The 60,573-nt window shown below is 52.0% G+C and overlaps 5 protein-coding genes across 6 annotated transcripts; all 5 read left to right on the top strand.

Annotated features, from left to right (window-relative positions):
- Positions 1 to 3,940: 3,940 nt before the first annotated feature.
- Positions 3,941 to 6,631, top strand: HOXD10 (homeobox D10). Its single transcript, XM_060015641.1, has 2 exons — positions 3,941 to 4,877; positions 6,229 to 6,631. The coding sequence occupies exons 1-2, from the start codon at positions 4,133 to 4,135 to the stop codon at positions 6,504 to 6,506; spliced, it is 1,023 nt and encodes a 340-aa protein (XP_059871624.1). The 5' UTR covers positions 3,941 to 4,132; the 3' UTR covers positions 6,507 to 6,631.
- A 3,388-nt stretch (positions 6,632 to 10,019) lies between these two features.
- Positions 10,020 to 12,316, top strand: HOXD9 (homeobox D9). Its single transcript, XM_060015640.1, has 2 exons — positions 10,020 to 10,990; positions 11,335 to 12,316. Exons 1-2 carry the CDS (start codon positions 10,210 to 10,212, stop codon positions 11,574 to 11,576), a joined length of 1,023 nt encoding a protein of 340 aa, XP_059871623.1. The 5' UTR covers positions 10,020 to 10,209; the 3' UTR covers positions 11,577 to 12,316.
- Positions 12,317 to 17,147: 4,831 nt separating this feature from the next.
- Positions 17,148 to 20,143, top strand: HOXD8 (homeobox D8). 2 transcript variants are annotated; one of them, XM_060015639.1, is made up of 2 exons: positions 17,148 to 18,304; positions 18,680 to 20,143. In XM_060015639.1, the coding sequence occupies exons 1-2, from the start codon at positions 17,764 to 17,766 to the stop codon at positions 18,970 to 18,972; spliced, it is 834 nt and encodes a 277-aa protein (XP_059871622.1). In that variant the 5' UTR covers positions 17,148 to 17,763; the 3' UTR covers positions 18,973 to 20,143. The 2 variants fall into 2 exon arrangements, with proteins under 2 accessions (XP_059871622.1, XP_059871621.1); XM_060015638.1 differs by having other exon boundaries at positions 18,677 to 20,143.
- An 18,879-nt stretch (positions 20,144 to 39,022) lies between these two features.
- HOXD4 (homeobox D4) lies at positions 39,023 to 40,448 on the top strand. Its single transcript, XM_060015644.1, has 2 exons — positions 39,023 to 39,443; positions 39,974 to 40,448. Exons 1-2 carry the CDS (start codon positions 39,023 to 39,025, stop codon positions 40,315 to 40,317), a joined length of 765 nt encoding a protein of 254 aa, XP_059871627.1. The 3' UTR covers positions 40,318 to 40,448.
- A 15,276-nt stretch (positions 40,449 to 55,724) lies between these two features.
- HOXD3 (homeobox D3) lies at positions 55,725 to 59,179 on the top strand. Its single transcript, XM_060015642.1, has 2 exons — positions 55,725 to 56,265; positions 58,422 to 59,179. Exons 1-2 carry the CDS (start codon positions 55,725 to 55,727, stop codon positions 59,177 to 59,179), a joined length of 1,299 nt encoding a protein of 432 aa, XP_059871625.1.
- Positions 59,180 to 60,573: the final 1,394 nt, after the last annotated feature.

Below are 60,573 nucleotides of genomic sequence, written 5' to 3'. Positions count from 1 at the left end.
CCAAATGTCGTTGCGTTCCTCTTTAGGCAGCTCCAGTGGGGGTGCTTGTGGCCTTTCAGGGACCTTTGGCTTTGGCTGGCAGCCTCCCCCAGACCACGGATGCTTAGCAGTCTGCAGTTCCTTTCCTCTCAGCAGCGCCCAAATTGAGCCTGAAAAAGGCCAGGGAATTGGATCAGGACTTCTGGGGTCTGCAGACCTGACCCTTCTTGATCATTCGCAGCGTGTGGGGCTCATAGAGCATAGCCACATGTCTTGAGTCGCTGAGGTCTTAGATCCTGAAGTGGAGGGAAATTGGGAGTAGTCTTTTGTGTCTGCAAAGGGAAGAGGTCCCTAGACTGCTGGTCCTTTTGCATGTCTCCTTAGACCCCTCTTTGCATTGGTGGTGGCTTCTCTAGCCTCCCCAGTTGCCCCCTTGATTTCTTTTCACATTGGCTGGGAGATGCACGGTGCACTCTGGAAGGGTGCTCTGAGGAAGCAGCTTTTAAAATTTGTACCCATCCACTCTGCCCCCCAAAAGTGGCACAGCCCTGAGAGGCCACTCAGGGCCCAAATTCAGGGTGAACCTAGACCCAGGTCCACTCAGGCCCAGGGCCGCTGCCTTCTTCCCGGTGACAGGAGAGCAAAGATGCAAGCCATTTCTTGAATTACAAATGCTAATTTCTTGCTAAAGCGACCCTTTTAATTTTTCTCTGGAAAGAACTGTGCCAGGGCGAAGGATGTCTTGGTACAATTGTGGATATTCATCTCCTTTATTGCGCAATATTGATTTATTATTAATGGTAACTGCTCTAACTGATCTAAAGATGATCGAAAACAGCAGCTACGTAGCTGTATTAAATACTTGTAAGCAAAATAAAGCCTGGCCTTGAAAGCCTTGCTTTTTCATTCCATTTGCTTTATCTTAGCCTTAGAGTCTTAGGCAAACTTTCCATCCTCCCAGGCTCAGATCATTATCTTGTATTATTTCTGTTTTGCTTGATTTTTATAATAAAATCTCTCTGAAATATTGGCAGTCTCTGGCCTCAAGGAGCTGGTCTGAAGACAGAAATTTGAAAAAGAATAAAAGAGAATTTTGTAATAATAGATCCAAAATTATATCTGATACACATTTTTCCCCTGTGGGTGAAGAAGACCTATTTAAAACCAAATCCAATGTGGGAGTGACTTTTGAGCTTGAAGGCACAGGGAGCTGAAACAAAGTCCCCCCACATTCGGAAGGCAGATCCTGCCTGTCCTGGCTCATGGCAGACCTACCCGTTCGGTGAGGAATCGCTGGGTTTTAGCTTGATGTTTTACTCATGTATAAATAAAGATTATGAAAGGGCATTTGATGGGCATAAAATTCTCGATTAGATTGAACACTCTTGCCTCTCTTGTGTGATAGAGAGAATTGGACAACGGAGTTCCCAGCAGCTCCCTTGGCCAACAAGCAAAGGGAGGACAGTGCTGGGGCGCCAGGCTGGCGTCAGGGCGCCTGCCACGAGCGTGTGCAGCGGGCACTTTGTCCAGCCCTGGGCATGCTTAGCTGTGGCTGAGATCATGATCTCCGCCTTGAGAGAAAGCAAATTTCAGGGTGCTAGTCAGTGGCTGTTAGCTTTGAACAGGACCTTAGCAGACTAGAGTCAAAAGTTGGTTTTTTTCCCTGCCTTCCTCACTCCCCCACCCCCAGGCTTTAAAAACACTCACCCCTGCCGAAGGTAATGTTTAAACCTCCGCTTCATCCGCGGCATCCCGCAGCCAGAGCAGTTAGAGGCGCCAGGCTTTTAACCTGACAATGATGTTGTATTTGAACAGCTGCGTAAAGGTTTAAAAGGTCTGTCTCACTGCCACTGCGGAGTTTTTTAAAAGGGGTTATTGTTTGGGCGAGGGCACTGTGAGGGGACAGCCGAAGCTGTCCCAAGGCCGATAATAATGTCCAACGACTATTTCCACCAGGCCAGGGGAGATTCCTTTTGGGGAGGGGTGGACAAAGAGTTTGTTGGGAAAGGTCTTTGTGAAGGAGCGAGCGGGCTATTATGTCCCCCAGTAGGCTGAGCATCAGGTTCCAAAAAAAAAAAAAAAGTTCTGCTGAGGCAGAAACCCAATTTGCCCACAAGTTCAGTCTCTGGGCCTGAAATCCAAGGCCAGCCCATGACAGGACTAGTGTGGGGAGAAGAAAACACGGATGCCTTCCTGGACAGAGAACTGGTTTACGATCAGAGTTTCCAGGGCCCTTTTCCTCTCCCAGATGCAGGAAAGGGGATCCGGGAAGCCGGATCGGCTCCAGCGCCCTAGCCGGGGTCCCTCGTCTAGGGCAAGCCTTTGGAAATCAAGGTTAAAGCTCCCTGCTGCTGCCCGGAGGCCACGGCTTCCGAAGGACCGCTCACCGCCTGCAACCAGAGAACAAGGGAGGAAGTTTCTCATAAAACTCTGAGTTTCCATGGTGGTGCTGGTGGTTGTTCTTTTAATGAGGTTGACCACAACCCCAGACTAAACCCTCTTTATAGAACTTTCCCTCACCAAAGGAAACAGAGGACTGAGGTTTCCCCACCTCCTTTTTCCCTCCCTTCCCTTACCCAAGCAGAATCGAATCATGTCAAATACTTTTAGGAATTGTCCAAAACTATAAAACTCAACTTCTGACAAAAGTATGCTTTTAATATTTGACAATTTGTGTTAAAACAAAAATTGACCTTCTTGGTTAGCAGCGAAGGGGAAAAATCAATAGTATAATTTTCAATAATTCATAAAGCAAACGCCATTATGCTAAATCTTAACTATTAATCTTATCCTTTACAAAGTCTCAATTGATTTGTTAATAAAATATCTTCCCGTGTGTGGCAACAGCGGGTATAACTCTTTAAAAACCTTCAGAAGCCAGAAAATTACCAAGTAGCCCAAGAATGTAGATGAGAATTTTATTGATCACCCTGATTCTTCTTAATATGTATTAATAAATTCCACAACCTTTTGTGCCTTGCACTTGTCAGAAACCAGTGCTTTTACAAAATCCATAAAAGGAAAACATTTTTCTGTGCAGAAGAACCAAATGACACCTTTGCATCTCTCTCTCTCCTGCTTGGCCCAGTCAGTTTTCTAAAACTTCTGGAGTCTGAGGGCGAGAGTTTCCTCCTTTCCTAGAAAACATTCTTTTCTCTCTTCCTTCCTCTTTGCCCTCTACTATCAGGGCGTGTGGGGAGGGAATCCTCGGTTTAGTTGGTTTAGTTCTTCCGCTGGGAACCCGGGGGATGCTTTCGCGGATAGCGAACTGCTGGCGAGGGACTGTCTCGGGCTGAAAGCTCCCAGCGGCCCGACCCTCAGAGATTGGGGTGTGGTTCCACGGAGAGCCGAAAGCTCGGGTAGCCCACCGGGGCGCGGAGGCGCCGGGGGATGGGGCAGGCGGGCCGAGTCAGAGGACAGCGCCGGGGCCGGGCCGGTCCTCGGGGTTCCGTGGGGCCGGCCAGCTGCGTGGCCGGCCAGCTGCGTGGCCTCTCGGCTCTCGCGGCCCTTCTCGCCTCCGCTCCCCAGGATATCTTGGCCGCGTCTCCGCACCAGACCTCTTTGCTGTGGACCCCTGGGGTGGTATGTCTCAGAGCCTGGGGAATCCAACTCACCTTCCCAGGCTGCCTGGGACAAAATGAACCAGGCTGGGCCCCCAACCCCGCCCTGGCCCCGGCCCTCTTGGGCGCCTTCTGCCTGGGCGTGTGCGGAGAATGCTTCTGTGTGCTGGCGCCACGGCGCCCCGGCTTCCCTCCCTGCGTGTGTCCTCCCGGAGACCCCTCGGGCCGAGCCTTTCCTTCTGCCTGCGGGGCCCAGCGGCTGGAGTGGGGGACGCGAGTGGGGCGTGCGGGCGGGCGGGCCGAGCGAGCACCGGGAGGCTGGCGGACGGCGGAGAGTGCTGGGCCGGTTGTTTCCAGCGCGCACTATCGCGGGCGCGTAGTAGATGTCGCTGTTGTCCGTGCTTACGCGGCCGGCTGGCCGGGCTCTGGAGCACGTGACCTGCGAGGAGGCTGCGGCTCAAGGCCATTTTCAAATCTCATTGGCTTGGTTGTCATGTGGTCGACAGAGGCATCCACAATTACACGGGGAATGTTTTCGTAGAGATGTCAGCCTACAAAGGACACAATCTCTCTTCTTCAAATTCCTCCCCAAAATGTCCTTTCCCAACAGCTCTCCTGCTGCTAATACTTTTTTAGTAGATTCCTTGATCAGTGCCTGCAGGAGTGACAGTTTTTATTCGAGCAGCGCCGGCATGTACATGCCACCACCTAGCGCAGACATGGGGACCTATGGAATGCAAACCTGTGGACTACTCCCGTCTCTGGCCAAAAGAGAAGTGAACCACCAAAATATGGGTATGAATGTGCATCCGTATATACCTCAAGTAGACAGTTGGACAGACCCGAACAGATCTTGTCGAATAGAGCAACCTGTTACACAGCAAGTCCCTACTTGCTCCTTCACCACCAACATTAAGGAAGAATCCAATTGCTGCATGTATTCTGATAAGCGCAACAAACTCATTTCTGCTGAGGTCCCTTCGTACCAGAGGCTGGTCCCTGAGTCCTGTCCCGTTGAGAACCCTGAGGTTCCTGTCCCTGGATATTTTAGACTGAGTCAGACCTACGCCACCGGGAAAACCCAAGAGTACAATAACAGCCCCGAAGGCAGCTCCACAGTCATGCTCCAGCTCAACCCTCGTGGCGCAGCCAAGCCGCAGCTCTCGGCCGCCCAGCTGCAGATGGAAAAGAAGATGAACGAGCCCGCAAGTGGCCAGGAGCCCGCCAAAGTCTCCCAGGTGGAGAGCCCCGAGGCCAAGGGCGGCCTTCCAGAAGAGAGGAGCTGCCTGGCTGAGGTCTCCGTGTCCAGTCCCGAAGTACAGGAGAAGGAAAGCAAAGGTCGGTATGAGCAGAGTTGCCACCCCAGCGGGGCGCGCAGCCCGGGAACCCGGCAGAGAGAGGGAACGCCTGGGTGCCCAGTGCCGAACGCGGCAGCTTGGGGCCCCGACTGGCAAGTGCCACTCCTCCCCGCTCTTAGAGGGGCAATCTTAGTCCCGAGATGGTTTCCGCTTTTCCCGCGCTGCCCTCGCCCTCCTGGCTACTCCTGGCCCCGCGCTGATGGCGCCCCGGCAGAGGAAGGGCTTGCTGGGTTTATTTTTCCTGAGCTAGACCTGAAATGCAACAAAAGAGCGCAAATGAGACCTGCGGCTGGTAAACACGGCCCCAGAACCTCCTTTCTCCTGCTCAGATTTGTAGTCCCAGCCCCGCCTTTCACCCAATGATGATTTTAAGGTGGTCCAAGGCACCGTGTTCGTGTTCAAGTGTATGCACCCCGCATCCTGCGAGCTTGGGGGCGGCAAGGGGAATGAGGTAGCTGGGCCGGTTGGTGCTTGGGCCGAAGAAAGAGCAGGGCTCCTTGCCTCTGCGGAGCTAGGTAACCTTGGCTTTGTCTGGGGAAAGTGCCTCAAGCTTTGCAATCCATTTGCAAAGTGGGCAAAGGCAGAAGGGGGAGAGAATGGAATGTGTGTGGCCCACCCAGCAGGGCCAGCCTGAGGGCTGGGCAGGGCAAAGAGCCAGGGGCTCTGGCTTTTCTGCCCCTGATCCTCTCCCCCAGTGCTCAGAGTTGGGCCACAGCAAGGAGCTACATTTCTGGGAGAATGTTTTTGTGTGGGGGCAAGAAGGCATAAGAATTCAGGAAATTCTTGGGCACACAACGATGCCCAAGCAGGGCGGAGAAGGTGTACTCGGTTATCTTTTGAAAGAGAATTGGTACCTATAAACCTGGCTGTGCGGGGCTCCCTGCCTGCCTAGGAGAAGTGGGAAAGAAGAGGCAGACATGAGGATCTGAGGAAGCAGTGGCGTTTGTAGGCTTGTCAGGCTGTGACTTGCTTCTTCCACTCTAGTCCCGTTGTAAGATGATCACTTAGAATGTTGCTGGTGAGATCCTGAAAGTTTACTATTGTACTAATATTTTGTGCAGGTCAGAAAGGAGAGAGAGAGAGAGAGAGAGAGGGAACACTGACACAGAGGGCAAGAGTACCCATCCATCGTGTCATTTTGGGGTATTTTAACTAATCTGGCATCATTTACAAATCCCTTCCAGGGCCTACTTCGTGTGAGTAATGTGTAATACCAGCATTTCCCAAAGGGCCTGGCTGCCAGAGGGGTCATGGCCAAGGGTACATTTGAACAGACTGAGAGAAAAAAAAATTCTTGATTTTTTTTCTTCTTCTCCCTTTAATTTTGTTAGAGGAAATCAAGTCTGATACTCCAACCAGCAATTGGCTCACTGCAAAGAGTGGCAGAAAGAAGAGGTGCCCTTACACTAAGCACCAAACGCTGGAATTAGAAAAAGAGTTCTTGTTCAATATGTACCTCACCCGCGAGCGCCGCCTAGAGATCAGTAAGAGCGTTAACCTCACCGACAGGCAGGTCAAGATTTGGTTTCAAAACCGCCGAATGAAACTCAAGAAGATGAGCCGAGAGAACCGGATCCGAGAACTGACCGCCAACCTCACCTTCTCTTAGGTCCGAGGCCCGTCAGAGGCCAGGATCGGAGAGGGGGCACCGACTTCCAGGGCCGAGTGCTGGAGGACTGGGAAGGCGGACACAAAACCTTCATTGCTCTTTGTTTTTTGATTTTGTTTTTGTTTTTGTTTCCTGCTAGAATGTGACTTTGGGGTCATTCTGTTCGTGCTGCAAGTGATCTGTAATCCCTATGAGTATATATATATATATATATATATATATATATATATATATATATATAAACTAGCACATGTAATTTATTATTTTTTTCATCGTAATGCAGGGTAACTATTACTGAGAATTTTCGTTTGGGTCTTAACTTATTGGAACTGTAGAGCATCCATCAATCCACTCGTCCATCCAGCAATGTGACTTTTTCCTAACACAAAAGGTCTGTGTGTGTGGTTAGTCCATGAGCTCATGGTGTTTTGAGTACATCCAGTACTTAAAAGTACTTTTACATATATATTTTAAAAAGATTAAGAAAACCCACAAGCTTTGGGGGTAGGGACTAAAAAAGCACATTACAATGTATCTTTTTGCAAATGAGTTTAGCAATTGTCCTTGGTGAGATGGAATATTGAGAATTTGCCTTGTAGCCTTTCCCTTGTGGTGCATCTATGGTTTGGTAGAAGTACAACAGCAACTTGTCCTTTCTGTGCATGTTCTGGTCGCATGTATAATGCAATAAACTCTGGAAACGAGCGTACTTCCTCTGCTTTCTGACATGGAAATATGTTACGGTGGAAATGAAAGACTTTGGTGAGATTGTCTTCCTGTTAAACTGCTTGTTTGGGTCAGTTGACTGGGTGGTAGAGAGCAGGGGAGGGGAAATGGGAGAGAAAAGCTGAAGGGGGTCTTTTGTGCTGAAATTTGGCAGTGGTCAGGGGAGTGATAATCCAGACTGTGTGTACTGTTTTCCTAGTTGGAAGGAAGGAGGGTCCCCTCTCCCCCTCCCCCCATGATAGTAACATAATTGATTTGTCAGTGGGTGTGAGCTTCCCCTCTAGTCTCAGCCTGGTAAGTTAAGCCTGTGCCAAACCGCATTTTCCTCGCAGCTCCCCACTTGTGTGTCTTCCTCTCTTTGGTTTTGGTTGTGTTATTTTTAATGCTTTCAGTGGAGTCTTGGGGATTTCTGGCTCGTGTGCCATCATGAGGGGCTGGGTTAAAATCTGTCTTGCCCACCTGGAAGCCGCCAGGCCTCCATTACAGGAGCAAGGACAAGCAGCAACCTAGCATTGCATCGGATCCAATTCAGCCCCCATTTCCCTCACCCCCACCCCCACCCCCATCCCCATCCCCACCCCCACCCCCATCCCAAGCGCAAGACAGCCAGGCCAAAGTGAAGTCGAGGATGGGTGAGTTTTCCCATCCCACGTTGCCCTGGTTTCCTTGTGGAAGGATTTTATGCTCAGTCATTACCTTTTGGTGGCCTACAAGAAAAAAATTTTTAAAGGAAGAAAAGGTTTTCCCCAGTTAATCCTCCCCCTATTTAATTACAAAATGCTGGTTGGAGCCATTGTATCTGGGAGGCAAGAAAATACACGAAGGGTGACCGAAAGAGAATTTACAGATAAATATGACTTCCCATGAAGTCCAATGTTCAAGCTACCACCATGGCTCAGAAAACTCCAGCCAGCTTTCACGTGTGTGTGTGTGTGTGTGTGTGTGTATAGATAGATAGATAGATTGCAGGATCCTCAGCCCAAGAGGGTCCAGATTTTAGTCTGGCCAGGGAGAAGAGAGGAGAGGCCTTGGGGGGATGATCTGACAGAGAATTCGTTACCCCATGTCGTACTGTGGTTTCAGAGGGTCTCCGATAGATTCAAGCAGCTTCACAAAACACGTCCTTTTCATTTGTCCCCTTTCTTAGGGGGTCTGAGCCTTAAAACCCTCATCCAAGTAGTATTTGGGAGACTCAGTATTTATTCAGAGTTTTAAACTTCCTCCCGAAAACGAAGAGTCTTTCCCAGTTCCAAGACAGAACCCTTTAGGGGAGCCATTTCCTAGGGTGGAAGAGGGATGGCTGCACATCAGTGCCAGGTTGGGAACACTGGAATAGATTTGCCCAGACCTCCATTGGTTAGGCAGAAGAGGAGGGCAATTTTAGCTTCTCAGTTTACCCCCCGCGATGTGGGGAGCACCATTCGTTGTTGACAGGGGGCCATGTCTTGGAGGAAAACCCGTGCTACAGGCAAAGGCAGCTCCTCTGGAATAAAATCAGAAAGCCATTGGCAAAGGCAATCGATTAGGCCAGAAATAGCCATTTCCCCACTTCCTTTCCGGTGCTCGAGGTGGGCTGGGAGCCCAAGGGTGCGCTGGGCAACTTGTAGAGCGAGAAATATATCCTCCACCGCCGGCGGCCCGGCTGCTTTTGTCTCGGCTCCCAGCCGGGCTTCCGAGGCTCTGTACCATGGATTTGGGAGTGACAATGGGCATTTCCCTCAGATTCAAGGCTGCCCAGCCTTACCTTTGGAGGCTTTAAAAAAAAAAAAAGAAAGAAAGAACAGAATTCCTAAGAGAGTAGCCCAAGGACCAAGCCATTTAAAAGACATATCCGGAATCCACTCAGAGGCCGTTAAGTGGGAACCATGGGAATCGGCCTGGCCCAGGGAGATGCTGGCCTCTTTGAGGCGAGTTGGGGGCAGGGGGCAGCGGGTGGGAGCGGGCCTGCTCTACAATCTGGGTTCTGCCCTATGGCGTGTTTTCTTCCAGGACCTTTCCAGAAGTCCCGAAGAAGACAAGGCACCCTGGCCGCCACTGTCCGCGCGGTGCCCACTGCCAGCTTGCGGACACTTCCGAGGGCAGACAGAGCCCGGGCGGTGGCCGCCGCCACGCCCAGCCCACGGGCCAGGCCGCCCCAGCTCACCCCTCGGGCCTCGGCGTGTGCTCAGCCTCACGTCGGGGGTGTGTGTGGCTGCGCGCGCGTGTGAGTGTGGTAGGGGGAGGGGGCCCTCCGAGCTGCTCCATCCGTCCGTTTTATTAGGGACACATTAATCTATAATCAAATACACCTCATAAAATTTTTATTGAAAGGCATAATATCATTACAGAGGTCTTCCACCTGTTTTAAACAACACGACAAGCTGTGAGAGAGCGTGTGTGTGGGTATGCATAGGGAGGGGTGGGTTTGGGTCGGGAGAGAGGCACGGGGAGAAGAACTCCCCTCTGGCGCTAGGGGGGCCGCCTCCGAAGGCCGTCCTGTCTCGGGCCGCACCAGCTCTGCGCTCCCCCCCTCCCCGGGCTACTCTGGGCTCTGCCAAGTGCTGGGTGCGCCCAGCACGCACGGCCGGTAGCTCGGAGCCGAGGCACTGGGGAGGCAGCACCAGCTCGGGACTGCAAGACCGAGTGCGGCCAGAAGTGGGGAACAAATAGTCCCCGGCGCCTCCTCCGGCCGCGATCGGGCGTGTGGTCCCAGCCGCCTCTGGGCTGGCCGAGTCAGGCCGGGCTGAGCCCGGCGCACGGGTCGGGACCCGCGGGCTCTAATTGCCGCGCTTATGTTGATGATTTTTTTTTTTTAAATCACAGCAGCCCCCAGTTTAGCGGACTGATTTACTCCCGGTATTGGTAAATATGATCACGTGGGCCGCGCGACCAATGGTGGAGGCTGCAGCCTGCGAACTAGTCGGCGGCTCGGGCGCCGGCGGGGAGCGGTGCGGCGGCGGGCAGTGTAACCTTGGGTGGGAGCGCACGGCGCCTCAAAATGTCCTCCAGTGGCACCCTCAGCAACTACTACGTGGACTCGCTCATAGGCCATGAGGGCGACGAAGTGTTCGCCGCGCGCTTCGGACCTCCAGGGCCTGGCGCGCAGGGCAGGCCCGCAGGTGTGGCCGACAGCCCGGCCGCCGCCGCCGCCGAGTTTGCCTCGTGTAGTTTCGCCCCCAAATCGGCCGTGTTCTCCGCCTCGTGGTCCGCGGTGCCCGCCCAGGCCCCAGCGGCGGCGGCGATGAGCGGCCTCTACCACCCATACGTGCCCCCGCCGCCCCTGACCGCCGCCGCCTCCGAGCCCGGCCGCTACATGCGCTCCTGGATGGAGCCGCTGTCCGGCTTCCCGGGCGGTGCGGGCGGTGGCGGAGGCGACGGTGGCCCGGGCCCCGGTCCCAGCCCTGGCCCCAGCGGTCCACCCAACGGGCGCCACTACGGGATTAAGCCTGAAAATGGAGCGGCACCGACCGCCGCCACCACCACCTCCACCTCCACCTCCTCCTCCACTTCCTCGTCTTCCTCCTCCAAACGGACTGAGTGCTCCGCGGCCCGGGAGTCCCAGGGGAGCGGCGGCCCCGAGTTCTCGTGCAACTCGTTCCTACGGGACAAGGCGGCAGCAGTGGCTGGGGGAACCGGGCCCGGGGCGGGGATCGGGTCTGGGTCCGGGGCAGGCGGCTCATCGGAGCCCTCGGCTCGCAGCGACCACCCGAGCCCGGGCTGCCCGCTGAAGGAGGAGGAGAAGCAGCAGCCGCAGCCGCCGCAGCAGCAACTTGACCCAAGTAAGTGCAAAAGAAATTGCCCCCTGATTTATTGCTGAAACCTGTAAGGCTCGAATGTGCAAAACTGATAGTTTTACTAACCTATAAAAACGTCTAGACGCCTACCCTAGCCTAGGCGAGCAACACGCATCCATAAAAAAGCTTCCCATAACCACCTACCCTGGGCGCGCGGTTTGTACGGTAAACAGAGCGCGGGCATTAAGGCTTTTTATAATTCCCCCCAAGTTGTGAAAAGCAGCCATCCTTGGTGAAATTAATTTAACGACCTCTCTCCCCCACCCTGTCGTCTCTCCCTGCCTCCCCTCCGCCCCTCACTCCCCTTCTCCAAACACCCCTCTTCATAGACAACCCCGCAGCAAACTGGATCCACGCTCGCTCCACCCGGAAAAAGCGCTGTCCCTACACCAAATACCAGACGCTTGAGCTGGAGAAGGAATTCCTCTTCAACATGTACCTCACCCGGGACCGGCGCTATGAGGTGGCAAGGATTCTGAACCTCACAGAGAGACAGGTCAAAATCTGGTTCCAGAATCGTAGGATGAAAATGAAAAAGATGAGCAAGGAGAAATGCCCCAAAGGAGACTGACCCGGCGCGGCGCCGGTGGGACCACTCGGCTTTGCAGTGGCAGAGGGTTTTTGTGTGTGTGTGTGTGCTTGATTTCCAGAAGTTCTTCAGCGATTCGGACATTTCTCCCCACCCCGGCCTTTTTTTTTTTTTTTTTTTTTTTTTTTTTTTTTTTTAGGTAGAAGTGACTGTGTGGTTGGTTTCTGTGAGGTATTTGGGGGACTGTATTTGCTCGCTTATGTGTTGGAGAAACCAAGTGGCTTTGGGGTGTTGCCCTATCCCGCTCCCCTGTTTCCTGTCCCTTTGGTTCCTTAGGAAATGCTATATTTTGTGAGTGCACGCCGGCTTGAGGAGCCCTCTCCTGTGTAAATGTCCCCTATGTTTCTGAAAAGTGCTGTAGTTTAGCCCCCAGCGCTGCTCAAGCAGGGGCCAAGCGCACCCCACTTCCGACAGCGAAGGCAGAGCGACGACAATGAGGAAGCCGGCCTAGGCTGAGCCCCGGCCGTGTTGCCCACCGGTTACGGAAGCCCACTTTCCTCAGGGAGCCCGCGGGCCCTCCACTGAGACCTGGAATGAGGCCGAGAGAGGAGCCCAGGGCCTCCGGTGGGTCGGGGGTTTCTTCTCAGGGCATTGGAGGAGCCACTCTCTCCCCGGGAGGGCTTGGCTCCAGTGGGCGGCCGCGGGTGTAGGCCCTCCCGGCTCCTGCCTGAGGACCAGTTGTAAATGTTACCGCTTCCTACCAATAAATGCTGACCTGATCAAATGGAGCTCAGACGCTGGCCCTGAACATTGTGTGCTTGCTTTCTCCGGCTCTCTGCAAAATGTCACCCTCATGGGACTTTTCCCTCATCCCTGGGAAGGAGACGCTGCTAAAAATCCGGGGCCCTTCCACCTGAGAGGTCTCTCTGATGTGCCTCTGAGTCTCCCTTTGGGTGGGCAGACCCAGCCTTGAGCCCGGCCCCTGGGGGCACTTGGCCGTCCTCCCCTGGCCGCCTAGCCTGCTTCCAGTGCCTCTGCGAACTCTGTGCCCTGGGCCCAGTGTCAGCCTTGCAGCAGTGCCAGCGGCCCCACGGGCTCCAGAAACCAGGCATCCTCTCACTGGGGCTTTGACATACCGTGCCCCACCTCTCCCTCTGCTCATGGAGTCGCAGCCATCGACATCGTCTCCAAACCAGGGAGAGGCCAGTTCTGCACTCTGGGGCAACTCTTCCGGGTCCGCGGGGCTGGCTGGCTGGCTCCGGGAGGGCTGAGACGGGTAGACCGTGAGCTTCCGCTCCTCCGCACGGGAGCCCCAAAGTGACCTTAGCAGATCAAAATGGTCAAGGCTCTCCTCCGCAGCTATCCCCACCCCGCTGCCCCTCCCCCTGCCCAGTTTCTGTGTTGTTAGCCCCCAGCTCGGCCCTCTGAGGGCCGCGTTCAGAGGCTAAAATGAAGGTCATTGTAAGTGAAGGATCGGGCCCAGCACAGCCTTTGCAGGCCGGAGAGGCAGGCGCCGGGCGGCCTGGGCTGGGCGGAAGGCGGGGGCGATGGCAGAGTTTGGGGGGATCCGGCCGAAAGAGGGGACTTGAAGGAAAAGCAGAGGGGGGCTTGGAGGGAAACCCAAGGCCCAGATCCGGCAGAAGGTGCTGCGTACCCCGCCCCTGCGACCAACCCGATACCTTGGGCTCTTTGAAAACAGGAAGAGACAAGGTGTCATAAAGCCATCGAGCCGGCGAGACGTCTGGAGGTAATGAGTTTACGACAAGCCCGGCGCTTCTCTTTGAAACCATCTCATTTTGATGTTTGTGTTTGTGGGAGGAAAGGAAAAATGCAGACAAAACTGGGTCTTAAAATCTGGACAATAAAATGTAAACAGGACTCTGTTGGACTAAGAAGGCAGGGGCTTGGGACCCCCGGATGAGGTGTGAGCACCTAGGGAATAAAAATGGAGGGCGGTAGGAAGGAGGAGACGATATATTTCTGATTTTTAAAATGGGTTGGGTATTAGAAGTAGCCGGTGGGTGGCTCTCAATAATATTTGACTATGGCCGCCTTCTAGCTTGTACTTTAAAAAAGAGAAAAATAGGCCTGTTATTTGGGGGTGGGAGAGTTAGTGATCTTGGGTCATTTACTTAGGCCGAGCGTCCCCCAGCCGCATGGTCGGCGGGAAAAGATGCAGTTACTTAAATGACGTTTCACAAAAATATCTGGCCCTCCACTGCAAACCTCGTAGCAGAAATATTGTTGGAAATTATATATATTTGCTTATAGAAAAATTAATCGTTACAGCTGAATTAGAGGAAAGAATTTTTGAAAATGAGAAAAAAAGATTAACCTCTCAGGAAACACCTAAACTGATTGAAGTCTTGGCTTTTAAAAAAAAACAGGTGGAATGCTTAGTCAATTCACTTCACTATGTGACTTTTGGTATAAATTTAATGTCTCATTTATTGTGCATAGAAGTTCCAGTGAACACCGCCCAACAGGGCCTTTTCAGACAGCCATTCAGAGATACAGCAAAAAGCTTTTAATTTGACTTCTATCCCCCCTCCATTGTCCAGTGAAATGGGCCTGAAGCATTAAAATTACAAAGTTAAAGTAGCAAATATTCACGATTTAATGCTAAGTGTAACGGCTTTAAAAGAAAAAAATTAACAAATGTAACTTCTATAATTTCTTAGTTTTTGAAGTCCCTGGCTCCATTGGGGAAAAAAACAGGCCTGTTGCAGTTGTAATTTTTAAAAATCTAGCCCATCCTATAATTGTGGGCGATTACAGAATGGGGACTTACTGTGTCTGGCAAAAGAAGGGCTGGAAGCTTTTGAAAAAGACACTACTGGAAGCTCTTGGGAGCCCAAATATCTTTGGCATTCAGGAGCCCCTGTTTGCTGCACTTGACTCGTCGACAAAGGGATGAAGCATTATTAGTGTCAGTGATCCAAGCCCCAGTCAAACTAAAGAACAAGATTGGAAATGGTTTGTGTCGAATAAAGAGAAGTTAAGCTCCGTCGGCTAGAGATGGCATTTGGCCACTAGAGAGCGCCGTTGCTCCACTTTGTGATAGTAAAGCTGGAGTTGCGGCGGAAGGTTTTGATTAAAGATACTTACAATCTTATTTTAAATTCCAAATTAGGATAAATTTAAGCAAAAAGAAGCAATGTGCACTGTTAAATTCTCCGGAAGGGTTTGTTACTTATAAAATTTTGGCTTAGGATTTCAGAAAATTTGGACTACGGCACAGCTGAAACTATAAAACGTTATGGTAAGTCAATGCATTGTATCAGAACAGAAATGTGTAAAAGCATACATCTTTATTTACGAAGTTAATCGCACTCTCTTCCCATTCAGATTATAAACAGAATGCTTGAAGGAAAAAACAAAAAACTAAGTGTTTTGTCCCAGGAGGAAATGTTGTGTTATCATGTTTTCTTAATTAGGCCAGAATGCGTAGAAATGAATTTTGTAGTGTTTCTTTTTCGCTCCCCGCCCTCCCGCCCCAGGAATCACAAAGTTCTAGAAGGTGCCTTGTATTATTGAGATCTAGGCTCGTTCTTCTTTTTCCCCCATTCCATTCCAAAACCCACTATCGAGGGTTTAGACACGCACACGCACACACGCCAAACAGTGAAATAAAAAGGCACAATTGCATTCCAAGGCTTTATTGAAAATAATACTCTTTTAATTGGGTACTTGCAAGGTTGGAGTACAAATCGTTAACTGTCAGAATCAGTTCGTTCGCCTTCGGATTTAAAGGAAATTTTACCTGGCGATAACTGGCAGAAAACAACAACAAGAAACCCTTACCCGTCACCATGCATCCAACAAAAGCCTCCTTGCACTCCCTGCTAATTTAAAAGTTAAGCAAAGCATGCCTTTATCATTTGATTCATTAGAAATCCGTTTACCTTAACCATTTTCAGCTATTCCCTGTAGAAACAATTGAGTCTTAAACGTTATCTTGTTATGCCTTTCCATCTCGACCTTATTTTCTCCATTTGCAAAATATGATATTCAGTCCACTCGGACTGACCTCAGCTCACTCACAAGCTGGGCCACCCCACAAGGAGAGAGGGGTAGTTGAAATCACTCGCCTGCTGCACCTTTGGGAGCCGTCTGGGGGTTCTAGACGTTCGCATTTGGCGTGAAAAGCCGGGGAGGTGTGTTTTAGCTTTAGCTGGAGCTTCCTCGGTGGGCTCGGGAGTGTTTCTGAGGTCGGTTCCCAAGGCCGGTGGGCCTGCCGCCCTCAACAACAATGGATCATCCCAAGGAAAAGGGTCACCCAAAGAACCCACGAAAAAGGCAGAATAGGCAAAGGAAAACGCACTCAAATGTAGAGACCTATTACATTTATTGGACATGAAAATGGGAGGGGGGAGTGGGAGATGTGGAGAAGAGAAGGTGAACGGTGATGTAACGCCAAGCGGCTTCAAAGCGAGTTTCTAAAATCAGGAATATTTTGCCGATTCACACTCGATTTCCCCACATGACACGGGACGTTCCTCTTCCTCATCGCTCATAAGCTAGAGCGAGCTTTCTCTTTTTTTTTCTTTTGGAAAGATCGGTAACTTTTAAAGCTGAGCCCGGCACCCGCTCTCGGCGGTAACTTCACCGGCTTGTTGGATGAACTAGAATCGTCAGAAGACGCGCGCCGCCTGCAGCTGCTTGGAACCGGCGCGATCCGAACGCCGGCCCGGAGGCTCCTTGGGGGGACTCGCGGGCGTCGGTCCCCCGTGCTCCGCCCGGGGCCACCGCCTGCCCAGGTCCGCTCCGCGCAGGGGCTGAGACCCGGGAGTCGTGCGTCTCGCCCGAGGAAATACCACCCACCTCAGCGTGAGTCCTCCCTTCCCGCCTTGGAACATTTCTGTCTGCTTTTCTATTTACTCCCTCAGCAATGCTAATGTTCCCCCCCCCCCCGCCCCGCCACATTCTTCAGCCTCCCCCCTGCGCCTGGTACTGACGTCTATCGAGGGTGAAATGATGGAAACTATATTCATGGGCATGATTTCCATTAAATATCAATTAACCTGGGAGCCTCAGCCAGGCGTGCAGTGCTTCAAGGGTAAATGTACATCTCATTTCCACAAGGCCCGCTCGGCTGGAAAAGAAGGGCTTAGATTCGCTTTGATAATGCAAGGTATTGGGGTCACCCTTGTGGCCTTTAATCAAATTACTTGGATAGGACCTAACGCAAATGTTCGGTCCGGATCTTCTACACGGCTTGCCCTCGCTCCCTGGGCTGCGCCCGCGTGTCCAAAGGCGCAAAAGCCACAGCCAGCCTCTGAAGGGCTGCTACAGGGGACCGGGGAGGGAGTCATTTGCTCCACAGCCTCCTGGGAGTGTCCTCCCTGCCTCCCTCCCCGCCAAGTGTAAGGCTGTGCTGCGCCCCCGCCCCGCCGGCCGTGGCTCGCATTCCCTCGGCCCCCGGGGGCACGGCGAGCCCTTGGCAGTGCGGCTTTATGGGCCCCCTTTAAGGCCGGCGGAGGCATCTCCCAGCCACTGTGAGGCGTCCATCGTGTGCAACAGTGTCGCCTCCTCACGGATCCCTCCGCGCGGTTATCTCGCGTCCATCTCGCTCCGTCTCTGAGCAGTGGCTTGGTGCGAAAATGCCTCGCCGGGGCGCACCGGGGTGGCAGCCTCGGCAGCGGCGGCGAGAGCGGTGGGAGGGGGCTGCGGGGGGGGGCGAGGTGAGAGGTGGCGGCGGGCAGAGGGTGTTTTTTTCCTTTTCCCTCCAGAGCGGGGGTTTGTAAACCGAAGCCAAAGAGTGTCCCCGTGGGCCGGGCGTACTTTTTTTCTTGTCCGGTGCGCTCCTGCAGGGCCGCCTGGTGCCTGAGAGGAAACAGTGGAGGCAGCGGGGCAGGTCACCCGGGGCGTCGGCGATTTTATTGAGCCCGAGCCGGCGCGCGCCGGGAGAGGCCGGGCGGGCGGTGGAACGCGGGGACTGGGTGAGGCCCCGCGACCCGCCAGGGAGGCGGCGCGAGGTAGAGGCGGCGGGCGCGAGAGCGGAGCATGAGCGCCCAGTAGCCGAGGCCCCGCAGCTACCCGGCCTCAGAGGCGACGCGAGGGCGGGCGGGTGGCAGCAGCAACGTAGCCCGGCGGCCCCAGCGGCGCCAGCAGCCGCCCCAGAGGCCCCCGCGGCAGTGCGGTCGCGCTGAGGCGCGTTCCCTGCCTGCTCCGCGCCGCCCGCCCGCCCGGGGCCGCCCTTCCTCGGCCCCCGGCCGCCGCCGCCCCGATGAGCTCGTACTTCGTGAACCCGCTGTACTCCAAGTACAAGGCGGCGGGCGAGGCCATCAATCCCACTTACTACGACTGTCACTTCGCGCCAGAGGTCGGCGGCCGCCACGCCGCCGCCGCCGCCTTGCAGCTCTATGGCAACAGCGCCGCCGGCTTCCCGCACGCGCCCCCGCAGGCGCACGCGCACCCGCACCCGTCGCCGCCGCCTGCCGGGCCGGCTTGCGGTGGTGGGGGCGGCCCCGGTCCCGGCCAGGAGTACTTCCACCCCGGAGGGGGCAGCCCGGCCGCTGCCTACCAGGCCGCCCCCCCTCCGCCGCCGCCGCCTCCCCCCTGCGGCGGGATTGCCTGTCACCGGGAGCCCGCGAAGTTTTACGGATACGATAACTTACAGAGACAGCCGATTTTTACGACCCAGCAAGAGGCCGAGCTGGTACAATATCCTGACTGTAAATCGTCCAGTGGTAATATTGGCGAGGACCCAGACCACTTAAATCAGAGCTCGTCTCCTTCTCAAATGTTTCCCTGGATGAGACCACAAGGTTGGGATGCTTTTTTTTTTTTTAAGCGGGCAGAGGGGGAGAAATCTGCTTTCATCTCACGTTCTAGCTTTAAAACTCCCTTTTCCTCTCCTTCTCCTTTTCCTTTTTGTGTAGCTTACAGTGACTCTTATAAAGTAAGATAAACTTTTTTATTTTAAGTGGAAACCATGTAAAGACGATGGGGACAGAATGATTGCGAAGACGTTTTCTCTGCCCCTCTTGACTGCCCATCCTATATATATATCAGACCTAAGGAGAGTTGTGTATATTTCACTCCTTAGACCCGTTCCAGAAACCTTCAGCAACCTGCAGATGCACCATTACATTTTTAAAACATTTATTTTCCTTTTTTTTTCTGTTTGTTTTAATCAGCAGCTCCTGGTAGACGAAGAGGAAGACAAACCTACAGTCGATTCCAAACCCTAGAGCTGGAAAAGGAATTCCTTTTTAACCCTTATCTGACCAGGAAGAGAAGAATCGAGGTTTCCCACGCCTTGGCCCTCACCGAGAGACAGGTAAAAATCTGGTTCCAGAACAGGAGAATGAAATGGAAAAAGGAGAACAACAAGGACAAATTCCCGGTTTCCCGACAGGAGGTGAAGGATGGGGAAACCAAAAAGGAAGCCCAAGAGCTGGAGGAAGACCGAGCCGAAGGCCCAACAAATTAACTTCCACCTTTAAAATTTTACCGCAGATTATTGAAACTAATGATCAGCATATGCTGGTGAACACCACCTATTTTCTTTGTTGGAAAGGACTTTACCTGTATTTCAAGCTACCTTCATGTCACTGCTCTTGAGGTTTCTGCGCTTTGAGAGGGATTTGGGTGTTTAAAAAAAGTTTCTAGTGTCGTACAGGAACAGCCCTTGAGCTGTCCTATGTAAGAGTAATTTGATTCTGACCTTGTAGCTGTATTTTTATAATGGTAGTTTTTAATGGCTGAGCTGGTGATTTTGCCTCAACAACGTAAACTTCCTAATGTTTAGCACTAAATAATTGAATATAAAATGCTTTATTAATCAAACAAGTGCACTTGAACATTTTAAATTTTTTCTTTATGGTGAGTAAATTAAAAGAAGTCTATTAATTTTTTTAAAAAAATTATGCCTGCAGAATATTTACTTTATATTATTTGATTAAAATGTATTATTTATATTTTTCTTTCTACTTTTATAATGAATGGTTCGGGTGCCTTTTGTTTACTCCTAAAAGGTTTCTTTGAGTATTTTGTAAATGTAATATCTCTGGGAAAAAGTCTGGGCCAAATATTCAAAAAGCACATGTTAGCTGAAGAGTGTAATGTGTAGTCCTGGCTCTGCAGCTTCCTTAAACTTGGGGAAAATGTTGGGCCAGTGACAGACGTTTCAGGACAATGTCAAAGTTGACATTTAATCATTTTTCTATAGTTTATACAAATTATGGCAATTTAATCATCTAGAGTGAATGAATACTTGAAAAGCCAATTATAACATTTTCACTCATATACTTTTTACTTTGGCAAGTCGCCTTGTGGAACGCCTCTTGTTTCTGAACTTGCTTTCGTTTTGAACTGTGCTTGGTATTGCCTGAAATTGCTAGGTCTCTGTGCTGTGGCCGCCGCTGTGATTCCGTTTTTTTGAGGAGGTGCCATATTTATTTGTATTCCCTTCGCTCTGTTTGCACGCCCATTGTGAGCCAACTTGCTGTGCACGTCTCAGATGTCGGTTGGTACGTCCTCTGCTGTTCTCCAGGTTGGCCTCACCTATTTGAAACAATCCTTGAGAGCAAACGCAGAAAAATCCGAGTGTAAACAACCGCTGCAGAACATAGCTAGCTCTTTAATAAAAGAAATGAATCTTTTTCTAGAGCTAGTGTCTTTGAGCGCCGTCAATAACCCTTTTCCTGAGTCAGGAACAATCGCCTGGGCTCACGTGAAGGCAACATCCTGCTAAAGCGTCTACTTGATTTTTTAAAAGGGGGGGGGGTATGTGCACCCTTGCTGTAAAAATAAATAAATCAGTGCAAGGAGGGGGGCCTCTCTTTCATTCCAGAGAGAGCTGGCCAGGCTATCCCAGCTTCATCTTGCTCTAAATAACCTTGATAAGATACTTGGAAAGCTTTGAACTTCGCAAAGGACTGGAGTCATAGGTCCAGTGGGGAACAATCCGGAGTCCAGGTTACACCACAGCTTATTCCACTGAGCTGGCGCTGATGCTGGGGTTTGGGATCTGTTATTAACAAGATACCCATTTTCTATTTGAGGCTGCTCCTACAGCTGCCATTTTATGAGGGAAGAGGAGGGGGAAGAGGGGCGGGAGGGAAGAGGAGAAATTCAAGTAAACTAACATTTCTCCCCCCAAAAGGAAAAGCACCTTTATCAGGTAGGCATTGAAGAATTCTCTTCTTTTTCTAGATGCCTGTGTATTTTTAAAGAGGTACATTTTAATATCCAGAGTGGCTTTTATTGCACAGTTAAGAAACTGGAATCCTATAGTTTTAGGCCTGTATCACCCCCTCAGGCGTTGGTGAGCTGTCTGCCTGCTGTTTCAAGGACCAGGGAGATGTTGGCACTGGTTCGGCAAGAGGCGAAGCACCACCTGGCTTTCTATCCAGGGAAGAGGCCATGGCTGTGGCATTCGCTGACCTGAGCCAGGAAAGACAATTTTAAATCAAGGGTGTTGCACGAGAGGAGACAGCTGCAAACGTGCATGCTGCATTTGGAAACATTTTGCTCTGTGTGTTGCCTGAGACTCTGCTGTTGACTGGTTTAGAGCAAGTATACCAAGTGCCTGAAAGCATGGCTAGGGAACAGCCTGGCTGGGGAGAGGGTGGGAGTAAGCTGGCTAGAGACTGGTGCTGGCTGAGCTCCAGCTGCCCTCCATTTAAGGGACTCCTCTATTAGCAAAATTCGCTCTCTCCTACACAACAATGCTCCCCCCAAATCATTCTTAGAGCCATCGATATGGGCAAGACTCTCTGTATGGTGTGGGACCTGGTGCATGGATATATGTGGAAATCAGTGAAGGAAGGGAGGTAAAAATGTTCTTATTTCCTCTCCACTTTGTGCTCCTCTGAAAGTGTTGTACCTTCTGGCCTCATCGGCCCCCTAACCCATGATAAACTCATAGCTCATGTACGGAAAAAGGCTGTTGCATAATTAGTACATTTGAGCGTATTTGTACATTTACAAATTTGGTATTTTTGGTATATATTTGGTGTATTTGTACATATACGTAGATTAGTCATGTGTAGAAAGTGTTGGTAATAAATGTAGGTATATATGCTTCCTTTTGTAGCTAGGAAAAGCATAGATTTGTCTCCAAATAAAGAGCTTGTGGAATTACAAATCACACACACTCACCACCTTCTTTCTTCCAGTGGCTAGAAACCCCCATCACAGTGTTTCATGCAGACAACTCGCAATGACGAGTGCAGGAGATGCCCTTCTAATTGGCTCAAACCTGAAAACATCCGAGGGTTTGCCGCAATAAGCAAACCAACATTTTTGCTGCAGCAATTTGCATAAACCTTCAGAGAACCCTTTGCAAACAGCCGACACTCTGGTGCTCTGGACTGCTTATAGAGTCTGCTTAGAGAGGTTTGTAAACCGTTGACAGAAAGATCGGACCCTCCAATGTTAACACTGGATGAAAAAACCAAGAGTCCGAAGTGATTTAGGTTCTCTGTTTGTGTGAACCAGAAACACACAAAAGAGGGTGTGGGTCTCAATGGTTCCTAGAGAAAAGTCAGTTCAGGGGCTCCCATTTTGTGAGATTCCACAAAGCCCAGCACATGGCTTACAGGCTGCACAGTGGGGAGAAGTGCAAATATGGCTTCTTTTTAAAAAATGCGGAGTCTTTTCCCAGCCCTCCTTCCCTCAGCCGAAAAGGAGGGTCATAAAGCTCTGCCTTTATTTGGGTAGAGGAAAATTGACAATTGAAGTAATTTCTCAGAATATTTCAGAATTGAACAAGCTCTGTTCAGTTCCACACATACAGACCAGTGTAAAGTGCTCTAGCTTGGGAGGGTCCAACAACGTGCTTGATTTTCCTGTATAATTAAAAATATTGTTTAATTATTCTTCAGTGCAGAAGGTGTTGCTATTTCACGACCAAACCTCTGTCCTCTGCTTCCCCAGTGTTTGCTGAATCCTCGAGCATCTGGTGGTGAACAGGGGAAGAGAGAAAACATTTTAATGGACCCTGGCTGCTGCTATGGTTACCTCCAGAAAAGTTGGAGCCCACTGACTTTTTCTAGAAAGAATATGACTTTTGCTGACACGTGGCAACAGAAGTACTTTAATCAAAAACATCCAAGGTCATCGGAGCTTTTTCAAGGGATACAAATGGCCTGCTCCAGAGGGTGCTGCGTGCTTCCTGCTTAAGTCCACGTCCACTTAGGTACTTACTGGGTGTGAGGATGTTAATAGAGAACTTTCAAATAGACATCCAATGCAAATGTTTATAAACGTATTACTAGAAATCCAAAGACAGTGTCCTTGAAAGGATGGGGGGTGAGAGGTTACCTCTTAACAGGCAGGTTCTAAAGCCTGATGGCCATGCCCATGCATTAATGATGAGGGGAGCCAGCCAAGGACATTTACTTTCATCTGGGGTTCACTGGGGCAGCTTCCATGAGAAGTGCAAAGGGAATGTGACTCCTGCCTTTGAAGAAGAAGGACTATTTTTTTTCAAGCCTGAAACTGGGGAGTTGCTTTTTTCCTAAACAAATGGAGCCCCTCTCCTCTTCAATGTTGCATTGACCAGGCTTTTCAGCGGACAAACATTTGGGGGGCAAGGGAAGAGGGGCTACAATTAATTCCATATAAATGAGAATTGCACTTAGGGGAGACTTAAACAAGGGGTTTCAGAGGGAATCCAAAAATATTGCCTTTCCTCTAACCCAGGACTGTTCAGGAAGATGTTTCTGCTGAGAAAAAGAATAGGCATTGGGGGTTCAAACTATTATTTTGGAGAAGTTGACAAGTACATAAAACCATGTCCAGCCTTTGAGCTGGTTGGCAATTCTACCGCAGAAACTGGAAGAAATGGGAGGGACCCCAATTTATGTAGGAGAGGGTCGGTGTGGGGAGAGCACATTTTCTTGGCCTGCAGAGCCCAGGTTTTCTGCGCAAGGTCAGACGGGCTGGCTTGCCTGGAGATGAGAGGGGCAAAAACCGAAAGTGCTTGTCTCCTCTTTCAGAGCGGCCTTTTGGTGAGGTAAGGGGAGGGGAAACCAAGTGAGGGGAGAGTTGGAGGGGTGACCGCCAGGATCACCTCCCCAAGTGAGCGCGGGGGGCAGCACACCGCACTCATTCTCCCTGTAACACAGCGCCCAATGAGCAGAGGTCTCAAGCCAAACCACCAAAAAAAAAAATAAAAAGAAAAGAATTCCTAGAAAAAGGAACCGTGAAGGCAAGAAAGGCAGAGAGAGCAGTGGAGAGGGACTTAGAGGAAGAAAGAGGAGAGGAGGGAGGGAGGGAGGGAGGAAGAGGAGGAGGAGGAGGAGGGGGAGGAAGGAGAGGAGAAAAACAGAAGAGGGAAGACGAGAGAGAAAGAGAGGAAAAACATGGCGCTTGCGAGCTGTATGTGCAAAATCCGCAAGGAATTGCAGTAAATTCCTTTTTGTTTGAAGAAAATTTACAACTTGGTAATAGACCTTTTTATGACCTATTTGCGGTCGTCATTGGCTGCGGCTGGTCATGTGCAGGCTCCGCTCGCCTTCACGGCCTTTTTCCTGATTTCCCAGGCGAATTTCCCCCCGCATTCTGCCTTCCTAGAGCCTCACCCCCTCTTTTTCTAACCTTTGTCTCCGCAGAGGTGGGCTCCAGTCGCCGGCTGCGGGATTGCGGGGTCCGCGGCGGTCTCGGCTCCCGCCCGGCGCCCAACTTGGCCCCGCCGCTCCTTCGCCCCGGTCGCGCCGCTGCCGCCCCCGGAGCCGGTGGGGAGCCCGGCAGGCGGGAGAGCCCGGAAGGAATCCGGGGCGCCGAGGCCCCGGCCGGCGCCGACACCGCCCGCAGGGAGCAGCCGGCCTGCTCTGGGTGACCGAGCCGCGCGGTTCCGACGCGGCTCCTTCTCTAACATGAGCGGGTCCCTGCCGCGCAGAGCGCGCGTAGCCCGGCAGCGCCTAGTGGATTACAGCAGCCGCCCCGGCCGACCGCCGCCTCCAGCTCGGCACCTCCGGTAAGAGCCGTCCCCTCCCCGCGCCCCCAGCGCTGCCACTGAGAAGCTCGAGGCGCCCACCCGTTTGGGCAGCTCGGAGATCCCTGCCCGACCCCCTCCCCTTCCCCGGGACCTGGGAGTGGCTGCCTGCGCCCCCTGCCCCAGATCACTCCATCTCTGAGCGGGCGTCCCCTGGGGCCCCGGGTGGGGTCCAGCTGAGCTCAGAAGTCGAAGGGAAGCCCTATTTCCTCTGGAGATTATGGGAGGTGGATAGCGGCATAGATGGAGAGCCCCTCGATCCCCACCCTGGGAAGAGTGTGCAGATGCTTCCTGGATGTGTCAGCTTTGCTGGGGGTCACTAAAGGCACTCTGTAGTATAGAGCAGTGTTTTGCGGTTTGTCTGTGGTCAGAGGTACCTGGGAGGCTAACAGGTGTGTTTTGAGGGTTGGAGCTTGGGGGTGGGGTGGATTCTGTGTATCCAGGATGTGCTTGGTTTGTTAACCTAGGCTTTGACGAGTGATGCTAATTTCTAGGGTTGATGGTTTATTGGGCCTTGTATATGAGATGGAATTTTAAATATTAACTGCTTCTCTAGTTCTTAGATAATTTTTGTAACAATTCAAGAAAGGTTCCTCACACATCTAATAATCTGTCAGGTGCATTTGTATTATTCTATGCCACAAAATGGATGCATGTTTTGAGAGGTAGTAGTATCAGAAAATCTGGTGCAGGTCTTGGGGAAAAACCAAGAGACATTTCAGAAATTCGAAGCATGTCTAAGTTCAGACATCGCGTGTGTTTCTTATTTGCCGGATTGGGAAAAGAGTGGATATTTTGCTCTCTAAATGTACTGTCGTGGTGTGTGTGTGTGTGTTGCCTACGAATAAATATTATATAGCAACATTTCCAACTCTACTTCAAAATTACTGGACCAAAATATCTATGAGTCGAAAGAAAATTATTTGCAGAAAAAAATGCTATTTTCTCCCACGGATTTTGAACGGCACTTGAGGATGCAGTTCTCAAATCCTATTGCCTATTCTCTCGTGGACACGTTGTGAAATGTTAAAACCTTTGGGACAATCTGCCGCATTGCGCATGAGGTTGACCTGCGCGCGGCGGAGTATCGTTTTTTCAACCACCCAGAGGAAAACCCTAACATTTTAATGTTCTCCCAAATCTTCCAGTGTAACCGTGTTGGCCGTAAAAGCATTTCAGAACAATAAATGACATCTTTGTAGAAAGGTATTTTTACTAATTAACGACGGAATCATGCGAGTTTCAAAATGGAGGGCCACGATTAGTGGTCAGTTGACGTCTAGCAGAATTGTTGTGGATCGCTATGATCACTAACAAATTAGAAACTCAGTGATTTTTAAATCTGGAACGTCTGTATTCTGTAAATACTTCTCTATTACGGTACTGCTGAGATCATTCTTTCATATTGGTTTACAGCATTACCTACTGAAAATCAGGGCCCTGGTCAGGGGCTCACAAGGCCCTCCCCTGGCAACTCCAGAGCCTAAGGAGCCCCTAGGTTGCCTGAAAGCTCGGTGGGGGTGGGGATGAGTTGTGGCCATAATGGCCAAGCCCTTGTGTTCAGAGCTTCAGTCGCCTTTCCCTGGGTTCGATGGCTGAGCGCGCCCAAGTGACTGAGAACCTGGGCGGGCTGCAGGTCCGATTACGCAGCAGAGGGTGACGTCATGGGCAGATATGGAGGACTAGGGGGCTCTTTGTAAGTCCCGTGGTAGCATTAAGAGTTTAAATGGTCAATTGCATTAAGACCTTAAATGGTCAATTGCATCTAAGGGAATAAATAATCTGCAAATCACATTTGAACGCAGGCCATTTAGTCCAAGAGGAACTAGTTAACGCTTTTGCCACTGCCAGAAATGCCCCCACTGTCCCAGTTAACCCAATTTTTAAAAAATTAAACGAAACTAAAAAAAAACCACTTGGACCCTAGGACCTCACAAGTGGGAGAGTGTAACTCTCAGCGTCCTTGGGCCGAACCTCTATCCCTTTGTACATCAGGGAGCCGGTGGCACGTCCGGGCCTTAGTGTCTAAGGTCAGGCAGTGAGCTGGGCTTGCGCTCTCCGGGAGGACCAGAGAAAAGCTCGTTGTTATAAATGTGGTCAAGCACCAGGGCTGAAAACCAAACGTATTTTCCTGTCAGATGCTCCTCCAAATAAATATATTTCGCCAGAATTCTGTTTTCCGAGCTCGAGAAGCAGGGGAAGGAACAAAGACAGTATTTCACTCTGGACTGGCAGGCAGCTGTTAGAGGTATTTACGGCCTTGCCGCAGTGCGGCCGCCGGACAGGGCACGCGGGGGCACCGGAAGCTGGGGAGAAGCCACCAAGAACTCGGAATTCCTATTTAAGTCCAATTTAGGGCCACTTTTCCGGAATTGGTGTGAATAGATACCCTCTTTCTAGGAACTGGTCCCTTAGACTTCATAGTTGTGCAGACTGAGGGAGAAGTTGTGCTCTCTGAACGTAAGGTGGTTCTCCCCCACCCCGCCTTGATTAACGACTTGGGAGAAGGCGTGCACTAGATGTGAAACTGCTGATCCAAACGAAAACCTTGAGAGGGTTCACCGGCAACATGGCGATTTTGCTGGTTTGGCGCAACAGGGCTTGCAGATCAGAAAGGACGTTTGAGGCTTTTAACACAGGTTTTCCTGAAAAAGTATGTTTCCTGCCTCTATAAGATGGGGCGTCCAAGCGCTTCTGCAGGTAGGCGCAGAAGCAGTGCGTGGTGCCTCACACCGCCCAGCACTGCGCACAGCTACCGTACAGCTCAGTGCCCCGAAGCGCCTGCCTTGCCCGCTTGCCCAGCGTCCGGCGCATGTGCAATGAAATAGCCCAGCCTGGGGATCCAACCAGCAAAGCACGGAAGGGGGGAGGGGGCGAGTGGACTCAGAGCAGGAAGATATAACCCGATCTCTCCAACTCCTCCCTCAGGATTCGCCACTCATCTTTCCTTTATTCCAGCCTTCATTCTAAATATAGTCAAACATCTTGCCCTTGACTACGTTATTTTCAATCATCTTGACTCACCACCCCACCCCAATTTAAATCTGTACTTTAGAAACAGTCTGCAAATGCGAGCTAGTGGCCAAAAGGAAACCAAATCTTCTTTCAAGGTGTTAAAATAAGCACTCACACATACATTTAACACCTTAAAAGAAGATATATATATATATATATGTATATATATATGTGTATTGTGTGTGTGTGTGTATATATATATATCTGATCCTTGGGGAAGTGTATAGATTTTCTTCAGCCTGGTGTTTCTGCTTTGCGAAAAGCCCTTTCCTCTTGGCGCCTGTTCAAACCGCCAAACTTCAGGCCAATCCTTCAGCCGGACCATTCCCAGATCTTGTTACGCCAGCGCAGCACGTTCGAGGGCTCTGTGGGGACCACTGGCTCAGCAGAGAGCGGTCAAACAATAAATAAATAAACGGACAAACTGGAGGGCTTTTCCGCCCGGACTCGCCTAATTAATGGAAGATGCACGCTCCTGGGCCGCGAGATTGTTGTCAGTGCTGCGGGGGGAGGCGGCCTCAGAGCCCTCTCAACTCCTTCCGACCGCCCCAGGGGACGGGAGGACCAGCTCGCAGCCTCCGGCGCGGGAAGACCTCCGCCCGCGCGAAGAAGCCCGGGCCTCGGGTTTCCGGGGCTGGCGCAGTCCCCCTGCTCTGTTGTCTGGCGCCTTGTCCAGGAGGAGGCGCTGTAGGACAAGCGTCCTGTGGGCTACGGAGGCGCGGGAGATGTCCCGGGCGCCAGCGGGCTGGGGGAGGGGAGGACACGTGACCCCGACCCTCCGCCTCCGCCCCCGCCTCCGCCTGCTAGGAGAGTGTTTTCCGCCTGCGAGGAGAGTTGGCGGTGCTGCGCCTACACTCAGGGGCGGCTTCCCGAGCAGAGGCAGCCCAGAGTCCCGGGAGCCAGAAGGCAGGTTCGGGGGTGGCGGGCCACCTCAGTTCCTCTGCCTTCCCGGAGGGGGCGCGATTTTCGCGCGCTGGGCTCCTAAGAGCAGAAAGAGTTAGGGTCCGGTGGTGGGGCAAGCTGCGCCCAATCCCAACCAGCCCCCTCATTTGGGCTGCTGTTCTTGCCACTTTCCTTTCCCGTAATTCCTGGTACCTAGAACCGGCAGCCTTGAAAAGCCGAGCGTTCAGCCCCTCCTCCCTCAAGCTGACGGGCCTCGCCCTGGCTCACCTAGAACAAGGCCTGCGTCCTGGGGTGGGACTCCCTCGGGCCTCTCTCGAGGTTCTGAGATCCCGGGTGAATCCCACTGACTGTGCGGCTTGAGAACAACGCAGGTGCTCCTCTCTCCCCTTTTCCACACCACCCACACACTCTTCTTCCCCCATTGCGCCCATTTCAGGCCTTTGGTGGGCTCCGTGGGGTATTGCATCAGCTGTGACACCCAACTTAAACGACTGGCTCAGATCCAAGCCCACTGTTCGTCGTTGCCTCCTGGCAGCACAGTCTTTTGCCTCCCTCTTTTCCCTACTTTAGGTCAGTGATTCTTAATGAAGGCCTGCATTCAAACCTCTTGTTTATAATGCAGGTTCCTGTGTTTCATGCCATACTTACTGAATCAGAATGTCCAGAACCTGCAGTTTGTAAACACTCTCCACCATGGCAGTTAGGATGTACGCTTATGTTTGAGAACTGGCCAAGGGTATCTCCTGGTTCTTTGGTCTCCAGAGGCCAAGTTCTCTCTACCATTCAGCAACAGCCATTCCCCTAGGTTTGGGGGCTCCCTCCTTAATTAGGTTTTCTAATGTCACTACCCCATAAGCTGAGTAGTTGCTCCCATATAGGGAAGGAGACATTGATCCCTTGCTAACTTGGAGATTTTTTTCAAAGAGGCGAGTAGGTTCTGGGTACAGACCTGCCTTCTTTCAAATCTTTATCACTTACCTGCTGTGTGACTTTAGGCAAGTAGGGCAAATTCTCTGGGCTTGTTTCCTCATTTAGAAAGTAGGGATAATAAGAATACCGTCAAATGTTGTTATGAGGATTTTTACTTACGTAGCACTACTATATGCCCAGCACTATTCTAACTACTTTACATACATTAACTCACCGATTAAGCACTTAAAAGTTTTTTTTTTTTTGCACAAGCCAAACATTCAGTACCTGTTTCGACCACATATTGAATAGCAAGCATTCAATAGGAGTTCTTATCATCACTATCCTTTTTCTGTTCAGTAATCAGGTCTAGACTTTTAGAGCTGAAAGAGACTGGTTCACTCACCTAATCCTTGAATTGTACAGAGAAGACAGGATGAGGTTTGGTCACAGGAGAACATGGATCTGGGACTTTCCCTTTTGCTGTAGTGGGCCTCATAGGCCCCACTCCCTTGGGTCTCAGTGTCTGGCCCCTGCCTACAGGTAGACTTCAGGGCCAAACCTAGGAGGAAAGTGCCCCTGGCTCCTCAGTGGGCAGATGTCAGGTAAGGGAGGCTTCACACCCACACAGGCACATCTGTGACTCCTACAGAAGGCTCAGGCCTTACCACAGAGCAGGCCCTACTTTCCACCTTCTGGAGTCACCTTCTCCACCACCACCCATCAGTCGCACCCACTAGGCCAAGCATCCTCTTTTACAGCCCCAGGGCAAGTACCCTCTTTTCAGTCTCTTGAAAGCTGGGACAGGGTGGGAAAGCAAAAGGCCAGTGAGCAACAGCAAAGGAGGCAAGGAGTGCCCAACTCCCCCTTAATCTGCTTGTGTTCCAAGATCTGGGCTCCAGGACCGTGGCTGAGCCACAGCTCCAAACTTGGGCCACAGTGATGTCAAGGTGTGTCTTAAAGAGGCCTATGCCCCCCAAATCTCCATCAGCCCTTCCAATTTTTTAGATTATTTATATCTTTTAAAAATAATTATATGTATACTATTTCAGGCTATAACCCACACATATGCATGCACACACACACACACCCTGCAACCAGGTTCTACGCCTTAGTCCTGGCCTCCATGACTTCTGACTGTAGACTTTTTGTAAGAGGGCCTCCGCAGCCCTTGGTCAAGCTGCTTCTCTTGGCTTAACCAGGAGTCCACCTGGGTCAGATTTTCTGTCCAAACCCACCTAGTCTCTTCTGCTATCAACCATGTTGGGCAGAGTTTGGCCCATGAAACCGGGCAGTGCTGTAGCCACCCAGCCACCTCCATCTCCTGTGCCATCTACCCTCTATTCTTGGTTCTCAAAGGACTTAGGTGACCCCCCAGATCCTGCTTTTCTTGGGACTGCTGGAGCCTTATCCAATCTCTGGCCCTGCCATCAGAGATCCTGCCCGAGAGCCTGTTCTTTTGGATGGCACATCTCACTGTTAGAGTGGTTCCCTCTGGGGTCACCTTTCCTTCCCAGAGGACACCAAGGCAGAGCTCCAATGAGCAGACTCCATTTAGGGGGGGAGGGGCGGGGGTAGCAGGAGAAGTGGTCCTCTTTCAGTGATGGGATATAATGCCAGGAATATGGAATTATATTTCTCTCCTGCTTGGGACTCCCTGTTCAGCCCTTTTCTGGCTCTACTGCCAGCCTGTGTCCCTAAGTGCCAGGCCTGGCAGTCTTTCTTTATCTGCCCCCAGCCTAGGGAGTTCATCCAAAGTTCCATCCCCTATCCTGGTTGTGCAGACAGTTTAAGGGAAGAGTTCAGTACCACTTCAGTACCACTTCTGGGCAAGAGGCCTCTTGAAAGTCAAGGTCAGGATATTCTTTCCTGGGCCACATAGCAAGGGCCCTTAGGGTGGGCAGAGAGTGGACCTCAATACATTTGGAGTGCAGCTGATGCCTCTTGGGGCCCCTTCAGTCTCTCCTTCTTCCTGGGAGCGGCTCTGGCATCTGGGTTCCTTCAGGGAACCCTAGCTCATGGAAGCTCTCTGAGCAGAAATTCCCAGGACTGGGTTTTTCCAGCCCAGTGAGGAAGGACAGTGTCTAGAGTCTCAATTTACCCAGAAACCAAATTCCTTACAGGTTTTTAAGAAGGCCCCCACCCCACCTCTTCTCCCCGACCTCTTCTTCAGGACTGTTACCACCACCATTGAAAGTCCTTGGAAAAACCCCAACAAATTGGCCCAAAGTAGTCTTCTGTTCTCCCTGGTGCTTAGCCTTCTTACTAGACAGAGTTTGCTCTTCCCCATCTGCACTCTGTCATTCATCTACAGAAGCCCAGCATTGAGGGCAGGGGCCAAGGAAGATTGGAGGGAGGTAGACACTTTCTCCTTTAATCATGTCGCCTGGCTGTCCTAAGACTAGAAAGTAATTGAAGTTGTCTGCCTCAGTGTCTTCCTTTCTTTTCTCCTTTTCCCTTACGCATAGCTAGTTACTTTGCTGTTAGTATCTAAATGTACAGAGTAGGCTATATAGTTTTATTCTTACGAAAGCCACTGTGAATACTGCAGGCAAGTCCTAGTTACCATCCTTTATCACCATTCATTCAAAAAATATCTACTGAGCCCTGAGTAGGTGTCAGACATTGTTTCAAACACCATTCTCTCAGCCTGGTCTTCTCTTTACATGGCCCCTCCCCCATAAAAAGCTCATAACAATTGCCTAGAATGTCATAGGTCCTTTGATTCATCCTCTTTTATTAACTTAAGGAAAAATAAAGAAGGCTTTTCCCAGCCCCTCAAACTTTTGTTATTTTTTACAGTGGATTAAGGGGGGCTTGTTTTGAAGCTGCTCACCTAGTGCTAATAGAGTCAGAAAACGTTTTTTTTAAAGGATTGATCTTTACTCATATTTTAAAAACAGATGATACCAACTGTAAAAGAAAAAGGTACTTCTAAGTGGCTAATGGCATGGGGAGGGAAGAAGTAGATGCCATACAGTCTGGGCTAATAGCCCCCTGCTTTCTAGCCAGTGAAAGTGAAATCAAGAAATGGGTTTAGAAATGCACAGAGAATGGGTGGAAATTAGGATGCAAAGAGATTTTTGTGGAAAGGAGTCTCTTTCAAGGGCTTGATGGGTTTGCTGATGAGAACTTTTACAACTGAATTTGATTTAGAAATCATAGACGTATATGTGCTCTACAAAGCTACACAGAACACCCATTCTTTTAATCGGAATAGTAAAAATCATACGTTTTCACACTGTTTGGTAGCAACTCTGCCAGGCTATGGAAGGATGTTGGGTGTCAATTCTCTTTTCACTCACAGCCCTTGGTGGGAGCGGGGGGTGTCTTCCCCACCCGCGCCTACCTCAGGCATAGCGTGGCACATTCTACCCCATGGATCAGTGCTCGGGCCCAAGCTCCTTCTCTTGGCTTTCACAGCAGGAGAGCCCGCTGCCTCCCCCTCTCTTAGGCTCTCCCTCTGGTGCTGGTGGAAGGGTAAGGGTGGGGGAGAGAGAGAATCCCACCCAGGTTTGGACCCCTAAGCCCTGTGGTTGGGACACTGTGGGACTGGGGACATCTGACTTCCTGGGCTTGGGTTCCTTGAGAGCCTCATTTACTTCCTCACACCCTGTCCCCTTCACACCAGGGCTGTTTTTATTGTTTTATAACCTTCTTTAGAGTTTCAGTCGCCAAAGATGCCGCCGATGGGGCTATTCTCCACTTTCTCACTTTACCAAACCCCAAGTCTTGCTGTTTTAAGCAGTTTGGTCACTTGCAAAGGCTTCCCTTCCAGATCTAAGCAAATTATAGAAACCCCTAGGCATGTGGCTACCTTCAACTTTCGCTGAGCTCATTCGCAACAATACAGAGCCAAGTGTTAACTCCAGCTGCCCCCCCACCCCCAAGCCCACCCAGCATCTCCCCAACCACCCTTTTCTTATCGAAGCTAAAACAAAATCTCAAATAACTTCTGGTATAAGCAAGTAAGAAGTGGCCTTTGGCTTTCCTCTTTATTTACCACATCCAAAGCTAAAAAATGATTGAAATAAAGGAGTGGATGGTACTCACAGCGGATGCAGCCAAAGAATCATAAGACATGCCCATCAACCAGCCTTTTCCAAATAGCACTATCTCGCAGTTTCAATAGACATCCCTGAAAAGATGCTATTTGAAAAGCCTGGGGTATTGATATGAATATGACTCCCCCCTTGCATCCTAGATATTTGGAACTATTTAAATGTGAGGGAACAGTTGCAGTGAACCTTTATTTAGTGAATAAAAGTTTAAAGCGGAAGGTTATTTATGGTTCTGCCAGAGATGGAACCTGAGTGGCTATTTACGAACACGTGATCCCAATAAACTTTGTTTTATGGCTTGAGAGTTGACAAGCCAAAATATAATTCCCACCATAAATTAGGTTAAGAGCATACAAGTGCAGATGCTTGGTTCCTGAAGCAGCAATAGAAAAGTGAGAGGCTCCAGCTAGCGCCAGGCGCAGGAGACAGGTCTGCTCCCAGCTCCCCTGCCCACTAGGAGAGAAAACCAGTAAGTCACTTATTACTTTTTCCAGGACAACTCCAGGGGTGGGGGATTTCTCTGCCCCATCTTTTCCACCTGGTGTGGGGAGAAGTCCCCTGGAAGTTAATTTTAATTTTAGCTTAAACCTAGATCAAGAAATAGGATGGAAATCCTGGTTTTCTCCTCTCCCTTCTAGACATAGAAAGTTAGGAATTGAGGGCTCCCACCTCACAAGAGGGACATTCTGTCTCTCTCCTCCTCATAATGGGGCATCTGCTTCTGAAGTGGAATCAAACGGGTAGTCTAGGTGGACAGAGAGAAAGGATAAGGATGGAGATGGCTTTGCCTTTGTGATTTCTCAGAGAGGACTGCCATCCCAGAATAAAACTAGAGGAGACTGAAAACTTAAAGCTGGACACCAGCCCCTGTGAGGATCACTGCTTTGTAAGATTACTTTGTGGGTCCTCCAGAAAAAATGCTGACGAAATGATGTCATATCCATAGAGCTGGATAAGAGTCTAAAGCATTGCCATTTACCTTTAAACCCATCGGTTTTCCTCTTCCTTGATTATCATTTGGGTCCTCATTTCCCTTGGAAATTGCTCTTTGTTTTGAATTAGAGCAGAAGTGGGAAGGCAAGTCCTAGCCTTGTCTGGTACTTCTTTGGGAAGGAAAAGACAGTTTTAGGGGAGCGCTGGTTGGAGCTGGGGAATTTGAAACCAATCTGAAATTGGAAAAGGGGTCTGAGTTGCTCCTAGCGCGAGACAGACGGGGAGCTGGGGCAGGGGACAGATGCAGCGGCTAACCCCCTCCCCAGTGGACCTGCGCCCACCCCGCCGATTGTGCAGAAGAAAACACACAAAGGCCCGTTTTCTCCTCGCTTCCCGTTTTCCCACGGGGGAAACCCTGTTACAGACAGCCTGAGTCGGGCCAAGCAAAAAGTAAGGTTTTGCTCAAGGGGTGCATAGAGTGGGGGAGGTGATGGGGGCCATACTCTCCTACCTTGTGGGTCTGCCCTTGAGCACTGCAGTCTCCCGCTCCGCGCGCGGAGAACTTGGCGCAGTTCCTGGGGGCGGGCATGCGAAGCAGGAGGGAGGTCTGGGTATTGGCGGGGTGTCTGGGCCTTGTCATTTTTCTGTGTATCATCTATCTTTATTATCCTGTGGAATTTAAGTGACCCCCGTTTTCATTGCAACAGGTTCGGGACCGTGAGAAACCGCCGCTGTAAGTACCTTCCCGTTTCTTCCGAATCGAGAAGGGGCGGTATTGATAACTGGGGTGGTAGGGGCGAAGGGCCGCGCCAGAGGAGTGGGCGGGTGGAAGAGCAGTCCTGCCTCCCCAGGCCTGACTGTGAGAGGGGAGCTCGAGCTGGAGGTGGAGGATCTAAGTTGGACTCTTGGAAAAATTTTCTGGGGCCTGGTTTACAGTCACCTAAAGTAAGGGAACGGGCCGCGGCCTCTCGCCCTTGTCTCCTTGGACCTCCCTGGACTTTCCCGGCCTTCCCAGACCTCCCCAGCTCGCACAGGTGCAGCTCCGCCGCAGCGAACGCGTCTGTGAAGAGCTTGCAGCTAATTAGCAGCCCGCCCTATTAACAAGTCGCGGCGAGCATCGCTTTCTGCTCGAATCAACCTGCTGAACACCCAGGCAGCGCGATCCCCCTTTGCCGCCCAACCCAGCTCAACCCGGTTCAGCCTGGCCCAACCTTCTCTAGTTTTTTGTAAAAAGAAAACAAACAAACAAACAAAAAACCCGCAACCCTCTGTGGCTGCGGGTGTGTGGGGTTGGCCGGCTTCCGGGAAGGGCTGCGAATTCTGAGCTTTACGTGGAAGTCCCTCCTCCCCCCTCCCTAGGCCCCAGCCCCAGCCGCGGCGGTTTAGGCCCTGGGTTGGGGAACTGCGGCCGAGCGAGGAGGGAGGGATACGGCCCTTCTAGTTCACCTCTGCTTCTCTATAACTGCAATTTGAGAATTTCTGCGCCTGAGCCGCTAGCGTTGCAGGCAGACGTGGCGGGGGGGGGGGGGGGGGTGCGGGGGGGCAGAGATTCTTGGGGTCTTGGGCTTGGAAGTTTGGATCTTTCTGAGTTGCATATGCCGCAGAAGACAGGTACATTTCTGAGGAGGCCTGTGAAGTCTCCAGGAAGGCTCTCTCATTAAGATGATGGTAGTGGGGAGAGAATCAAGGAAAGACCAGGGGCCCCTCCCTCATGCAAAACGGAGCTGATTTTATTTTCATAGGAGATGGAATGTGCGAAGATGTTAGGAACCAGGCACCCTCCCTCCCTGGTGAGACATCCTCTCTCTAGGGTCCGGGAAGCTAAGGCTTGGCTCTGGGCCAGGTTTCTGCCCTCCAGGCTGGGCAGCCTAATCGACTCGCTGGGGGTTGTGCCAACCCCCCAGGAGTGGAGGTTCCGCCCAGTACATAGTTCACCTCTATGAATCAGGCTGTCTCAAGTGAAACAGGGCTCAGGGCTCCAGGCTGGAAAATCCGGTGTCCCCAGGAACTCCTGGTCTTGCCTTCTTCCTGAAGCTGCCCTGGCTCTGGGTGCTTATCTCTGTGGATGCTCCTTGCTTGCAAACCCACGATCAGCACCCTGTAGCTGAACACAGCACAAAAAGCCGGAGACATCAAAAGCATTTGTATGGGCAGTTGGGCGGGAGGTGAATATTTAACGCTTTTGTTCATCAATAACTCATTGGCTTTGACCTGTCTGAACAAGTTGAGCAATAAGGTGAAATGCAGGTCACAGCGTCTAACAAATATGAAAATGTGTATGTACCCTCACCCGGTTCCCCACCTGTCCCAGCAGCCTCCTCCAATTTGTCTGGATAAAGCCTAGGCCCAAGGTCCCCAGGAAGGCAGGTGTGTGGGAGCTCTTGGCATTAGAGGAAGTTGGGGGGAGCCCCCCTGGGACAAGGGGGCTGGGTGTGGGGCAGCCTCAGAGCTCTTGTTAGAATTGGCACCCAGGATATCCCTACAAAATAGCCAAAGCACTGGACCCAGAGGATGGCGGTGGGGGAGTGAGCAGGGAGTGTGCACAGTGCAGAGTAGGAGAAGCCAGCCAATTTTGCCAGGCAGAGGGGGGCTCCACCGCACCAGCCCCAGGTTGGGGCTTGAAAATAATTTTTGAATCATGAGGGTAAAATCAAAACAATCAAAAAAATTTAAACACCTCTAGCCTACAGTCAGGGATCCAAAAGCCCCACCCGAGCCCGGGCATCCCTCTGCCTCTGAAACCCATTCGGGCCCTGAGTGCTCTTGGTGCCCTGAAGCGAGGGGTGAGCCCTGGACTGCGCTGGGGCGGGCACAACTCGTGAACTTTTGTACTCTTGTGTGCTGCTGTCGGCAAAGCAAAAATAATGAAACTTTGTGATATGTTTGTAAATGATTTCGAGTGACCCCTTGCCCTGCCCTTCACCATTAGTGCGCCGGCCCCAGCCCAGGGCTGCTCGGTGCCTGCAAGCGGCGCCTGCCTCGGGGTCTGCAGCAGCAGCCGGACGGAGAGGCCAGCCGGGCTCAGGGCCCTGGAAGGTAAATGCGCGACTTCTTGGAGAACTAGCTTTGTCAGCCAACCTGGCTTGCCCTGACAGTGGGCAGAAGAATGAGCAGAGGATATTCCCTCTTGCCTCTTTTTCTTCTGCCATTGAGGGCATTTGCTCCTTTCTGGAAAATACCACTTGCTAAGGGAGTGGGGGTTATGTGGATCCGGAGAGGGGGGTAATAAAGCCGCCATTTCTGGGATGGATTATTTTTCTTCTTTTCTTTCTTTCTTAAGAAGACTGTCCTGACTCCTTGGCTGCTTGGTAACCCCGGCCCTGGTACAAGGATGGGGAACTCGTTGCTGCAAATTGCCACCAGGCGCTTCAGGCTACCTGAACCATCTCTGAAAGGCAGGGTGGCCGCATTGGGCTGGTGGCGGCTCCGAGGAAGAGGCGGGGGCTGGCAACGGTCTGGGTACTCGCTCTGGGTGGAACCCGGAGGTAGTAACGTTGTCTATATATACCCTGTAGAACCGAATTTGTGTGGTATCCACGTAGTCACAGATTCGATTCTAGGGGAATATATGGTCGATGCAAAAACTTCACATTTCTCCGCAATAGCCAGAATTAGAACTGGAGGCCAGAGGCAGCCGGCGGGTCAGTCGCCTCTTTCTGTTTTATTACCTTGGACTCCAGGTGGATCGTCTGAGCCTGGTGACATAGAGCAGCCTTTTCCTGGAGAAGCTCCTCACCTTTAAACAGGGCCCCCTGTGTAAAACCCTAATTGGTTGCGTGAATGCAGGGCCAGAGGGTTAGGTTTGGGGGCACTGGGGAGCAAGGTGGGAGTCCAGGTCACCCCAGCCCCAGGTCTGCCCTCCAGGGGCATAAAGTTGGAGGGTGCTCAATGAAGGGCCTCATTGGCCGTTACTGCCATGTGAGAAGAAGGTGAGCTGGGCAGAAGGAGTTTAGGGTCCTTTGGGGTCCATTTGGGTGAGCTGGGGGTGCCCTCACCACCTTCCTGGGCTACCCTTCAGCTGCCCTGGCTAGAGCAGCACGGGGGCTTCTTGCCATACCAGCAAGGGCCAAGATTTGGCTGGAAACACCCCGGCCTCGAAGAAAGCTTGGCAGTTACTCATTGCCTAATTTGATTCAGGCCAGCCAGATTGTAGTAACTTTTGGGTGACCCTGATGAAGACAAAGCCGGGATTCGGCCTTTGTATGGCAGAGTCCCCGCTCCGCAGGCTGGGCGGGCGGGAGTCCTGCCTGCCTGGGGTTCTCTGCCCAACTCAGAAGCCACCTCTTCCGCCCACTTTTTGATGCCATGCACCCTGACAGATATGAGGATTCATTCCCGCTTGAACTGTGCCCATTTTGGGGGGCTGATTACAGGCGGGGTGAGTGGCGGGGGCACTGGAGGTTAGCAAAGTCAGTGGCAGACAAAAGCTGGGGTTACCTGTGGGGAATGAGGATGCTGGGATTAGAACTACTTTAACATCTGGCGGGGGCCCTCAAATGTGCCACGGCAAGTCACTTGATTACACGTATGTTATTTAGTTAAATTTGTGAAAATTATGAGATGCTCACCAACCCGGTGATAAACTCACTCCCTCGCTATTGGCTGGTCTGGTCACATGGCCGCCAACTTTATTCAGTTGACAGCAAGTAGGAGGGCCCTATGGAAGGAGAAAAAAAGACAACACGAGAAAAATTAGTATTTTCTACCTTCTGAAATTAATGGCCATGAGTTCGTATATGGTGAACTCCAAGTATGTGGACCCCAAGTTTCCTCCGTGCGAGGAATATTTGCAGGGTGGCTACCTAGGCGAGCAGGGCGCTGACTACTACGGCGGCGGCGCGCAGGGGGCCGACTTCCAGCCCCCGGGGCTCTACCCACGGCCCGACTTCGGTGAGCAGACCTTCGGAGGCGGCGGCCCCGGGCCTGGCTCGGCACTGCCCACGCGGGGTCACGGGCAAGAACCCGGCGGCCCCAGCGGCCACTACGGTGCCCCGGGAGAGCCGTGCCCCGCGCCCCCGCCCCTGCCCGGCTCCCGGGCCTGCAGCCAGCCGGGCGGCCCCAAGCAGCCGCCCCCTGGGACGGCCCTCAAGCAGCCGGCCGTGGTCTACCCGTGGATGAAGAAGGTGCACGTGAATTCCGGTAAGGCACGGGCCCAGGACCTCTCAGTCTCCACCCCAGCCCGGCGGCCTGGGCCCCGCGAGGGGGTGCGAGTGGGTGGGGGCGTGTGGGGCTTCAATGGGCGCCGCAATTACTCTCTCCATAAATTTTTATAGCCGAGGGAGCAGGCCGGGACCATGTGGCTGGCTGCTTGGCTCTGGGCGCAAAAGGGGGTGGAGATGGGGGTGGGGTGGGGGAGGACTCCATTTTCAGAGCGGAGGGAACGCGGTGGAAGAGGGGATTTCCAAAATGCCTGGGAATGCTGGAGCGGGAGGTGGGCTGGGGAGATGGGGCACGTTTGGGGATCCCCGCCCGAGAGCCCAGGAGAGCAGGTGGGTCCGAGGGGTTGGGTGGGAGTGAGCGTGTGCGCCTGGGAGGGCGGGCGAGAGGCAGGGAGTGGGCCAGGAGCGCGCCGGGAGGGCCCGGGCCTCGGGGCGCGCCAGGAAGTGAGCGGCTGTGGCCTAATCCGAGGCCGGGCGCTGACCTGACTGTGCGGTCTGCTTGTCTCGCAGTGAACCCCAACTACACCGGCGGGGAGCCCAAGAGGTCCCGGACGGCCTACACCCGGCAGCAAGTCCTAGAACTGGAAAAGGAATTTCATTTTAACAGGTATCTGACGCGGCGCCGTCGGATTGAAATCGCTCACACCCTGTGTCTTTCCGAGCGCCAGATCAAGATCTGGTTCCAGAACCGGAGGATGAAGTGGAAAAAAGATCACAAGCTGCCCAACACGAAAGGCAGGTCCTCGTCATCGTCGTCTTCATCCTCCTCCTCCTCTTGCTCCTCCTCAGCTGCCCCTGGCCAGCATTTGCAGCCGCTGGCCAAGGACCACCACACGGACCTGACGACCTTATAGAAGTGGGGACCCTGGGCCCATCCCTCCCTGAGCTCCCGGCTGAGCCGAAGCTGTGGGGGCAGGCCGGGCCTGCTGTCACCTCCCTGGGCTCTAAGGTACTGTAGGGTGGACCTGGGACAGGCAGGCCTAACCTCGGACTAGGTTAGCACCCTGCCCGAGGGTAGCCCCCCTCCCTGGAGCGGGGATGGGGGTCGGGGGGGTGGGATTCTCTCTCTAAGTATATTATCAAATGGCAGGAGCTACTGGGAACATAAAACCTTGGCGAGTCATTAAACTCCTGAAAGTCTCCGCTGTTGGATTTTGAATTTGCAAATGAAGGTTGGATGCTTTATCCCAGTGTGAATTTGAACATCCTCCCCGCCCCCCCCACCCCTCCAGGGATCTTTGTGGTTTCATAATGTGGGCGTGTTGAATCAGAAGGCTGGCCACCCTTGCGCTAGGTGCTTTCAGTGGAAGCAGGAGGGCTGGGCCAGGATTTCTGAACTTTCTGGGTTGTCTGTATAATTTCCAGTGTGAAAAAAAAATTTGTTTTGCTCCCAGTGGCCCCATGCCCAAAGAAATGAGTCTAAGAAGGAAGTGCAAACGGGTTGTTGTATGTTTAGATTATATTTGCTTAAGTATTTATTTGTTGGGGAATTGGGGTGCAGAAATAACTGACATCTTATTGCCAAAAAACTTACCATGGTGAAAGGGGCTGGGTTTCAGGGAGCAGAATCAAGAGATGCGTGGACTGACTTCTGGCTGTAACCGGCATTTTGAACTCCACCCCCTCCCCACTCCCCGGAAATGTGTGTAGGGGGCCCTTAACCCTTCTAGAGGGAAGCAAAGGATCCACTCAAAGTTGAGTTCCTGAAAATATATTTCCACATGTGCTTTTCTCAGCACTGTGCTTACAACCAGTTCTGGGTGATTAAAGGAAAGGGAAAAAAGAAAGAAACAAATGGTCCAACATTTTCCTTCTGGGGAAAGAAAACAAAACCTCTGTGTTCTGGGTCATTAGATAATGACTGAATTTTCTGTTCCAACTGGATTCCAAATGTCCCCAAATACCCCATGTAGCAGTATTTTATAAGCATTGGTGTATGGCCTGACTATATGAAAGAGGGAATGTGCATTGGGGAGAAAGTGGGAAGGTGAGGAAGTCTTGCTGTAAAAAATGAAAGAAAAACTAATTGAATCTAGAAGTCCACAAAAGTTGGTCTTAGGGTTTTTTCCCTAAGTTTTAATTTTTTAAAAAACAAATCTAAGGAAGTTTTCCTCAACCCATTAATTAGCAGAATTTGTGAAAGTATAAAAGTTTTCAGGCCCTCTCCTCTCCCTTGCCTTGAGAATAGTGGTTTAAAAACAATCGCTCTCAAACAACAGGAGAGATGTTCTTTAGTCATTTTTCTTATGCCTTGCCTGGGAAGGGTTCAAAGCTCACTTTTCTAAAATGTTGACCCTTAAGGATAAGGGAAAGAGTCAAAGGTAATGGCCAGAGTTCATAGACTCAAATGAAACAAGGCTTCAGAAATTTAAACCGCAAAGCCTCGGGCTCCAAAAAGAAACCCCTGGTTGTAGCTACCGAAAAGTCACAAAAGTGGGGAGGGAGAGGGGGTGAGCTTGAAAAGGAGATTCAGAATTGGGGCTATTTTTTCAGTGCTTGAGAACACTTTAGAAGATTTCAGAGGTAATTTTTAAAATATATTTAAGTGTAGGGGGAAAAAGACTTTCTCTACAGGCATGTTCTTTGGTTCTGTGTCTCCTGAGAGCTGAGGGCAGGTATTCACTGGAGTCCCTAGGCTGAAATTCCACTTCTCTAAAGTGTCTTCCAAGCCTTGCTCTTTTGTATTAGACCCTAGGGACAGCTCTTTGTTCCTCCTTGGGGTGAGCCTGGCTCTCAGACTTGCACATGGCAATACTTGAATATCGCCACGTCGGGATATTAAAGATGGATATTCCTGCATTATTCGCATCATTGTTTCTATGACAAAAAGCACAGAGTTCATACATAGTCAAGACGTCTTTTTTCTGATGCCCTCACGTTGAGAAGCTGAAAAGGTATTTTACTGAAGTTCGGCTAAATTACAGAATCAGGTTCATCCAGAGGACAAATTTTCTATTCGATTAGCTGTATTTCAGCCAGGAGGACTGACCTCTAAACCCTTAACCTTTTGGACTCTAACTACCCTTCTCTTCTTTTTTTCCCCCTCGAACATGGAGAGCAGTCTTTGGATGTAGGATTTGAAAAGGGCCGCTATCCTTAGGCAAGTTGGAAAGTTGCTCAGATTCTTTCCTAAAACCCGAGTCTGTGAATACATTGAACCTTCTCCTTGGGAGGGGGTAGTATATATTTTCACAACATCCAACTACATATGTATTGCAAAGATTATTATATAGATTTCCCCCTTCCCAGAAGTTCAGGTTACTCACTCCAGCTTCAGACCAAATGCCAAACTACTTAACTGCCTTCACCCCTGCCCCAGAGGAAAGCCAAGAGGCATGTTTTGATGAAGAAAACCCAAGGTCCTTCTTAAAAATAGCCCCACTACTTTGGAAAGTAACTTAATCAGAGAAACAACTTGTTTGTTTATAAGTCTCACTTCTCCTTCTCCTCTTCTAGGGATTGTCTTTTGAAATGTTAATGGAGCCTGGATGGCCCAGAGGGCGGCCCTCAACCCTGAGGTCCCAATCGGACCCCAGCGTCCATTTGGGCCCACAGGAGTGGGGCAGGGAAGAAGCAGGGCCCCCCAGTCACCTAGGGCAGGGAAGGAAATGAGTTTCCATCTGGGAACGTACTCTGGAGAAACCTAGATGTAGGAAGCCTCAGTGCCCATTTGCTTTTATTTGTTTCCAGTTTGTTCCCCCAAATATGAGCCAGAAGTGTTTGTTTTGAGTTTTTTCAATGGTATGTTGGGGTCGTGACTGGGGGGAGTGAAGTGTTTGGCGAGGACATTGCTCCTCAGACTCCCATCTCACTTTGTCCATTGCAGCCTTTTGTTGGGCGATGACATTGTCAGTCAGCCCCATGGTGTCTGTTCACACAAGATGCTTTTTTAATGGAATTGACCAATGTTCTGCTGCCACTGATTAAAGTATTATTTATACTAATTGTTGCCTGTAGTTTTGATGTAATTCATTGATCTATATTTGAAATAATAAAAGGTGTAGCGAAATCTCCCTCCTGTTTGGTGCCTCCACAGAAGCATTCTTCATTAGGTCTTCTAAAAGCTAACATCCAATATAAACAATTTATTATTTTCTGTAATGTGCCTGATGTGTGAAGGTTAAACTGTGTAAGGCTTAGCAGTTCTACCATTTTCTCCCTCCCCCATACCTAACACTCCCAATTTGGCCATCATATGTTGTGAGAATTGGGAAGCCTAAGGCTGGATTCAGGCTGCAGCGGGGTGGACATTATTTTTTGAAAGGAAAATAAGTACCTTCCCGGGCTAAAAGGAGGCTCCAGTTTGGCTCTCAGCATGGCCCGGATCAGCCCCACGCCCCCTCGGTCTCTCTTTGTGACATGGTGGGTGAGAGAGATCTCCTGGACCCCCAACTCTGAGGGCGTGTCTGGTGCTGGGTTCTGGGCCAACCTGGGGCTGGCGGGTGGCTGCTCGGATCTCACCCCTCTGGCCTCCAATCTTGGGCTCCTTCTACTTCTTCTGTGCTGTTCAGCCCCACCGGGGCCTCCAGCACCTGCCCCTCCTCCCCCGAGTGCCCCCTCCGCCCTCCAGACCACAATAAACACTCCCCACTATAAAAAGTGGCGTGTGCTGTTTTTTTCACGAGGGCTTTTCTCGTCTTGGCTTCGCCTTGAAGAGGGGGCCAAGACAGGAGTCCCAAAATAGATGGGAGGGGGCCTTACTCGCGACAGGAAATGAGCAGAATGCATAAAATCAGACATGTGTCCTTAATATATGGAAGGGCTCGCCTCAGACGCGTGGACATGTGTATTTATAAGTGCGCAGACAGAAGTTTAAATATTCAGACACATTTTATGATTGTTCTCTGCCCGTCTTCTGCTTAATGGCTCCTCCTGTGCCCACCAATACATCAGTACGGTTGTGTGTATTGAATCGCGGGCAGGGATGAGGAGGAAGCGAGTGCACAGCCGAGCCCGCCGGAGTACAGTACAGTAAATCGGGACCCTCGGCAGACTGCGCTTCCCGCGCGCCCGCCATGTTGGGGAGCCCTCCCTGCCCCCCGCGCCGGGCTGGGCGGCCGGGGCTCGCCGCCAGCCGGGGGAGGGCCTTTCATAACCCGGAGAATTTTCAAAGTGCGAGGAAGATGATAAGAATAGATTTCTACAAGTCCCGACCACGTGATTGGTGAAATAATTAATTCAGCACGTCCCTTAAGAAACACGGAGTCGTCATTAATCTGCCACGCAAAGGGCTCTCTCCGACTTGGAAAGTGCAGGGATCCCAAGAATATCACCCGCCGAGGGGGGCCGTGCGGCGCCCCCAGCCCTCCACCCTCGGCCCCAGGCGGCGGGCGCGGGAGCGCGGCCGGCAGGTAAATATTTTCGCGACTTTTATTTATTCTGATTTAAATCCTTAATGAACTTAGCTGTCAGGCCACTGACAAATAGTTCCCTTTGCTTCCTGATTTGGAACCGTGCGCCGGCGAGAAGTTGTTAGTGGCTTGGATGGTGACCTTTGGTTCAGCAAAGCTTTGCACTTATGAAAAATTACTGAGAGCCGCCGAGTGTGTGTGTGTGTGTGTGTGTGTGTGTGTGAAAGAGAGAGAGAGAGAGAGGGTGTGTGAGGGTGTGCGGGGGGCGAGGGGCGAGGGTGCGCGCGGGCTGCTCAGAGGCGACAGGAGTAGTAAAAACCCGCCCGGCTGGGGGACGCGCCTGGCGCACGCGGGCCGAGGTTGCTCGGTCGCCTGTGTCTACCGGGAACAATGGTCGCTGTCACGGCATCTGCTGCCTATTCTTAAACCGGTGAGAAAAGGCCTCGGCCCTCTTTTCAAGCGAGGGTCGTAAATTTTTCTTTGCGTCATAATGGAAGGCTATAAAATCGAGTTGAAATTTTACCCCAGGCAGGTTTCAACCAACAGATAATGATTTCCGAGTTGCTTCTCCCACTACCCACCCACGCACCCACGCTCTGCTGCTTCTGTCACCCCAGCAAGGAGTTTGCCCCCCTTCCCCTCGATTTTTGTATCTTTAATTTGGGGAGAAGATCTAAAATAAAGGCAGGGAGAAGTCTCCGCCGCCCGAGGAATGGGAGACCCTGGGGTGAGGGGAAGAAGCCTCGGGGGAAGGGAAACGGGGTTGGGGGGGAAGAGGCTAGGGTGAGAGGCAGGAGCTGTCTCTCCCGCTGGCTCCAGTTTCAGCCTTTTTTCTCGTGCACTCCAAGGAGCTGCGAGGTCCCACGGACCACTCCACTCCCACCCCCTTACCCCACCCCCAGCTTGCCGGAGATCTGTGCTGGGGGCAGCAGTGGGCATTCTCCTCCAGCTCGCCACTCCGGCCCTGATGCCGGGGAGGAGGGCCTCTCTTTTTTTGCCTCCTTCCCTCTAGTTGGCTTTGAGGATGACATCGGCGAGCTGGGGGCTGTCTGCGTGTGGTGGTGGTTTTGGGATTGTGTGTGTTTTGATTTCTTTTTTGGTGTGTGTATATTTCCTCGTCAGGACAGAGACAAAGTTTCCTCCGTTGTGAATTATACATTCAAACAAAAACACATTAATTCAATTATTCAAAGATGACAAATGTTTATGTGCTTTGCAAGTGACTCTGGCGCAGATTCTGGGCGCTTTCTCTGAGCTGCTTGCGTTTTTTTCTCAATGAGAATTGGCTGCCCTCCCACCCCCCAACCCCACCCACCCACCCCGACATCCCCTGGTAGGCCCAGAGAGGAACCCACAAAAAACCTCCTCAGCCCCGCCGCCAGCCCGGCAGCCAACAGCCTCCCAAGGCCCGGGCTTGGCGGGCACCGGCCCGGGCTATTTTATCAGTGTGACAATTGCCTGGGTTGGTGTGATAAATCATCGTAAGTAATTCCTGAAAGGGTGCGAGGCTGTTGGGGGCCGGGCGAGGACTGTAAATCTTTCCGGTTTATTGCTCTATGAACATATGCTCCGATTGAAGAAGGCTCAGATCCTTTCCTGGAGACAAATTCCCGCAAAGCAGCCCCCCTCTTTGGCTGGAGATTAACACTTACTGCGGGCCGGCTGCTCGGCCCCTGGCGGGAGGCTAGGGGGCGGGGTCCTCCGGGTGAGGGTGGACTGGGGGCACCCACGGTCTGACTCCAAGAGGCGCCCCGAGTGGGCCTCCAGCCAGGCCCGGCCGGGTGAACAAAGGAGGGGCTCGCTGACAGGTCTGGGGGCTCGAGCCTGTGACCTGTTCTCCGGGACTTGCCCGTGCTTCTGGAGTGGGAATGCGGAGGATCTTACCCCCTTCTCCCTGGCTCTTCCGCGGCTGCCGGGCACATTCGCCTTCGCCTGTCCGAGACCTTGCAAGTGGCGACAGGGCATCTGCTCCGTGCCCGATGCCGCTAAGAAGCAGAGCTGGCTATGAAAGCGAGACTTCGGGGATGGAATGGACACCCCCAGATGGTGCGGGATTCCGGGGTGCGGGCCGAGCTGGGGTAGTGCCGTGGGGCTCACCGCAAGCCGGGAGCTGGAGGCTGGCTGCTCGCCCTGGCCGGGAGCTTTTAACTCTTCTTCCCGCAGGCAGAATTGTTACTGTAAATTCCACCCGACCACTCGGAGAGTGCTGGAAACCTATCCTGATTTAATATTTCTAAAATAGAAGCTCCCTCTTCTCCCAGATAAGCCCAGCCAGGACTGATTCGCAGACCCCCTCGCGTTCTTGGAGGCGCCGCAGGAAGCGGGAAGCCGCGGCCTGGCGGTTGCTGGGCCTGCGGGATCCGTGGGCCCTGCCTGCATCTGGAGGCGCACAGGTCGCGGCAAACAGCGACTTCGCGCCTCGGCGGCTCCAGGCCGCGCAGGACCTGGGTGGAGTTCGCCAGACGCAGAGAGGGGAGAACGCTCCGGGTCTCGGCCCGTGCTTCTGCGCCTTTTCTGGCTCTGGAAGTGTAGGCTCATCGGCCGCGTCCGCGGAATGAGCCAAGGCCCCAAACTCTGGTGGTGGTGAAGAGAAGTGTTCCTCGGGGTGACCAGCCTGGTCTGTGAGCTGGAGCCTCTCACCTTAGGGCCGGAGCCTGCGCTGTGCCACAACGTAATTGCCTCCCCGGGGAGGGGAAGAGCGGCGCTTCCGACTAGGCTGCGCCTTGCCCGGGTGCTTGAGGATGCGGAGTACCGGGCGCGGCCGGGGAGCTAGGCGAGCCCTGGGCCTTTGATACTCCACGGCTGCCTCCGGAGACGCCCGTAAGAGAGGCAGCCTCTAAAATTTCCGATCCCCGGACCAGCCTGATGGAAGGCTGGGCCAGGGTCAGAGGTCGTGGGGGAAGAGACTCTCAGCGCTCGCATCCCACTGCCGGCGGCCAGGCTGGAGCTAGGTCACTCCCGAGCCGCGGGATGGGGGCTTTCCTTCCGCCCCATACCCACCCTTGTCTGCCCAAGGGAAGGGACCGCGAGATCCCACGTCTCCTGCCCCTCCTCCCAGCCCCCAGGCCTGGCTGCGCTCCGGGGCTGGATGGCGTGAAAGTTTCAGCCTCAATCAGTACAATCTTCCCTCGGGGTCACGTGAACAAATATGCTCGCATTTGAAGGCAGCGTCTGTATTTGCCGACTATGAGGGGGTTTCCGGGGCTCTCTTCAAATCCAGAAAGGGCCACATTCCGAAAGGAAAACAAACGCCGAGCTCTGGGGGGCCTGGGAGGGCTGGGCAGGAACCCAGGAGTGGGTGGGGGCGCGGGTGGCAGCCGCTCTGGGCCTGGGAGCGGACAGGCGGGCGGGTGGACCGACGGTCGTGCAGCGCAGGCAAAGCCGGCGCGGGGACTACGAACTCGTTCTTCCTGCGTTTATTGGTAGCTGAACCTCAGTCTGGTTCCGTTCTACCGGGAATTCCGTATGCTCGGGTATATGGCCGAGTCTTCGAGCGCGCAAGACCAGGGTTGGGACAGTGTTGTCTGCAGACAAAGGGGGAAGGCTAGCTCTGCCCCCCACTGGCTCCCACTGTGAGGCCGAGGACACCAGGTTTATGATAAATTGGGATCCAGGTAAGCAATTGCATGACAAAACGAAATCTTCGGGCACGGGGCTACTTGCTGCCCTGAGTGGGATACTAAATATGATTTATTTTGTGTAATCTGTGATTTTGATGATTGCCATTGGTGAGGCAGCACTCGTAGACCTAAATACACTTCTACATATACATCCAGGACGGTGATTGATCGTAAGGAGGTGAGCTTTGTGGAGATGCTTCCCGCCTACCCAAAGGTTAGAAGGACACACTACCTTGCCAGGCTGGGAGGGTGGCCGGTGGCATTGTGGGGGGAGGTGGCAGTTTGAGGAGAGGGCCGGTGAGGAGGGTGGGGGCTGGAGGAGGTATTTTGGGGGTAAATGTACAGTTATGAGAACGGGTTGAAAATGAAATGAATAAAAAGAAACTTTTTTTTACACTGTCACTGCCAAAGTAAGATGGAGCATCATATTAATTCCATGTCTTGAGCCGCCTGGCTGGGTGCAGGCAGGTTGATTTATACGTATTTAAAAGAAACTCTGTGGCCAGCCAGCTCCCTGCATTGTTCTGGGAGTTAGCTCCACATACGTATGCCTTTATCTCTTGCTGTTGGCTTAATATTTTTTTCTTGCGAGGTTAAAGTGCTATTCCATCTTCTCCCCCAAATTCAGTAGAACCCCCAAACTACCCAAAAGAGTTTGGGAGGCTCCTCCCCCTCACTAATCTGGTTTTTGACTGCGATAGTGGCAGAGAAAAGGTTTAGGGCTTCTGGGTCCTTCGCCTCAAAGAACCCCAAATGAAAACTAAATCATATTTTGGTTCCTGCATCCCAGACATCCTTTTGTTTATTGTGTCCTGTGGCTCCTGGATGTGGGAGGACAGGACAGGTCATCCTGGGTCTTTCCCCCGGGGCTAAAGCTTGAAAAAGCCGCTCCATGAGTTGGAGTGAGCGTCTCCATGCTCCTGGGAGCCGCAGGGCAAGGCCAGACTGGGCCTCTGTGGGGAAGGGACCCAGAAAGCAAGGCGCACTCCCTTAGCCTAGGTTGGGATGGGCCCCAGCCGGAGAGGGACCGACTTCCAGGGGTGTTGCCATCAAAGGAGAGCAGTAAAGTTGTTTTGTCAGTCTCCAGCGCTTGGCTCCATCAGAACTTAAAGTCGCTGGACATTTTTCTTCTCTCGCTGCCTTGGAGCTGCGCGCCTGCCAACTTAGTCAGCTGAATCCAATTACTGCGAGCAGCATTTCATTTGGCCCCATGGAGCACTCACTTATAACTTCCCCGAAAATTTCAATAATCTGCACCAAGGCTCCCTATTCAAAAGACTTTTCCTGGTGGGGGATGGGGTCTAGGGCCAGGTCTGCTAGGAACCAGCTCTTCCTTGACAGCTCTCAGACGGCTCTCCCTCCCGTTTGCTCACCCAGTTCCTGGCTGTGGAAAGGGTACTTGAGGCTGGTGGCTCAGAGCCAGCCGGATAAAGCCTGCGATTCTGGGCAAGCAGAAGGCTGAAGCTGGTTGGGACCGTGCTGGGTGCTGGGTGCTGGGTGGGCTGGGGAAAGAGCGCGGGAGAAGACGGTGGGGGCTCTGGGTAGCCCAACTTTGGCCACCTTGGGGTCCTCTTTACTTTCCCCTTCCCAAGCCTCCTGCGCCCAGAGTGCACCGAGCACCCCAGAACCCCCCGGGAGCAAACTTACCCTGTTCCTCCGCGGCTGGGAAAAAAAAAATCTAGCTACAGCCACGGGGGAATCACGGCACCGGGTGGCCTCCCAATTTAGCCCTTCTTCTGAGGGGAAGCTCCTAATTTTAAAGAACTCTTTTTTCCCAAATAAATAAATAACCAAGCGGCGAAAGTTGACGTCCGCTCACGTGAATGTATCATATAAAGTGGCTTCGGGACCTGCTGATCCGGTCCGAGGGCATGGGTGCATCGTGCTTCCACCGAGCAGCCCTCCGGGCCGGCTCGGTGGAGTGGGGCCCCTGGGTCTGGGGCTGGCTGGGGAGCTGAAGCCCGGGCGCGATGTTAGGAGCCCTACCGGTACGGGATCTCTCCGAGGCGCTTCCGTTGGGTGTTCATTAAGGGGTGAGTTATTGCCGCCTGAGCCAAAGGTCACTTCAAAGGCTTATGGCTGCGCGCTCTGGTCTTTAGAAGGGCCCTGAACGCTTTGTGTGGGGCTTTCCCGGGCGCAGTTTGGTGTTTGCAAACTACTGAGTCGACTAATTGGCACAGGGCAGATGCAAGAGGGGGGATTGCGTCTCTCCTTTCACCTGACCGGGGCGGGCACCCACTGAGCGCAGGCAGTGGTGGGCAGCTTGGTCTGTTTTGGGGTGAGGTGGAAGGGATGTTTGCGTCTTAGGCGGTTTGCAGCCCAAACTCGACCCAGTTGTGGGCAGCCCAGGCCAGGAATGTGGTGGGTACCTACTGGAATAAAATAAACTGAGGGAAATCATCGGAGATATAACGTACAAACCAAGAAATAACACCCAGCTCCCTCTTCACTGTGGCTGCCTGCGGGAGCCTTGACTAGGACCCACCCAGGCCCATCTACATGTCCACCCTCCTTTTCTGGTGCCCTGTGCTATAGCTTCCCTCCCATCCCAGTACTGCACAGTCCCTCCCTTTAGCTCCTAAGAGGGGTGGGCTTGGCCTGGGGGATTGGGGAACCTGGGGCGTTTAGGGCTCGTTTGGAGTAGGAGAGGAAATGGCTTCCCTGTGCCTCTGACCCACTTGGCTCACCCCCTGCGGAGGCTCTGGCCCTTCCCTACTGTCCTGCCTCCCCCTTCTCCCATCCAGTCAAGGATTTTGGTGTTAAAAGCCACCTGCTCCCCAGGAGCCAACTGAGTCTCCTTTCTGCCAGTAAGAAGGTGCCTGGAGTGGCTGCGGACACCATGTAAAATAGTGACATTGATTATGACACCCTTAAAGGGAGTAATGAGTCTCTGCATGTGTTTGTAAGAAAGAACTGGCTGCCACTGAGAGTTTTCCATTTTGTTCCAGATCACCTCAACAGAATAGACTATCAAAAGGAACCCGAAGAGCCTTCAAAGAGTTAGAAACAAAATTCGAACAATCTCTCTCTCACACACACACATACATTGTGGTGAGTGGTGTGATTTTTAAAAATAATTTCCACTACATTTCCATTTGTCCTGCAACTCAAGGTAGCCATCTCAGGATTCATACATCAAGACATAAAACAAAGGGCGGCTTTGAAGTGGATCACCTCAGTGTGAACTGCCGCCGGTTACATGATAACCGATCATCGGCCTTCAAATTTATGGCGCTTTAATGGGGTGAGCCCAGTGCCTCAAATGCAGGGCGTATTACATATTAAGTTATCTGGGCTAAATAAGAGTGATTTAGAAGGCGCGTCCAGGGCTTCCCATAGGGCAGAAGAGCTCTGGCTGAGAGATCGGGAGAATGTGGGCAGAAAGCTACCTCAGCTCTGCGGTAAATACATCCCGTTCTGAGCAAACCCGAAAAGGAGTAGTTTCGAAATGAAATCCCGAGGTAGTAAAGCCCACAGAGAGGGAAGAATCGTTGCTGGGTTCCAGTGAATTAATGGGGATGCCCAGCAATATTGGTGTCCGCCAGAAAGAGATCTGTGGGTTTCCAAGGCCCTGATTTAGGCAAAACAGAGAGAGGAACCGAGGCCAGCTCGAACCTTAGGAAAAATTGAGAGGAACAGAAGCAACCGTTACTCCAACGCCTCCCCCTTCTCTTTCAAGGCGCACGGTCTAACTCTACCCGTCCGGGATTTACGACGATCGCGGCGCTAGTCACAGCCCAGCGACTGCAGCCGTCTCTCTCCCCAGTCCCCTCGGCCTTTCCGCCGCCACCGCGGGCGGCGGGCGAACAGCGCGGGGCCGGCCTCCGCGTGTCCGGCGAGCCTCCCGGCCTCCCGAGACCGCGGAGGGCGGCAGGTCTTCGGCCCCCGGCCAGGCTACGCACGTCCCGTCCCGCGTCCGGCCGCCGAGCAGAGCTGCTCCGAGAGGCCGGTACCGGCCACTTTATATAATCCCCCGGCTCGCGGGGCGCGGGGCCGGGAAAAGTGCGGAGCAGGGAATTCTTTTGCTGCGCTTCCTCCTACGCGGAGCCTGTTTTCCACTTCTGAAAAGTGCCAGGCCTTGGGAAGTGTTTTTCTTTTCATTCCTTACTGAAGCGTTTACTGCAGCCGTGCTCGCAGTCATAAATTTTGCTACAAACCACAATGACAGGTGCATTGATATGCACCGTGAGAGCTCCAGCTGCTTAATAACTCCGTCCCCCGGCCGCTGTGAGCGCCTTTTATTTATTCGGTATCATATTTAGGTATTGATCCCGGGCAGAATTAAGTGCAGTCAGTGAGCAAGCATCAGGGTTCGGCTGATTCGGAGGCGCGGCGGGTGCGGCGGGCCACCACGGCCCGGGGAACGGGCGGTGGTCGCTCCGAGGCCGCCTTCCTTCCGGCTGGGAACCGTTTGGCCTTGCATTCCCGGCCTGCGGTTGGGCCTCGGAGCTGAGCTGGGCAACTTCCCGGGACCACGAGAAAGAACCAGCCAAACCCCGTTTGGTGCCCCTTCCCCAGGAGGAGCCGGGGATGGCGCCGGCGGGGTTCTGGGGAGGCTGCCTCGACCGGTGTTCCGGGCGGGGGGGGGCGCCGGGGGGGGCTGGTTGTAGGGTGGGAGCAGGATTGGGAGGTAGAGGGCAGGAGGAGAGGAAAGGGCAGCTGAGGACTTCGAAAACCGCCCCTCCCCCTACGCGAGTTAGTCTTCACCCCAAGGCATTTGGGTCGGGGGCCCAAATGAGCAGAGGTACCAAAGGGCGAGAAAAGAAAGCCTTAAAAGGGGGGGGGGATCGAAAAGATGAGCCACTGAACAGTTGACCATTGTCCAAGTGATTTATGACCCGTTCCTGCTTCTTAGGTTCAAGCAGAGTTCACAAGGAGTAGCGATTTCTGGAAAGAAATAAGCTTTTTTTAAAAAAAAACCAGTTTTGTAACAATATCCTCAGGTTCTGTTTTAGGAAAGGTGACTTCTTTGGGGCTCTACATTTTGGGGTGGGGGAGAGGCTGCAAAGCCCTTTTCAGTGAGGAGAGAGCTACTGCCCTCGCCTCTGGGAAGATGGACATTTGGGTGGTGGATCATCACTGAGTGACCCTTGAAATTCCTTAAGACAATGAAAACAGAAGTGGGAGAACAGACTCTGCTTATTCATGGAGCTGCCCAGTAGTTGCACTTTTGAGGTACATGCACAGAGGTTTGTCTAGGAATATGCCATGGGAACAACTATATATGTAAAGCTATCTGTTTCAAAGACTTGGTCAGTTCCTAAAGAAGCTATTTTAATGTGACTGGTCTACCTATCAAGATAAACTTGGTCATCCTGGGAGGCAAGAGGGGGGATGTTTTGCTTGCACTGCTGTAAATGGAGTGACAGAAACAGCAGCGAGTTCTGGTGGTCTGAATGTCAAATGTGACCATTTTGACATCCAGAGGGACCAAGGTTAAAGACTGGAAGCAGGATCCCAGAAAAGTCCAGAGATTTAACCAAACTCGGAGTACATGTAGTCCTTTGGCCTGTGGGCAAATACATACAAATATTAGTCACAGGATGAGGATGTAGCTGTCCATTTAATATGCAGTAACTTTAATAGTCAGAGCATGATACAGAAAATGAATGAAAGATTAAGACCAGCTTTGTTTGGTAGATATCCTAATTACATAAGTTTAAGAACAACAATAGAAACTATTCCTAAAACATTACATCCTAGTATTCTGTTATTCCATTGAGAAGGGTCTTTCTCTTATCAAGATTAATGGCATATTCGCTTTTATTTGAAAACAAAATGGGCAACTCTACTACCAAATAAAGGCTAATATGAAGAATTTAAAAAATTGAGTTAGGCTGTTTGGTGAAAGTGTAGGGGAAATGAGTAAACGGAGGAGTGGTTTTAGTACTAGTGGTCAAATCCATTAGGCTACATAAGTTGTCTAGATAATGTGGTCCATCATGATGTCCCTGATGGAAACCAGGGAGTTTGGGGGAAGGAAAGCTGCCTGAAAGATGAGATCAAGAATTCAGACCTGGGAGCTGACCTATGAGTTTTCTTTATCAAGCAGATGAAAGTGGTTGAATGGTATTAGTTATACTTTAACTCATTAGGGGCTTTCAGGAGAAGAGGGGGGTGGGTGAGAAGGTAAGCCCCCCATCAAGAGTCAGAGGACACAAAAGCGGTAGAATTTTTCTTAGTTTTTTTTTTTTCTTCTTCTAATTCTGGGTTCATTCATCATGCCAAGAGAGGTTCTCTCATTGGTTGTAGATTGGGTGGGAGGTGGGGTGGAATGGATGATCCAGAGCAGAGGTCAATAGTAGTATCTATTTATACACTGGATGCAGGATTAAAATGATAGAGTTATAACATAAAGCATTTTTCATTCGCCCATGCTCCATGCATTTCAAATTCTAAATCTCTTCACTCATTTCCAGTGGTATCCATTTAAAAGTAGTGGAGGAAAAAGTTAAGCATCTAGAAAAATGTAGACCAAAGAGAAGAAACTTTTCTAGCCTCAAAATAAGTCTGGGAGTCTTTAAGTCCTCTTCTTGGCTTTTATCTCCTAGTAGATTTCACAGTGCTGACCCATGAGCTAACCGGCCAATTCTCACCCAGTCACCGGAGAGTGGACTATCTGCATCTCCGTGAAAGATGCTGTGATTTTGAAACCAGGTGGGGGAGATACTTTTTTTGAGAGCTCTGGCTTTTCTGAGTGTTATAGGACTTTCTTTTGCCCATCAAAACCCTGGGATGACCTAATGACTGACTGATCCATTCACTCATTCACTCATTCAACAAGCATTTACTGCACTTACTACATGTGGTGCGCTGGGCTGGATGTTAGGAATACGCAGGTGAATAAGACACAGTCCCTTCCTGCAAAAAGCTCAGAGTCTAGTGGGAGAATCAGTCATTAAAATGCATCAGGCCATAAATGCTCTTCTATGTAGTTTCAAAGGCTAAATTGACAATCTTGGAGAAAGAAAATTGTATCTGGAAAAAAAAAAAAGCCCCTTCCCTTGGATAAAGGAAACTCTTTTTTTGTGTTTATGAGAAATTCCTTCTGACTTTTCCAAGGGTTCAAATAAGTTGAACTTTATAAAATCTCAGATCCTCCTACTATTAAGTTGGTGGGAAGCAGAGAGCCTGGGCTAGTCCTTCTATACTGACTGGTCTTGCCAATGACAGTCCCTCTGGGGCCTCTCATTTTTCTTCTTTGCAGGTTGTCTGGAGCCTGGAGCTGCCCCAGCTCTCTCAGGATTTGGCAGACATTGGAGGTGGTGGTGAAGGAGACAGTGGTGGTCAATGTTATTTGAGCAGGGTCAGCAGGCCCCGGAGCTTCCTGAGTACACGATGCAGAAGGCTGCTTACTATGAAAGCCCAGGACTCTTCGGAGGCTATGGCTACAGCAAAGCTGCTGACACTTATGGCTATAGTGCCCCCCATCAGCCTTATCCACCCCCTGCTGCTGCCAACTCCCTGGACACTGATTACCCGGGCTCTGCCTGCTCCATCCAGAGCTCTGCACCTCTGCCAGCCCCAGCCCACAAGGGGGCTGAACTCAATGGAAGCTGCATGAGGCCTGGCACTGGGAACAGTCAGGGAGGTGGGGGTGGCAGCCAGCCTCCTGGTCTGAACTCAGAGCAGCAGCCACCACCACCCCCTCCTCCCCCACCAGCCCTGCCCCCATCCTCGCCCACCAACCCTGGAGGTGGAGTACCTGCCAAGAAGGCCAAGGGTGGGCCCACTGCTTCTGGCTCCTCAGCCACCATCAGCAAGCAGATCTTTCCCTGGATGAAAGAGTCCCGACAGAACTCCAAGCAGAAGAACAGCTGTGCCACTGCAGGTAGCTCTCTGAGGGGGCTCATGCCTGGGCTAAGTCCCCCAGACTGACCCCAAGAGACTAGCTCGCCCAGGAATTAAGAGGCTCAGGGCTGGAAGGGCAACTTTGGAGGCCATATGTGTAAACTCCTCATGCAGAAAAAAAGGTTTTTTTTTGGCTGTGCTGCGCAGTTTGAGGGATCTCAGTTTCCTGACCAGGGATTGCAGAGATTGAACCCGGGCCACGGCAGTGAAAGTGCCGAATCCTAACCACTAGACCACCAGGGAACTCCCTGTTCTTTCTTTTTAGTGTCTCTGATTGTGGTCATATCCTTACAGTGACAGGGTGCTCATGTCCATTCCAGGCTGCTGGCATCATTGCTGGACATGTCTCAGAGTTACTCATAGACAGCTCTTCCTTATACTGCCCTAATACCTGCTCTCCTGGGCTGCTGGTCATAACTCAACTCCTTCTTCCACCAACAGCTCTTCAAAACTTGAAGACAGATACTATGATCCCCAAATCCAGGTGGTTATGTAGCTCATATCACATGATTCCCACTCGCTTAAATTAATAAGAACTAAAGTCTATGGAATGCTATGTTAAGAACCATGTTAAGCGCTTTACAAACGTTGTCTAATTTCATCTTCCAAAGAACGCTTTGAGGTAGGTATATGACAAAACACCCATCAGGAAACTGTTAGAGATAAGTCACTTGCCCAAGATAACAAAACTACAAAATGGCACACCTGGGGAATTCTCTGGCGGTTCAGTGGTTAGGACTCCTCACTTTCACTGCCGAGGGCACAGGTTCAATCCCTGGTTGGGGAACTAAGATCCCGCAAGCTGTGAGGCCTGGCGACCCCCACCCCCACCCCCGCCCAAACAATAAAAACAAGAACAACAAAAAACAAAACCAAAAAAACCCCAAATTACACACCGGAATCCAACCAGGGTCTGCAAAGAATAACCATGGGACTCTACTTAGCCCACCCCAGCTCAGTTCTCCCCATCCCATTAAATCCCTAATGTGGAAGCACAGATCCTAAGGGAAGAGGATGTACTCTGAAACAGGAGCAGCCTTGGGTTTTTCTCCCTGGAAAAGGAGACCCTGGAGTTGAGAATATTTCCCGTAGGTCCATTTAGGGGGTGTGGAAGAAGACAGGTAGGGCCGGGAGCTCTGAGGCCTTCTGCCTCTCTGTGCTCAGCCTGTTTGGTTCCTGAACTTTTCTGGCCTTGTGCTCTCTGATGTACTTTATCTTCAGGTAGATGAACTTGCTCCCAGACTCAGGGCTAGCTTGAGGCCTGGGATGTAGTTAGCTTGTTGTCAGCTCTCTGGTTTGCCTGCTGCTCTGTGGGGCTGCTGCTCGTAGGGGGACGTGTCTTCAAGTCTTTAAGTTCCTTCTCCTTCTGCCCCTCCTTCTCAGCTGCACACCCAGGCCCTCCCTCCCAGGAGAAATCCATTTGTCTTCCCAGGGAGGGAGTGGACAAGCTGCTGAGAGGTGGCAGGGGTGGTGGAAACCAGGGCTGAGGCTGCTGCTCCTAGCATTGCAGTATTCAAAATACGCCCAGCCTGGTCTTGGATCCTCTAAAACTCTGGGGCTGTAATTTTATGGTTTGTCACCTCCCTGCATTTGGGTACTGAGCTCATGGGTACAGCTGAGCTGGAGTGAGGTGCCAGGATCTCCACCCTCATTCGGTGCTTGGGGTGCTTTGCCCAGGAGCCAGACTCTGAGCAAGGCAGTTTGGGGCTGCCTCCAACCGCACCCCCCCAACCCCCTTCCCAGCTGTAGAGGCTGGAAGGACTGTTCAAAAAAAGTCTGGCCCTGCTTTGACAGGGGGGAAGGCCTTACCAGCTGCTACTAGTCTCTCATTAAACTCCTCCTCAGCCTTTGGGACGAGATGATGGGCTAGGCTGAAGGGGAGGGGGTGGGCAGAATGAGTTGGACTTCAGAAGGCAGATGGGAGTTTCAGGTGCCACTGATAGGTAGGCCTGGGGCCTTTGAGTTCTTGGAATCTCTTGGAATCTCACCTCTCAAACGCCCCTCCCCCACTCCATCCGTGATTAAGGTGGTGGGAGGGAGGGAGGAAGAGGCAGGAGCCTGGGAAGCACCTCTCTCTGGCCCAGGGTGTCCCCACCTCTCCCGCTCAGCGTCCCCTCTCTCTCCCTCCTTGCCCAGGAGAGAGCTGCGAGGACAAGAGCCCACCGGGCCCAGCGTCCAAGCGGGTGCGCACGGCGTACACAAGTGCACAGCTGGTGGAGCTGGAGAAGGAATTCCACTTCAACCGCTACTTGTGCCGGCCACGCCGCGTGGAGATGGCCAACCTGCTGAACCTCACCGAGCGGCAGATCAAGATCTGGTTCCAGAACCGGCGCATGAAGTACAAGAAGGACCAGAAGGCCAAGGGTATCCTGCACTCGCCGGCCGGTCAGTCCCCGGAGCGCAGCCCGCCGCTCGGCGGCGCCGCGGGCCACGTGGCCTACTCGGGCCAGCTGCCACCCGTGCCCGGCTTGGCCTACGACGCGCCTTCGCCGCCCGCCTTCGCCAAATCTCAGCCCAACATGTACGGCCTGGCTGCCTACACGGCGCCGCTCAGCAGCTGCCTGCCGCAGCAGAAGCGCTACGCGGCGCCCGAATTCGAGCCCCACCCCATGGCGAGCAACGGCGGCGGCTTCGCCAGCGCCAACCTGCAGGGCAGCCCGGTGTACGTGGGCGGCAACTTCGTCGACTCCATGGCGCCCGCATCCGGGCCCGTCTTCAACCTGGGCCACCTCTCGCACCCATCTTCAGCCAGCGTGGACTACAGTTGCGCCGCGCAGATTCCCGGCAATCACCACCACGGACCGTGTGACCCTCATCCCACCTACACAGATCTCTCGGCCCACCACTCGTCTCAGGGACGCCTGCCTGAGGCCCCCAAACTGACGCATCTGTAGCGGCGGCCACCGGCCCGAACTCGCGGCGCGATTACCTCTTTTGCTTGGGTGGCGGGGGTGGCGGGCGGGGCCCGCGGGGCAGCTCGGTGACCCCCGCCCTCGCTCTGGCCCGGTCGCTGTCTTCCGGTCTCGGGCCAACAGCGGCCGAGGCGCAGGCGTCTGGGCCTCCTCTCCAGGCTCGCCCTGCTTTGGGTGACTCGCCATAAATCAGCCGCAAGGATTCTCCTCTGTAAGCCTGACAGTGCCACATAACTGCGGACCGAGGGACTCTAATCTGGTAATGGTGTCCCGAAGGTAAGTCTGAGATCCGTCGGCGACGCGCCCTGCAGAGGGTCCAGAACCCGGCGAGTCCGGGCATGGCCCGCGTCTAGTTTAGTTGCGGAGACCTTAATTTATATGCTTCTTCCTGTCCCGTAAGGATTGCATCGGGCTCAACGATCTGTATTTATTATTTGAAGCGAGTCATTTCGTTTTCCTGATTATTTATCCTCGTCTTAATGTATTTATGTGTATATCTGTAGAATTCTCCAGCCGAGCTTAGGAACGCGCTCCCAGGCCGCGGGGGCCACATTTCACCTCTTTAGTCCCCTTGGTCTGAACTAGTTGAGAGAGTAGTTTTGAACAGTTGTAACCGTGGCTGGTGTGTGTAGTTGATGTAAAGGATTAAGACCGCAAATTGTCCTTCACGGGTAGAGTCAGGCGGCCCCATGGCGTGGCATGACACCCGTTATTCTCTTCCCAATAGCCACAGCCCTCGCCACTCGACACAGTTTATTGATTTCAAATTGTCTGGTACTATTTGAACAAATATTTAAAATAAAAAATTTTCTCAGTCTTAAGTGTATCTGTGTTAATCACGCACACTTGCAAGTAGATCACTCTACCTTTATCTTGCGCACAATCCCGGTGGAAGGCCCCCCAGTAGGCTGACACTTTGAAATATTTTTTCCACTTATTTGGAATCCAGTACACAAACTGGTTCTGGGGATACTTGATTACCTTCCAACTATTGACTTTAGGTTGTGTGTGTGTGGGGGGGGAATATTTGAGGATGCAAACCTAGAAATGTTGTGTGTGGGATGACCTGGGTAGGGTGTTTCACTGCTGCCTGTTTTGCTCTTTCTATTGCCCTCTTTCTAGACACAAATCCACTTTTTTAGATTGCACTTACATTGGGGAGGCCAGAGCTCACTTTTCTGCGCTAAGTAGTAAAAAATAAACTTTGAAAGAAAACTGACAATCAAAGACACAAGAGAAGTCATAAGAAGAACTGAGCTATGAAAAAGCTAAGATGCAGAAAAAGAAATAATCATTTGAAGCCATGCACCTAAGCTTTTTCTCTAGGAAATTCTGTCACGATTTTTTCCTTATAGAAGTCAGTAGTTCATTTCTCA

The sequence above is a fragment of the Delphinus delphis genome, chromosome 7 (genome assembly GCF_949987515.2).
Source record: "Delphinus delphis chromosome 7, mDelDel1.2, whole genome shotgun sequence".
In the NCBI taxonomy this organism is placed as follows: Eukaryota; Metazoa; Chordata; class Mammalia; order Artiodactyla; family Delphinidae; genus Delphinus; species Delphinus delphis.
The sequence above is the reverse complement of the archived record's forward strand: the minus strand, read 5'-3'. Positions and strand labels throughout refer to the sequence as shown.

Bases quoted from the DNA above. Each gene is read 5' to 3' on its own strand.
- HOXD4 (XM_060015644.1), top strand. From the start codon at position 39,023: ATGGCCATGAGTTCGTATATGGTGAACTCCAAGTATGTGGACCCCAAG. The intron at 39,444-39,973 runs GTAAGGCACGGG...CTTGTCTCGCAG, and splicing joins GAAGGTGCACGTGAATTCCG to TGAACCCCAACTACACCGGC.
- HOXD3 (XM_060015642.1), top strand. From the start codon at position 55,725: ATGTTATTTGAGCAGGGTCAGCAGGCCCCGGAGCTTCCTGAGTACACG. The intron at 56,266-58,421 runs GTAGCTCTCTGA...CTCCTTGCCCAG, and splicing joins GAACAGCTGTGCCACTGCAG to GAGAGAGCTGCGAGGACAAG.
- HOXD9 (XM_060015640.1), top strand. From the start codon at position 10,210: ATGTCCTCCAGTGGCACCCTCAGCAACTACTACGTGGACTCGCTCATA. The intron at 10,991-11,334 runs GTAAGTGCAAAA...CCCTCTTCATAG, and splicing joins GCAGCAGCAACTTGACCCAA to ACAACCCCGCAGCAAACTGG.
- HOXD10 (XM_060015641.1), top strand. From the start codon at position 4,133: ATGTCCTTTCCCAACAGCTCTCCTGCTGCTAATACTTTTTTAGTAGAT. The intron at 4,878-6,228 runs GTCGGTATGAGC...TAATTTTGTTAG, and splicing joins ACAGGAGAAGGAAAGCAAAG to AGGAAATCAAGTCTGATACT.
- HOXD8 (XM_060015638.1), top strand. From the start codon at position 17,764: ATGAGCTCGTACTTCGTGAACCCGCTGTACTCCAAGTACAAGGCGGCG. The intron at 18,305-18,676 runs GTTGGGATGCTT...TGTTTTAATCAG, and splicing joins TCCCTGGATGAGACCACAAG to CAGCTCCTGGTAGACGAAGA.